Source organism: Rhipicephalus sanguineus, chromosome 8, assembly GCF_013339695.2.
Source record: "Rhipicephalus sanguineus isolate Rsan-2018 chromosome 8, BIME_Rsan_1.4, whole genome shotgun sequence".
NCBI lineage: Eukaryota > Metazoa > Arthropoda > Arachnida > Ixodida > Ixodidae > Rhipicephalus > Rhipicephalus sanguineus.
In genome coordinates, this window is record NC_051183.1 from 97747572 (window position 1) to 97819660 (window position 72089).

General features: G+C 45.2%; 1 protein-coding gene and 1 long non-coding RNA gene across 2 annotated transcripts; both read left to right on the top strand.

Moving 5' to 3' along the window:
* The first annotated feature begins 2800 nt into the window (after nt 1-2800).
* On the top strand, nt 2801-25600 carry LOC119402237 (uncharacterized). The gene is made up of 8 exons (XM_049418557.1): nt 2801-3297; nt 6225-6334; nt 6401-6598; nt 6663-6747; nt 21676-21891; nt 23406-23581; nt 23663-23735; nt 25280-25600. The coding sequence occupies exons 1-6, from the start codon at nt 3157-3159 to the stop codon at nt 23553-23555; spliced, it is 900 nt and encodes a 299-aa protein (XP_049274514.1). The 5' UTR covers nt 2801-3156; the 3' UTR covers nt 23556-23581; nt 23663-23735; nt 25280-25600.
* Nucleotides 25601-28062: 2462 nt separating this feature from the next.
* On the top strand, nt 28063-36249 carry LOC119402238 (uncharacterized). Its single transcript, XR_005185694.2, has 3 exons — nt 28063-28377; nt 30997-31211; nt 36162-36249. It is a non-coding gene; the product is annotated as an uncharacterized LOC119402238 (long non-coding RNA).
* Nucleotides 36250-72089: the final 35840 nt, after the last annotated feature.

The window sequence follows — 72089 nt, forward strand, 5'->3', positions numbered from 1 at the left end:
GCCAGCCTCTAATCATCCATGCACTTTGTCCGTCTGTATCTACGTTCCGCACGACGACGTATTGCATGTAGTTTCTCAAGCTTTTGAGCTTGCATACGATGAGTGTTGCGAGTTCAATCAGTCAGCATTACTTCAGGCCTTAGCACAAGTCGAGAATCAAAGTACAGGTCGAGAATCTGTGATGATGCAAGGTCGGTCGGTTTGACAAGTTTCTGTTCTGATGTTTTCTGGACGACATAGGACCAACGATGTCTGTCAAACATTGTATTCCCGAGCACATTCACAAGAAAAAACACATCTCCACAATATATGTACAGCTCTGTGATCAAAAACACATCTCCACAATATATGTACAGCTCTGTGATCTGTCCAAAACTAGGTAGTATGGCTTTCTGCAGAATGACTACATCCTTGACTTTGTACGTTATCTCTTCCACAGTCACAGGATTGACTTGCCACACAGGAACGCCGGGTGAGAAAACTTCAGCCATGCAAGGGGGAAAATCTTCCTCTTTCAAAGGCCTGGGTTTCGTTGTCTGAATAGAGTTGTGAAACTCTGAATTACAGAGTTCATAGCTCTGTAACAACTGGTGTCGCCCTGCAATTGTCTTACATATATTCCTGAAATTTTGGTTACGCACAGCAATGGCTTTGAGATACTGATGTTTGGCCTCATAGCGCATACACCAGTATTGCTTCAGTGGGCCAAGTTCATTGATTAGTCTTGGGTAAAGCACCAGAAAATGAACTTTCGGAATTACATGGCCAGGGTACAGACTCTCAAAGGAAGACAAAAAGTAGCGAATGTCATCCTGCAGACATGCAAGGTGGTCATGTGGAAGGCTGTCAGCAAATATGAGGTCAACAATCTTTTTGAAAAGTACACTTCCCAGTGCTCGTTGAGTTCCGGAACAATGTCTCCAATCATAAGGGACAAAAACCTAAACAGGCACCACTTCTGCGATGCAGTGCCCTTATATGGAGTTTTCGAAGTAAGAAAGTGTTTTTCCACAGCTTGTGGTTTGTTTTTCCTGTCATGTGCACCAAAACTGAATGCTGTGATGCAATCTAGGTCTGAATACCTAATAACATTGGTACTGATGAGGCCTTGCAAAACATGCTTTAAAACATGAGGTATGCTTCCTTCAAGCACATCGTGCATCAGGTCCGGCGGTAGCTGCAGTGTTGCATCAAAGTACCAAATATTTAAAAGGGGCGATTCACCTTTCACACCATAAAGTGCAGTGCTTAGTGGCTGGTTCACCCTAGCACCTTCAATGTGAGTTTCATGCAAACTCCTGTTTCGAATTCGCACATCCATTTCATGGAATACAGAGCTAAAAGTGGCATAAGGTGCAGTGCAAAACCTGCATGGGCGCCCTCTGTTAAAACAACAGGTAAATCCACCCAGCCTATTCATAGAAAGCTTGTCGCCACTGAATGCAACAAGAATTGCTCTGACTGTAACAGTAGCTGAATTTATGTGCACTGTAAAGCCGGTTGCTTCTAATCTCACAATGTCTGAAACAACAGGTTCCAAGATTGCGTTCATGCCGTGCTTGTCAACAAGCCTGTATGGCGCAACAAGAGCTACATGTATAGAGCGTAGCTGTGACCTGTGGCGAGCATGTAGGTTGAGCACACTAAAGTACACAACAATTACTTTATTAATGCCTCGTTTTGACCCCAGGGGGTTCACAATCTCCAGTTCATCACTGTAAAGAACAAGAAACAGAGTGTATTGCGCCCCATTCTCCAGAAGTGCTGACAGTTTTTCCTTGAACAATACACCATCAAAAAAACTTCGGAGAGCTGGTGATGGCTGCCCAGTTGTGAAGCTTTTGTCTAAACGTTCACGAAAAGTCTCGGACAACATCAGGTTTTGGAGGACACCAGGTATAGACACATACTGAAATGTCTCGCCAACAGCAAGAATGTGCTCCTCGGGTTTGACATAAGGAAGATGTTCCTTTGCGAAATTTTCCCGGAGTGACTTCGTGCTGGCACTTTGGAACACATCTTCCAGAAAGTCACAAGCAAGCAACTTTTGCAAATCTTCTCCAGCAGAATCTAAGGGGATGTTTTGTTGTATTTGAGAAGCAAATGCCTTCATTATTTCAAAAAAGGTGTCCTTGAAATCGGCAAAAATGCTCTCTGTTATAGAGTGCCGCAGCTTGTGCACTTCAGCTACGCGAAAAAAAAGTAAACACATCTGCTTCTTGACTTTTAGTGCGAGGTCGTGAATAGTGCTAGGACCGTGTGCGGTCACAGTGCAGGTACTTTCTTGTCCGTTGCTGGTATCTTCGGCAAAAGAGCTCGAAGAAGGCAATTCTGCGTCGTCGAAAGCAGTGACGTCTGTTGTAGCATCCAGCCGCGGTGTAACACTCCCTGCAGCGTCCCCTTGTTGAGGCTCGTCGAGCTCCACGTAGCTTCTGTGGCAGCGGTAAATGTGTCTCCGGTACGATTCGAACTCGCGATATGTCTTTGCACACCCTTGCACACCACACATGACAGAAAAATCCGTATCGTGGCGATGATCTCTGATGTGCCATACGACCTTGCAAAACTTCGCCGACGAAAACGGGCACCGTGGGCACGTATGCATGGTGTGAATTTGTTTCACTCACGCAAACTACGGCGATTCATTCCCGCAGAACAATCTGCGCGCACTGGGCCCGAAACAAGAGCAGCACAGCACAATAAAACGTCAGCCACGGCAACTAGCTTGAGCACACCATTGCAGCAACATGCTAAGGCGGCTACAATGGACATTCCAAGGGCATATACGATGATGATGAAGGAGATCGGCTATACTGAGGAATTACTAAAAAATATATGCTAATTTTCTGTTGCGCTGCCTTCATTTTTTTTTTCTTTTCAAAGCACATGCAGTTGACGTAACTAAACTCTTCAACGTCAGAAATATCTTATGATCAAATAAAAAACTGCAGGTAGCGCGCACTACTACCTCTGAAGCCTTTCTAGAACTAGAGGCAAGAGGTAAAAGAACGAGGCGTTTATTTCTCCATTGCTGTGTGCCACTATAGTACAAGCCAAGACAAGCACGTGAGCCGTTCGTCTCTTTCGCGCCTAGCTGAACTTGCCGTAGGCACTGCTTCTCCGTTTGTGTGCTTTTTTCTTTTTGCTGCCGTGAAAATGTCGACACCGATTCAATGCTTGGTGTCGTGGAAGGAGCGAAAGAAAATTGTCTCCACTAACGGACACACCCTGGAAGATGTCTTGGCTGCCGTGAAGGCTACAGATTTTGGAGATGCCGCGACAACCGGCAGAATAGAGGTACGTTCTGGAAGTGCCTTTTGTTTTCTTTATAGTGTAGCTTTGTCAAGCACCTAATGAAAGCATAAATGTGGCGGTCGTGTTTCAGCACCGGTGCTCGTTCACGCAAGTAATTAGCACCGGCCTTACGTGCGTAAAGATGAACACCAAGGTAAAATACATAGTGTGTCACGTGTGATGAGTTAATCCGAAGGAAGTGGTGACATAAACCAAATAAAAAAAAATCGAATGTTTTTGTTTCAATAGAACCTAAGCGTTTCATTTGTGTGAGCACCAGAAGCCACTCCAATAGTTCAGTCAGGGATAGTAGGTTGTGGTATGTTGGCCTTGTCAGCGCACAAATGGCTAAAGGGATTTGGGTGAACCAATGCCACTAAGAAACGTGATAATGGAAAGCATGAGTGTAGGGTGTAGTTGTAGCTTCTGTATTAGCTGCCGTGGCCCCACTGTTACTGTGCACTTGATAAAGTGCTAAGCCCCTGGCTGTATTTACTTCTACTAAAATGACGTCCCTGTTCCGTTTTGTAATGCAGCTGTAACGACAAGGAATAATGCCAGCCTTTTTGCTACTATGTTATCTATGTTACATTGGGGAAAGGGTCACTTTTGGCACAGTGAAAAATGCCAAATTGTTACTGTTACTGCGAAATGTTATTATGAATACCTTGCAACACTAGAGAATGCAAAGCATAAAATAAACTGAAGTTTGGATGCATGGATGCAGCCCTAGGTTGTTAAGACGTTACCCTCCCTAGACACTACCATTAGAGTCGCTCAATACTTTTCCTGGTCATGAAGATGCGCCGTAACTCTATGGGGTTGCTTTATGCGCTTGCAAGCGAAGGCGGGGCTGCGGGGCTGCGGCCAGTCCGCTGGCATCGCACGGACGGCAGCGAGGGCGGCTGCCAGTGTCTGTGCAAGGTTTCGTAACGAGTCAGCGTATAGTGTGCATCTTATGTCCTGTATTGTGCCTAGTGTGTTGTGCCTGAAAGTCGGAAACGATGACGTGTACCTGCTGCGTGCACTGCATTTGATCGAGATACAAGGTGAATGACAAAAAGAGCCGACGCTTTGGCTGCCTGATGACAGCAAACGGCGGGAAAAGTGGAAATGTGCCATGCAGTGACAAGAAATTGGCGGTTTCACATATGATTTCCCTATGTGCGTGTCTGTGAAAAGCTTTCCGATGAGAGTGAAATACAGCATGAAAACCAGGGGAAAGACATATGAAGTATGGCTTGATCGTCGTAAAACGCTACTTTTGAAGCACCGATTGATTCAAAGTGACTGTTGATTTGATTAATATGTTCGTATAGAAACATATCTTTGTGTACTTCGTATGCAAACCCCAGGTGTATAACCTGAAAGATTTTATATGCGCAAACAAAAGTTGCAACCACTGCACTTTCGTCACGTGTCAAAAACCGCCAGAGTTCCGAAGGACTCTGGATCATCCACAATTTTCCACTAGCTGCCTCAGGAAAAAAAGAGTGCTTTTATAGCGGTATATATCACACAACGGAAGCAGCATGCGTTTGTTGTCATCGAATTTCTAGCTCATTCAATGCTAAATATTACTGTATTAGGCCTTCCCCGAATTTCCTTGAACGTAATACCACTATGAAGATATATTAAACATTCGCGGGTACTTTTAATCACGTTTTGCAGTTCCGACGCGTGCCATACAATTCCAGCTCCAGTGCCGCTTCGATGCCCACGCACAGGCGAAGGCACCCTTTGCGGTCGCTCCTGTCCCTATATCAACTTTCGCGGAAGCTTCATGACCAGTAAAAGTATTGTAGGACTCTGCTATCATGGAGAGGCATTCTAGGGAGGTCTTTGAAGCCTTTAATATCAAAAGGGCGAGCAGTCATAAGTGAACAGCCTCTGGAATGATTATATCAGTAAGGTCATTACCTGACATCACTTAAAGGAAATATGATCCAATCTTGTTCATGCTTGTTCTAACATGATAGTGTTGAAGAGCTTGTTTCACAGACATTCTGGTGTTGGCATCGTTGGGTGAGAGCAAAAAAAAAAAGAGCATTGCTTGTGTGAGGAAAATGGAGAAAGACGCAAATAAAATAAATAATTGTTTTTGGTAAGAGTGTAAATAGTCGAACCCAAGTCATCTTTGTGGCAAGCAGTAGTTCTGCCACAGTGCCATGCCTTTGTTGAAACTGCTTCGGTAAAAAATAAATAATTAAATAAATTATATGAATGTTGTCTAGTGGCAGGAGTGCCTTTAACGCATCGAATATTACGTGGGAAAAGCATAACATTACATCAGGCAACATGAATTGTGCAACGAGTAATTTGCAAAAGGAACATTTATGGCGTAGTGGGCACAGGGGTACTGTAGTTGCAGTAGGCATTTTACGATAGTTTGAAATGGCCATTGTTACACGCACAGCAAATTTGTTTCCTTGCAGCATAATAGATGCATAATTGAAACCAGGCTAGCATTTGACAAGGTGATGTATGTGCACGAAGAATGATAACACTATCGCATACCACTCTTGAAGCCAAAGCTCATGGGTCTTCCAAGTATTTGTGATTTGTTCAAATTCTTTTTTCTTATGTATAAATTTGTTTGGTCTTTTCCCATAAATAATCAATTGACATTCAGCGTCCATCCAAGTGTTTTTTTTTTCTTCGCCCTGAGTTTGCGCTGTTAATTTATCTGATACACGCGCCAACTAGCCTGTCTTTTGCCACTTCAAAGTAAAACTGGTATGTGCAAATAAACATGACAGGGACATGGAGAGAATGAACAAGGACAGTTTGCCACTTGTTCACTTCATGCATGCAAATTGCACCTGTGTAGCTAGCATAGTAATTTCATTGAAATAATACTGACAGCTGAAAGTTTTATTACTTTGTTGCCCACGGTAATCGTGTTTGTATAAGCATTACATTTCTTTCAGATTTACAATGCACAATTTAAAGCTTATGTCGACCCTCCAAGGAACCATATTTTTTGTGATGGGAGCGAAATTAGAATAATCACTGATGAGGCCATGCCTCATGCTTGCAGGTGAGTGGCTCAACTTCGAATTCTTGCACCAAACTGAAAGCCTGCCGACTTTCATCCTGTTTTCAGCGCGAATGAACTGCTTGTGGTTTCTCCGGAGTTGGAGCCATCAAGTACTCAACCTTTTCACAGGAGTGATTATAGACTGCCACCCCTGCCCTTAGACATAAAAGTTGCCATTGGCAATACAGAACTCGGAAGAGTTTCGAGTCGCACAAAATCAAGGATTGTGTCTTGGTTAAGCCACCATTTGATGAACTTCATTGTGTAAGTGACTCCGTACTCTCCTGTATATTATTGAATACCAGCTGAACTTTTGTTGCACTCATAGATACCCAGGAAGGCTCTATGAGATTGCTGCAAAGGCACTCGTTGTTGAATACCCTGTCCTTAGAGACACAATTGGTACTGGTTGGGTAAGTGAAATTTTTTACTATTTGGGCATATCGCAATGTCCACAGAAAATTTTTGGCAGATTATGATAATGCTATCAGTTAAAGAGAAAAACTGACTGGAAAAGAAAAGTGAAACTTATAAGATTGTTTGAATAACTATATTCTTTGTATTCTGAAGACATATCGGACTGTCACGGTGTTATTAAAATTGCATATTGTGTGTGCTGCGTGCTAGTTAGTAACGTTCTGGTGTCACGCGGAATGCACTATTTTACGTGCAATTTTCGAACCTGGCTTTTGGCATGTTTTGTCACTTCTAGAGCTAAGGAGTAGCTGGTGCCTCATTTGTGCACCAACATCTGCTGTCATGTCAATAAAAAAAAATGCCAGGCCTGCGCTGAAACCGCAGCACAGTCACAGCGAAAGCTGGAAGAGCGGCGTTTCTAGAGCCCGTTAAGCTCTCTTGGGGCTACAAGTACACTAGAAAGGTACCCACTACGCCACAAATCACAATTTTTGTGAAGTTGGGAAGCACCTACTAAGCCATTATTCGTCATTCTGCGGAGAAGCGAGGCACCAGCTACACGTCTGTAAGGCATTATGTGCACTTTGTTGACGCGACGACTGATGACGATGAAGAATTATGGCTCAGCCCTTTGAAATGGGTTGGAATCGTTAAACGGGCCACCAGTTATGTAATTTGCATTGGGTGACGCCCAATCGCTATTTCCCTCTCCCGTCATGCTGTATAACATACGTTGACGTGGGAGAGAGACGGGGGGGGGGGGCGAAGAACTTTACAGGGACCCCGAGAAAATGGATCATGCACTTATGGGCTTCCTTGGCAACCAATACAAGTGCACTTGCGAGGAACCCACTACGCTATAAATCATTGTAATTTTACTAACACCCCGAGGAAGTGGATCATGCGCTTATGGGCTTTCTTGGCGACAAATACAAGTGCACTTGCGAGGAACCCACTACGCTATAAATCATTGTAATTTTTGAGAAGTAGAGCAGCAGGCACTGTGCCATTTTTCGTCATTCTACGAAGAGCGTTGGTACCTGCTAAACGCATGTAAGGCATTAGGCGCACTTTGTTGATGCTGTGCCTAATGACGATGAAGAATTATGGCAGAGCCCTTTGTAATGGGTTGGAAGCATTCAACAACCTACTCGTTGCGCAATTCGCATTGTGTGACACCTGGTTACAGAATTCGCGTTGTGCGACGCTTGGTGCTTATTTTACTCTTCTTCCACGCTATATTGCATATGCTAATGGGGTTCCTCCCCGACATGAAGCCTGTATAGGACCTTTTTGCAAAGCAGTTTCAAGCACCGGCATGGCTCAGAGGTTGAATACTGGGCTCCCACGCAGAGGGCCCAGGTTCGAACCTCGTTCCGTCCTGCAATTTTTTTTCTTATTTAGTTTTTTTTTTTCTTATTTCGAGCGATACTAGTTACGGACACCGGCGGCGGCGGCGGACAACTACGGCGCCAAAAACGGCCGGTGAAATGATCTCATAACAGCTTTCGCTGTAAAAAGCAAAATGTATGTGTATGGAAAAACTAGGATTAAAGAATGAAAAAAATTTGAGAGCTACAAGGCTAAACATAGAATGTAGCACAAGCAAGTAACAAGTACTATTTTTGGGGGGGTGGGTGGGTCAAGGAGCACAAGTGCACATTAGAATCGTGGTTTGCAGTATTTTTTGTTTTATTTTTTCTCATGTAAATGTGGTGTGCGTTGGAGTTGGGTAAGTCGGTAAGCTAATGTATGGGTCATTCAACGCCAACTTGTACGAGCCTTGGCGCTCGACCATTGCGATATCAGCAAGAAGTGGCCCACCGAAATATTTTTGGGTGAGAAAAGGTCCTCAGGATCAATAAACAAAGTTCTTCACTGACTGACTGAGAGCAGCAAGCCACACATGAAGTTTTTTCGGAAAGCTTGAAACTTTAGCTTGTAACGCGCGTTGTGAAAAAATCTGGTCTTTCTAAATTAAGTGAGGACAAAATTTTTCCTACAGAATGATGGTAGGCTTTTCACTAAAAATAGGTTTAACAAACTTTTACGTTTGCATGGGTTTTTATGTTACCTTAAATATGGACAATATGGTTAATATTTGGGATTTTTTTACAGATAGAGTACATTCAGTGACACGCAATATTTTGTATTAATTGAGTGTCAGAAACATTTACTGTCACACAAAAAGATAGTTTGAGACACATATACTGTCAAATGGCTTGCACAGCTGGCGACGAAGTTGCAAAAAAGGTAATTTTTGCTCTTGTTTAGTCGTAAATTTTACACTGAGGTTGTCCTAGTAAAATTATGCTAAATAGCGCATTTACTAGCAACATCAATTATCTACTTGTCATCTGTTAGGCCAGTTGGTTCAGCATCTTATGTAGGGAAGTGTGGAAGCGGTTGAGAAGAAAATGCACAGGACAGAAAAAACTCACTTGCTAGCAATATTTATTATGAAAAACTTCGCGCTGCGAAAGTTTATTCCCTCATCATCAAATGTATTGTGCACTGATGCACATGTCGGTGTCATAGTTATTCTGGCCCGCCTAAAGGATTTTTCTTTCACACCTGCTGTTTACTCGACTTGTGACATTTGCTTCCGTGAAATGTGCTGTGCTACTGTATTTTCTTCAGTGCCCAGAAAGGTGCGCCCCGTCATTTTGGCCTTCAGGAAGATAACTTAGTGCTATAGCCTGTCTTAACAGCAGACTTTGAGAGCACTCGACTAATTACGGGGTGCCCCTTCCTGCGCATTGCAGAAAATGCGGTTGCTCAGCTTATTTCAGGGAGGCAGCGGTCACAAGTTGAGTAAACGGCAGGTGTTAGGGAGAAATTATCGAGGCGGGTCAGATTAACTATGAAACATGATGATGATGATTAGTGGGGTTTTGTGGCGCAAGGGCCATGGGTGGCCAAAGAGCGCCATGTCTATTATGTGGTGTTAGCGATGACCAATGATTACGATGACCGGGTGTATTGTGGCTGTATAGAGGCCTAAAATCACGTGCTTTAAAGAAGCCTAAAAGATGTGTATACAGTATAAAATTATGGCAGTGATAAGTGGTGTGATCTATGGGTGTGGGATAAATGACGAGTGATCATGGTATTTACAAGTGAGAGGCGGGATAACAGCACGAATGCTTCCTCAAGGCCTTTCCGCCCAAAGGCCGGGAGGCAGGTGCTTCCTTTGATAGAGTTACCGCAGCAGCAGCCTCAATCATGAGACCGCGCTACGGAGCGCCTGGAAAAATAACGTTGAAGTTATGGACATCTTTTAGAAATTCGAAGAGAGACTGATATTTAAAAAGTGGTTCTCTGCCAATGAACATATCGGGATGAAGTGGGAACTGCAGGTATATTGATGAAAAATGCTTTTTTCTGAGAGCGTCTAGTTCCGTGCATTGCAGTAGGGTGTGGAGTACAGTTAGTGGATCGCCACATTGATCACACAGAGGTGGATCGCCTCCGGACAAAAGATATGAATGTGTACTATGTGTGTGGCCTATCCTCAGTCTGCAAAGTGTAACTTCTGTGTAGCGTGACTTCGATACCGGCGGCCAATTACCCAGATGCGGTTTGACAACGTGTAGCTTATTTCTTGTCTGCGTATTCCATGTGCTCTGCCAAAAGGCCCTGAGCTTTCTTTTGAGGAAGGGTTTTAAATCTAGTGGGGGAATAGCTACGAATGTATTGGAACTGTTTTCTTGGGCGGATACTGCTAGGTGATCCGCCAACACGTTGCCTGGAATCTCGCGGTGCCCTGGCACCCAGCACACTACAACATGTTGTTCGAGTGTGTATATAGTGCATAAAAGAGAGTATAGCGAGACAAGGACAGGGTTTTTGTGTTTTTTCAGACTTTTTAAAGCTTTCACCACGCTTAGGGAATCCGTGTAAATAACTGCCTTTTGTAGTTTTGATTGTTTTATGTGCTTAACAGCCGCAAGTATCGCGTAAGCTTCCGCTGTGAAGATACTTCAGTTTGGGTGCAGAATACCGGAATCAGAAAAGGATGGACCAACCGCTGCGTACGACACAGAAGTATTGGACTTTGAGGCGTCTGTAAAGAATTCTGGACAAGTGTACTTGTGCTGGAGTTCGAGGAAGTGTGTACGGATATGTGCAAGTGGCGCGTGCTTGGTAACTTCCATGAAAGAAACATCATCATCTATAAGCTGCCACTGCCACGGCGGGAGATGTGGAGCGGGAGCCATTAGAGAGTGTTCGAGAAGTGGCACACCCGTTTCTACAGCTAGGCCCCTCACGCGAAGCGAGTAAGGCTGTGTCATCGAAGGACGGTTGTCGAAAAGGGCAGAGCTGGACAAATCATTGATTGTGGAGTGTGAGGGGTGTTCCTCGTTGGCGTTCACCTTCAGAAAATATACAAATGATAAGTAGGATCTCTGTAGGTGGAGCGACCACTCGTTCGATTCGGCGTAGAGGCTTTCTACGGGGCTAGTTCGAAAGGCGCCCGTAGACAGTCGAATGCCTAGATGGTGGACAGGGTCAAGCATCTTTAGGGCGCTTGGCGTCGCAGATTGATAGATTATTGCCCCGTAGTCTAGGCGAGTGCGTATGAGGCTTTTGTACAGATTCAACAGACACTTTTTGTCACTACCCCAAGTAGTGCATGAACACACTTTTAGAACATTCATTGTTTTTATGCATTTGTTTTTTAAATATTTAATGTGTGATACGAACGTCAGCTTACTATCCAGGATAAGGCCTAGGAATTTGTGCTCCGTCTTCACGGAGAGATGTTGACCATGCAGGTCAATATCTGAATCAGGATGAAGGCCTCTCTTTCGAGAGAACAGGACACAGGTGCTTTTTTGAGGATTAAGACTAAAACCATTCTCATCTGCCCATTTGGAGATCTTGTTCAGCCCTAGCTGGACCTGCCGCTCACACATGGAAAGGTTGCACGATTTAAAACCGACCTGGACATCGTCGACATATGTGCAGTAAAACATATTTCGTGGAATGCAAAGACGCAAGGAATCCATTTTGATAATAAAGATGATGATGATATATAATGTTTATTGGCGCAAGGGCCATGTGATGGCCAAAGAGCGCCACGACCAGATAGCGAAAGTGTACAATGGTTGTGTTAAGTGGCTGTATAGGGGCCTAAAATTCCTCACGCTAAAAGGCGGGTAAAACATATAATAAAATTATGGGAGTGACGTGAAACATGCGCATAGAGAATGAATGACAAATGGTCGTCATGATAAAGAACTAGGATATGGTGTGAGCACGAATACCTCCTCAAGGCCTTTGAGGCCAAAGGCGGGGAGGCAGGTGCTTCTCTAATGTATCACCCGTAGCAACGACCTCTTTTCAGACGTCGTGCTACGGACTGCCTGGGTGTGTGATGTGAAAGCTATGGACTTCGTTTAGAAACGCGAACAGTGACTGGTGTTTAAAAACCGGTTCCCTACCGATAAACATTGACGGTTGAAGTGGTAATTGTTGTCGGTAGGGAAGTAAAAAGTACTTTTTTTCTAAGCATGTCCAGTTCATTACAATGGATTAAAATGTGAAGCACGGTGAGTGCTTCACCACATCTCTCACACAAAGGTGGATCGTCGCCGGATAAAAGATATGAGTGTGTACTGTATGTGTGTCCTGTTCTTAGCCTGGTAAGTGTAACTTCTGTGTGGCGTGACTTTGATGTTGGCGGCCAACTACCAAGGTGTGGTTTGATAACGTGTAGATTATTTTGTGTATGCCTGTCCCATGTGCTTTGCCAAAAGGCCCTGAGCTTTCTTTTGAGGAAAGGTTTTAGGTCTAGTGCAGGGATATTCATGGATGTATTTTGCCTATTTTCGTGGGCGGATGCAGCTAGCTGGTCCGCCAGCACATTTCCTTGTATCTCGCGGTGCCCTGGCACCCAGCACACTACGACATGTTGTTTGTGAGAGTAGATCATGCATAAAAGAGAGTATAGCGACACAAGGACAGGGTTTTGGTGTTTTTTCAGAGTTTTTAAAGCTTTTACCACGCTAAGGGAATCCGTATATATCACTGCCTTTTGTAGTTTTAATTGTTGTATGTGTTTAACAGCCGCAAGTATGGCGTAAGCTTCCGCTGTGAAGATACTTGAATTTGGGTGCAGAATACCGGAATCGGAAAAAGATGGACCAACGGCTGCGTAAGACACAGAAGTATCGGACTTTGAGGCGTCTGTAAAGAATTCTGGACAAGTGTATTTGTGCTGGAGTTCGAAGAAGTGTGTACGAATATGTGCAAGTGGCGCATGCTTAGTTACTTCCAGGAAAGAAACATCACAATCTATATGCTGCCACTGCCACGGCGGGAGATGTGGAGCGGGAGCCATTAGACAGTGTTCAAGAAGTGGCACACCCGTTTCTACAGCCAGGCCCCTCACATGAAGTGAGTAGGGCTGTCTCATCGAAGGTCGGTTGTGAAAAAGTTCAGAACTGGACAAATCATTAATTGCAGTGTGTGAGGGATGTTCATTGTTTGCGTTCACCTTGAGGAAATATACAAAAGATAGGTAAGATCTCTGCAGGTGTAACGACCACTCATTCGATTCAACGTAAAGGCTTTCTACGGGGCTGGTGCGAAAAGCACCCGTAGAAAGACGAATGCCCAAATGGTGGACTGGGTCAAGCATCTTCAAGGCACTTGGTGTCGCAGAGTGATAGATTATCGCCCCGTAATCTAGGCGCGTGCGTACAAGGCTTTTATAAATGTTCATCAGGCACTTCCTGTCACTACCCCACATAGTGCGTGACAACACTTTTAGAATATTCATAGTTTTAATGCACTTGTTTTTTATGTACTTAATGTGCGGTATGAACGTAAGTTTTGTGTCTAGAATTAGCCCTAGGAACTTGTGCTCTGTTTTTACCAACAGACGCTGACCATGTAGGTCAACGTCTGGATCGGGATGAAAGCCTCTTTTCCTGGAGAATAGGACGCAAGTGCTTTTTTGTGCATTCAGTCTAAACCCATTCTCGTCTGCCCATTTAGAGACCTTGTTCAAGCCCAGCTGGACCTGCCGCTCACACATGGAAAGGTTGCACGATTTAAAACCGACCTGGACATCGTCGACATATGTGCAGTAAAACATATTTCGTGGAATGCAAAGACGCAGGGAATTCATTTTGATAATATAGAGTGTACAGCTAAGTACACCACCCTGTGGCACTCCAGTTTCTTGAAGGAATGGTATTGACAGAACATTTCCTACTCGGACACGGAACGTACGATCCGACAAGTAGCTCTCTATTATATCTAGCATTCTACCACGTACACCAAGATGGGACAGGTCTCTTAATATTCCAAAGCGCCATGTGGTGTCGTAAGCCTTTTCCATATCGAGGAACACAGAAAGGAAGAACTGTTTGTGCACGAATGCGTCACGGATTTGTGCCTCGATACGCAACAGGTGGTCGGTCGTGGATCTACCCTCGCGAAATCCGCACTGGTACGGGTCAAGTAGATTGTTTGTTTCCAGAAAATGTATAAGACGGCGGTTTATCATCTTTTCAAAAAGTTTGCACAGGCAGCTTGTTAGTGCGATGGGCCTGTAACTCGTAACGGAGGATGGATCCTTGCCCTGTTTTAGAATAGGAATGACAATGGTCTCTTTCCAAGACGAGGGGATTTCGCCGGAAAACCAGATAGCATTGTACAAGGGCAGTAATGTTTTTTGCGTTTCGGCAGGTAGGTTTTTCAACATGTCGTATACCACACGGTCAAAACCTGGGGCGGAATTACTGCAGCTGTTGAGCGAAATCTGGAGCTCAGCTAAGCTGAAGGGTTGGTTGTATGCCTCGTGTTTTGTACATTTCCGCTCTAGTTTTTGTTTTTCTATTCTTGTTTTGTACCGTTGGAAGACTTCAGAGTAATGCGCGGAACTAGACACTTGTTCGAAGTGTGCGCCGAGGAAGTTTGCCTGATCTTCCAAGGTGTCGCCTTGTGTGTTTACTAGAGGAAGTGAATGTACTTGCCGCCCTGCTACCCTACTAACCATATTCCAAACTTTAGCCTCCTGTGTATACGAATTGATCCCCGTTAAAAACTTCTCCCAACTTTCTCTTCTTGCCTGTCGGCGCGTTCTCCTGCCTTGAGATTTTATGTTTTTGAAACTGTCAAGGTTCTCGGCTGTCGGAGAGTCCCGAAGCAACCTCCATGCTCTGTTTTGTTTTTTACGCGCCTTCCGGCATTCATTGTTCCACCATGGGACCCGTCGTTTGCCATACAGTCCACTTGTTTGTGGGATACATTTGGTGGCAGCATTAATCAAAAAAGCTGTGAAGTAGTCTACAGCTGCACCTATGCTTAAATCACACATGTCTGTCCAGCTTAAGAGAGCAGTCTTACGAAACTGTTCCCAGTCGGCTTTGTCAATATGCCATTTGGGAACCTGTGGGGGACATTCATTTACTATTTGTGTGCTCAGAACAATAGGAAAGTGGTCACTTCCGTAAGGGTTATTAATGACTTTCCATTTAAGTAAGGGTAGAAGCGATGGAGATGTAATGCTGAGATCTATAGACGAGTATGTATTGTTAGCGAGGCTATAATAGGTTGGATCTTTCTGATTCAACAGGCAAGCGCCCGAAGAAAAAAGGAATTGTTCAATTAGACGACCTCGCGCATCGCACCGAGAATCGCCCCATAGATTGCTGTGCGCATTGAAGTCCCCAAGGACCAGATAAGGTTCTGGTAGTTCATCTATTAAGGACTGGAACTCATGTTTGTGAAGGTGGTAGTGTGGTGGTATGTAGAGAGAGCAAATGGTTACGAGTTTGTTTAAAAAAACCGCTCGAACAGCCACTGCCTCCAGGGACGTTCGGAGCGGTAAATGTGTGCACGCTACTCCTTGATTTACTATAACAGCTACACCACCGGATGACGCGATGGCATCATCCCGGTCGTTTCTGAATATGACATATTGGCGTAGAAAATTCGTGTTCTTGGATTTTAGGTGTGTTTCTTGTACACACAGCACTTTTGGTGAGTGTTCATGTAGCAGCTCTTGGATATCGTCGAGGTTTCTAAGAAGACCTCTGACGTTCCACTGTATAATTTGTGTATCCATTTTGGGTGTGTATTAGTGCTGTGTGTACTGAAAAACTATTGCCTTAAAGGGGCCCTGCAACACCTTTCTTAGTTATATTGGAATAGTCTCATTATTGACGTATGACTCTTCACGAGTCATATGCCGCAAAAATTTTTCGAATCCGTCAAGTCTAAGTGGTGTTACCAAATTATAGAGATCACGTTCCGCAGCTTTCTCCCTCAACTCAACGCAGCGAGCGCGCGGAGAGCTAGGCAGCGAGTCGAGGGAGGGAGCAACGGTGTAAGTTGAGGGAGCGCAGACGAGCGAGGCTCCGCCCAAGAGCGCCGGCGGAAATTTTTTCTTCATTTTTTTCTCTCTGACGTCTGGGCGCAACCACGTGGTCTGTGCCGCCACTTCCGGTCGGCTTGCGTCGTTCTCGTCGAGCGGAGCCGTATCGCGCGTGCTTGAAAACTGCGCGTCGGTTTGGTAATGTTGGGTGTGCACCTCGATCGCCGTAGTGTTTTCATCGCTTTGCCAACCATGGAAGCAAACCTGCGCGCTCGTTTGGAACAAATGACAGCTGAGATCGGTTTCGGCCCATACTCCGATACACCGCCTCGTAAGACGGCACTGGCAGACGACCCCGAAGCGCCGCCATTACCGGACGCCAGCATTGTTATCGGAGACATGCTGCACGGCTGCCTCGGTCGGTCATGAGAACGTGCCGACGATGCAGTTCCCAGCTGACGAGGCAACACTCGAACGGCTGCCGCTCTCAACAGCAACCGGCAATGGTCAAAAGCACAGAAATATTCACGTTTTCGGTACTGCGCATGGCGAAGAAAACGGAACCACGCAACTACGAGCAGACGAGCTGTCGGTGAGACCGGAAGTGCTAATATTAATGTTTGTTCGGTGTTTTTAACGCGATAACAGAATATAAACATACATATTATCTACTTATTGAACTCAAAATTAACAACGAAGGTAATAATGAGGGTGTTATCGTGATTATAACATCAGCCAATGGTGGAGCTGCCGACAATCGCGTCATATTTTGCGGACTAATACATCATTTGTCGAGAGAAGAGGGAGCGATTTTCAGCTGACTTTGAGAATTTATTGTAAATTCCAGGCCGTGCGCATCGCTATAATATTTGGCTCGCGTGTTCTCGGGAGCCTCGACTACCGATCGGCAGCGCTTTTTGAGCATGCTCGAAAAGTGTTGCAGGGCCCCTTTAAGTCACAGAACTTTTTCCAGGCCCTGTGATGCGGGCTTTTTCTTTTTTGGCGCGCTCCAACGAGCTGCGCCGTTCCTTCGGCGCCTGAGACGCCGTTGGGCTTGCCATTGTGTCCATCGCCTCGGTGGAGACGCTGGATGCCCGTTCGCGTGTTACGCGCACGGGTGTCGGAATTTTGGGGCTCTCTGCCTGAGCAGAAGGCCCTGGGCCTGCAGATCCGGAGGCCTGCCTGCCGTTTGGTTGCGGAGCAGCACGGGCTGCTTCCGCTGAGGGGGCGGATGGCGCTACCGCCCGTCCACTGTGCGTGGTACGTGCGGTCGCCGCGAACCTTTGTGGCACTGCCCCCTTGCGTGCCACGTCCGCGTACAAATGACCCTGTGCGATAGAAAGGCGTTGGCGCGCCTCCCTAAAAGAGATGTTTTCTGTTACCTTGAGGGTGATTATTTCTTTTTCCTTTTTCCATGAAGGACACGTGCGAGAGTACGCTGCGTGTCCGCCATCGCAGTTTGCACAGTGGGGAGTTTCAGCACAGTTGTCACTAGGGTGTTCGTGTGAGCCGCACTTAGCACAGGTTTGACGGCCACGGCAGCTCTGGGAGCCGTGACCGAAGCGCTGGCACTTGAAGCAACGCCGCGGGTTTGGTATGTACGGTCTGACCTTTAGTTTCAGGTATCCTGTTTCGATATGTTCTGGTAGGGTGCTTGTGCCAAAAGTGAGGATTAGGTGTTTTGTGAGGATTTCTTTATCATCGCGCCTGATTTTGATCCGCTGTACGTTTATCACGTGCTGTTCACTCCAGCCTTCAAGGAGCTCAGTTTCTGTCAGTTCGAGTAGGTCTTGGTCGGACACTACACCTCGGGAGCTGTTTAGGGAACGGTGCGGTGTGACAGAAAGAGGTGTCGTTCCAAAAGAGACGAGTTTCGAGAGGTTTTCAAACTGTGTCTTGTTTTGAATTTCAAGGAGAAGGTCACCACTAGCCATTCTTGTCACCTTATAACCTTGGCCGAGTGTATCGGTCAGGCACCTTGAGACAACAAAAGGAGAAATCTTTCTTGCATTCTTTTCAAGGTTTTCGCAATGGATGATGTGGAATCGCGGGAAAGTTTCTTTTGGTTTTTGAAAAAAGGTGTCTTCTGTGCGCCCTCTCTTTGTGAGAGGAGGACGATCATGCAGTCGGGGGAAGGAAGCGGAAGCCATAAATTATATATCAATTCGGCAGCTATGCCAGCCGCCCACCATGGAGCCCAACATGGGGACGCGACAGCACTTAGATGTATATAAGGCATACCAACGTCAGCTGTACACAGCCACTATAACCAAATATGATGTGCCCAAGAGAGGGCACACGCACACAAGGTTAACCCTCGCCGCCAGGAAAACGGAAGTAAATAGAAGTGAGGAGAAGACAGGAAGGATGAAAAGTGGGAGAAAAGACGAAGATGTGAGGGGAGAGAGAGACAGGAAAAGGCGACTGCCGGTTTCCCCTGGGTGGGTCAGCCCAGGGGTGCCGTCTACGTGAAGCCGGGGCCAAAGGGGTGTGTTGCCTCTGCCGGGGGGCCTTAAAGGTCCAATCACCCGGCGTCGGCTCAACCCCCAGGATCCCCTTTTCCCCGGACACGGCAAAGCCACGCACGGCGAGGCGTGGGAGGGGGTCGAAACCCCCCCGTTAGCTCGGGTCCGTGGTGTCGCTACACACCAAACGCCTGCTTGCGCAGGCGCCCCTGCGGGGCATACACAAAGTTAACCCTCGCCGCCAAGAAAAACGGAAGTAAATGGAAGAGAGGAGAGGACAGGAAAGATTAAAAGTGAGAAGGAAAGACGAAGATGAGGGGAGAGAGAGACAGGAAAAGGCGACTGCCGAATTCCCCTGGGTGGGTCAGCCCAGGGGTGCCGTCTACGTGAAGCTGGGGCCAAAGGGGTGTGTTGCCTCTGCCGGGGGGCCTTAAAGGTCCAATCACCCGGCGTCGGCTCAACCCCCAGGATCCCCTTTTCCCCGGACACGGCAAAGCCACGCACGGCTAGGCGTGGGAGGGGGTCGAAACCCCCCCGTTAGCTCGGGTCCGTGGTGGCGCTACACACCAAACGCCTGCTTCCACAGACGCCCCTGCGGGGTAACTATGAAACAGACATGTGCATCAGTGCACCGTCAATACATTTGATGATGAAGAAATTAAAGTTTGCATGCAATGTAGCAATACTTTGATGTCATTTTTTGGGAATTATTGTGTTTTGACTGCGCTTGTGCATTAACATTGGTGATGGGAAGTTTTATCATAATATCACTTGTAATTGATTGGGCTTTGTGTCCTGTGCATTTCTCAACCGCTTCTGTGCACCCTTGCACAAAATGTCCGTTTTTGAAATACGTCAACAACCACTACTTCTGTCATGTACATCATCACACTGTAGTGTGTACTTTTGTAATGAAAGTGATATCTGTGCTTGAGTGTCGACGTCACATTTTGCCATGAGCTGCCCTTTACATGTCAGTGTAAGCGACGTGCCTGGCAAGCTTTCGATATGCACTCGGCTATACTCAATATAAACAAAGATATTTATGCACACTGTAACACTTGTCTCAAAGCAAGAAAATGCACCATAAGGTGCTACTCGCTGACGACTTGCATGAAATCAACTTTCCAGGATGTGTAAAATCTGCCGCTATTTGTTTATCACTGTTGATCTGGTCTTTATTTGTTGATGTAACTCGGCAAATGATTAAGCAATATCAAACTTGTATAGGGGCAAGAGGGAGTTTAGCAAGAGAGTTTAAAGGGACGCTAAAGAGTAAAACGATTTTCCTCGCATTAGTAAAGTAGTCTTCCACGATAACAAAACATCGCGCTTGCTGTGAGAATACTCTTAATAAGCGAGAAAATGTGAAAAATAATAAAATGCCAGTGGTGACGCCAAATTCAAATTCCTGCACCATTTGCTGTGACTTCACATATTTTGATGCTAAGTAGCTCCTAAGTGGTGAAAATGAAGTTCTTCGTCCTCTGAGGGTGGCATAGACTTAACATACCAAGTTTGAGGAAATTCCGTTGAGCCAGTGGCACCAAAATACATTTTTTTGACGACATATTGAGTGCTAAGAGACAGGGACATGAGAGAGTGGACAACACAATGCGCTAACTTCAACAATTTTTATTTTCAGGAAACGCCAACCTATATATCCGTGCACAGTGGCGCCACCAGTCTATCCACTAGCCAAGCAGAAAAGCCCTTTCCCGATCTAACAGGTCAACTGACGGTGCACTTACACATGTGTCACCTTTGCGAAAGATAGCATCAGCTTCAATTATCTCTCGCACGTCTTTATCTTTATGCTTTGCCAGTACACTGCAGGATGCGTACATAGGTGTGCAACCATATTCTACGCAATGCACTGACAAATGGCCATAATTATTCTTGTTTTTAACATTAAGCTTGTGTTTACGAAGACGATCGTTAAGGCATCTACCCGTCTGACCTATACATATACCACCACATGTCAGCGGAAGCCCATAGACCACTCCTTGAACACAATCCGCAAAATGTTTGCGATGGTTCTAGGAGCACCCGACAGCAGGCCTGCGGTGGCGAAGCATAAAGATAAAGACGTGCGAGAGATAATTGAAGCTAATGCTATCTTTCGCAAAGGTGACACACGTGTAAGTGCACCGTCAGTTGACCTGTTATATCGGGAAAGGGCTTTTCTGCTTGGCTAGTGGATAGACTGGTGGCGCCACTGTGCACGGATATATAGGTTGGCGTTTTCTGAAAATAAAAATTGTTGAAGTTAGCGCATTGTGTTGTCCACTCTCTCATGTCCCTGTCTCTTAGCGCTCAATATGTCGTCAAGTTCCGTTTACCAACAAGCCCAAAAAATGGCACTACCAAAATACAATACGCTTTGAAATATTTTACATCACGTGCGCACATAAAATTTAGAAATGAGATTTTGAACTCAATTTTCTCCTCTATCATTACACCTATGATGGTGAAATAAATTACGCTATAGCTCTCAGAGCACAATTTATCAATCTAAACAAATTCATTGTTTCTCTTTAGTGTCCCTTTAATATGTTGCACCTAACATCATGTTTCTTTTTATCTCAAATATTTGTTTATGTAGCATGAACTTCAATGAGACCACTAAGTAATCTCTATGTAAATAGTCTTCCAAAGTCCAATATGCTTATTTGCAGGACTCTTGGAAAGTATCCATCCAGTATAAATTCGGGTACATGCGAAGAACTCTGAGTACTGTGCCTGCTGGTACAGGCAGCCAAGGAGGCCTACGGAAAACGGAAACCTCAAGATAGTGCCGTTGCTGCACAAACTAAACGGCAACACCACGTGGTAGCAATTTCTGTTTTTAAGTTCATTTCAATGTTTTACAAGTAACATTTGCATGTGACTTAGCTCGCTAATAACAGTCTACAGCTTCATCATCGCTTGAGTAAGTGAAGTGTTTTAGCACTAAAACGGCACTCCGCATGAGCTGTCTTTTTCTGTTTCAACAAGCCCCATTTGAAAAAAAAAATGGGGTGTGGGGGTGTGAATGACATAGGTAGCAGCATGTTGCCCTAATTCTAGGAGGACGATGGTTGCCTTATACAAGTGTCCATGCGACTTTTTTTTTTTTACCCTGTTAGACAACAAGCATCCCATATGATGACCATGATGAAGATGTTTTAATGGGACACTTGGAATTCATGTCCAAAGAGATCTCGAGGCGTGCTCCGGACCTCCAGAAATTGAGCGAATCAATGAAGCAGACACGTTCTTCGAGGAGGTCGTGGATGAAAGATACACTGCCAACAACAGCTGAGATACTTGAAAAGTATCCCGCTTTAGGAAATGTTGAGGTGGTCAGTATAATGTGAATGCAGCATCTGCATTCCATGCTTTCACTTACGATATTTACCAGCTGTCTTTTTTGAAACTTGGATAGGTTTTCAAAAGTAGCTTGTAAACAGGTTAGTGGGTCTTTAGCTGTACTACATTGAAGCAGGCATTGCTTGCACAACAGTGCTATGGTCAAGTTTTTAAGGAATTATTCATTCATTCTTTACTGACTTAAAGCCTCATTGTAATGTTAAATGCATGCAGAGGAGCAGGAGGCTGTCTGCTTAGCTATTTCGAGCATATTTCTGCTTTCCAGACCACTGGCTCCAAAACTGTTTTAAAATTTAAATATGTTGACACTCTAACAAAGTTTACCAAAAAGCGTCCTGTGGATGGTTCGATACGATCATTATACAGTCCCAAATCCTTGACTACCAGGCTTATGAAAGCAGAATACTAGCGCGAAAACACATGAAGAAAAGAGTGGACGACACACTGCGCTTCTCACAACATAGTTTATTGCTGCAGCTGTAACATGCGCTTAAATACATGTAGGTGCAACTCCTCATGTATATAATCAAGTGCATATTACGCACCTTCATGTTTTTTTTAATTAGGTGTATGTTACGGCTGCAGCAATAAACTATGTTGTAACAAGCGCAGTGTGTCGTTCACTCTCCTGTCCATGTGTTCTCGCGCTAGTATTCTACTGTCATGAATTTCCAACAAGCCTAAGCCGCTACCCTTGTTATGAAAGCACATGGCACTAACTCCTGGCATTTTTATTTATTTTTTGTTTGTTTGACAAAGCATTTTTAATTGATTTCATTTCAGAGGGCAAACACTGGCCGACATGTAAAATAATAGCATGTTTACGCAACCATTCCAGAATAGCAGTAGCAAAACAGATTGCAGTAAATGACTCGTGCATTGAGACAACTTTGTCTGCTTAGTTTTATATATTTGCTTTTGCATTTATTTTTTTTTTTTTACTCATGATGGCTGTCACTTACAACAGAACTCTTCGAGAATGTGTTATGATGTTGCCCAAAAAAATAATTTTCGGTAGCAAATGACACGTGGTGTTGATGATTTGAATAGGCTTGTTTAAATATATGAATCAATTTTTTTTTCGTGCTCAAATTTGGACAAATCTGAAAATGCATCAAGATATATTGGGCATTGTCCATTCGCATTCACTCTGATGTAAGCACTGAAATGACGCCATAAACTGCATTTGAAACATTTTTTTTAGGTTAGTATCATTCTGACAACAACTATGCCTGCAGAAGCAAATAAACTTGCTTTTGATCAAATAAGCCACTTCGCGATATAAAAAATGTTTAATGTGTTCAGCCAAAAAAATTGGGACCTGCTCTGTAAATATCTAGATACACCCATGTGTGTTTTTGTTTTCTCTATGACGAATTGACTGCCAAGTGTCTTTTTGACCTTCATTGCATTTTTATGTTAGCTGGAAACTTGTTGCCCAGATTTATAATTGGAAATTGATTTAAATATACTTCTATGATTATAGCTTCATGAAGAATTTACAGCAATAACAGGCATCAAGATGGAAAAAAAAGCTGTTGGAATTTTTCAACAACTTTGGACCCAGGATTCTGGAGCTACTAAAAACTCGCCATTCAACAAAGGACCTGGTGAAGGAGCTCGAGGAGGAGCTTGAAGAACTGGAAGGCGATGGCCGTAAATGTAAGTATGTAAAGTATGTTCAGTCATTCTAGGTTCTCCTTGTGTTACTGTTGTGATTTTGCAATAACAATCCTTTTCCAGATCGATTTGCAGTTGCCTTAATAGAACTCCTCCCACTGCTGCTGAAAGAGAAGCCAAAATTTCTGAGGGGCCCTGTAAGTGACTTTACATTTCATTTAGTAAAGTGATTAGTAAAGTAAAGCATATTGAAAAGGAAACAGCACAATTCTTTTTGCAGAGAGACAATGGTAAAGGGAACGATAGAAACTTTTGACATAAATTTCATTGCACCCTAAAAGTTTATATGTTAAGGAAAACCCTATTATAATAAACACTAAAGCGTGACATGACCTTTTGGCATGACCATGCCTGCTTCTTTAGAAATGAGCATTTCTTCTGCATCTGTTTGTCGCAGAGGCAATTGTCATTTCTAGATGAGCACGTGTGGTCATGCCAGAAGGTGATGTCGTGCTTTAGTGTTTCCGTTGATAAATTTTCTCTTAGTATATTGCCATGCGTATTATCTTGATGTATTCGGGTTTCACCCGCAATGTTTGTTTACAAGACTCCGCCCAGACCACGGCGCGATGTGTTGGAAGCTTCACGATTGTTATAGATCATTCGGTTATGATTGTGCGCTGGACACCCATAGTCTCGCTTCGTCGAGTGATTACGCGGCCACCATTGATAATGCTGGAATCTTCGATCGCACATATATAAAAACAAACGCGCTTTACCGCCTGTAAGTTGACCGACGGACATTGCTTTGTTCGCCACTAACAGTGCAATGTACAGCCGCGGCCACGTATAGCGCGCGAGCAGCCGGCCTTGCTCTGCGGCACGACACCTTGTGGCCGTTGCGGGTTGTGATGTCGCGTGCACAGGAGCATGCGCAGCTTTACAGACATGCAGGCCTGCTTTGCACAGGTGAGAATGGTGGAAAGTGTGCCTGTTTAGCCGAAGATCCGCGATCCCTCAGGGCGCTTTCGTCACATCTATCTCATAAAACAAAGCGCATTTTGATGGATATAGCGAGCCTGCATCAACGATGCAAGCTTTGTGGCTTTTTTGAGGCATGCGATTATATGAAGATATGATGATGCCAACAGCTGCATAAAAAAAAAAAGTCTAGACGGCCACAGAATCAAAACGGCCACAAATAGTGCGTCGTTTTGCAGCGTGTGTTATCAGTCGAAACGCGCCTCTTCTTATGAAATAGATATGACCAAAGTGCCTTGAGCGAGCGCGGATTTTCGGTTAAACAAGCACACCTGCCAACGTTGTCACCCGTGCAGAGCAGGCCTGCACGTCTGTAAGGCCGCGCATGCTCCTGTGCACGCGGCGTCTTAACCCGCAACGGCCGCAAGGTGTCAAGCCGCAGAGCAAGGCCGGCTGCTCGCGCGCTATACGCAGACGTGGCTGCGGCTGTACATCACTTGCAAAGTGTCTTTTCCTTTCGCGGCCACAAGTTCAGCCAAAAAAGATTTAATCTTCGACAGCTCGACTGCTTCCTTCGTCCGCATCACGACCCCGTGACAATATATACGTTTCGTGTGCAATGAAATTTCAGTCAGAAGTCAACTCTCATTTGTGTTGTTTCTTTCATTATTCGTTGTCACCATTTGAAAAAAATTTGCTGTTTTCAATTTTTTAGCATTTTGATTCTGCTAATGGCTAATACTAATGTTTACCTTTAGATGACATCTACCCTGCTCTTCGTTTTGAGGGAACAAGTATCAGAGAGGCCGAAGAAATGACCGTAGTCTTTGAGGCGTTCAACATTCATGTCGTCGATGTTATAGCCGGCATGACGGCTATCATGGAACTGTATTGGGTATTAGATATCATGTACTCGGAGAGTAACAAAAACACCTTAACGCTCCTCGAGTACTTTTGTGGACTACCAAGTGTGCCCAGAGCACCACTACTTTTAAGGACGATTTCGTCGATCAAGAGTTGATCTGACAGCAATGTGCAACAAGCAGAACTGATATAATAAAGATTGAAGTGTGTGGATCACATGCTGAAAGTTATGTCTTTATGGCATGTTAGACGATGAAACTTGTGGTTTTCGTAATGTCTGCAGAAAGCCTTTCACCAACAACATGCACAAGAGCGCCAGTTGTCGAGCCGCACTTCACCTATATTTGGGATCCTCTCATTATCTGAGGTTTCCTGCACTTTACCGTGCAACTAAAGCAGTCGGAGAGGGAGTAGCGATTAGTATGTTACTGAAGTTTCTAAGTTCGTAATATTTTTATCAAGTAGTGTGGGACGTGTTACTATTTGCACTTAGTAAGTGGGTAGTATTTGTTACAAACATGCTGCTTTCTTTATTTACTAAGAGGGTACTATCTGTTACTAAAATGCTGCTTGCTTCAGTTACTAAGAGGGTAGTATCTGTTACTAACATGTTGCTTGCTTCAGTTACTAAGAGGGTAGTATCTGTTACTAACACACTGCTTGCTGCAGTTACTAAGAGGGTAGAACCTGTTACAAAGAGGGTAGTATCTGTTACTAAGATACTGCTTGCTTCAATTATAAGAGGGTAGTACCTGTTACTAACATGCTGCTTGCTTCAGTTACTAAGAGGGTAGAACCTGTTACTAAGAGGGTAGTATCTGTTACTAAGAGGGTAGTATCTGTTACTAAGATGCTGCAACTTCTGTTACTAAGAGGGTAGCAGCTGTTACTAAGAGGGTCGCACCTGCTACTAAGAAGGTAGTATCCGTTACTAACATTCTTGCTTAGTAGCGGTTACTAAGCCTCTTGTTACTAACTCCAGTTACTAAGAGGGTAGTAACATATGTGACAAGCACTTAGTAAGTGAAACTTAGTAAGTATTACAACCTTTTTTTTAAGAGTGTAGAAGTGAGTATAGGGAGACGAGGCCAGGGTTTTTGTGTTTTTTTTTTCAGAGTTTTGAGGGCTGTTACCACGCTTAGGGAATCGGTGTGTATTACTGCACTTCGAAGTTTTAATAGTTTAATGTGCTTGACGGCCGCAAGTATCGTGTATGCCACTGCTGTGAAGATGCTCGTATTCGGGTGCAGAACACCGGCATCGGAAAGAGATGGACCAACACCTGCGTAAGACACAGAAGTATTGGACTTTGAGGCATCGGTAAAGAATTCTGGGCAAATGTATTTGTGTTGTAGTTCGAGGAAGTATGTACGGATATGTGCTATAGGCGCGTGTTTCGTAACTTCCTCGAAGGATACATCACATTCTATGAGCTGCCACTGCCACGGCGGGAGATGTGCGACAGGCGCCATCAAACAGTGTTCAAGAAGCGGCACACGTTTTTTCAGCTAGGCTCCTCACGCGAAGTGAGTAAGGCTGTCTCACCGATGGACGGTTGTAAAACAGGGCAGGACTGGACAAATCATTAGTTGTGGAGTGTGAAGGGTGTTCTTTGTCTGCGTTCACTTTGAGGTAATATAGAAAGGACATGTAAGATCTCTGCAGGTCCAGCGACCACTCGTTCGACACGACGTACAAGCTTTCTACGGGGCTGGTGCGGAAATCACCCGTAGAAAGACGAATGCCTAAGTGGTGGACAGGGACAAGCATTTTCAAGGCGCTTGGTGTCGCAGATTAATAGATTATCGCTCCATAATCTAGGAGCGTGCGTATTAGGCTTTTATACAGATTCATCAGACATTTTGTATCACTGCCCCATGATGTTCGTGACAAAACCTTGAAGATATTCATAGCTTTCAGGCACTTCCTTTTTGAGATTTTTCGGTAGGCCTAGAAGTGTAGAGAGTGAAGCAGAAGAGGATGAAAATTGTGGGTGCCGGCTGAGTTATTGCATGGCGCGCGCTAGAAAGGTAGAGGCCCTTCGTGATGATGGTAGTTTTTGAATGCATAACATATTGAAAAGCGTAAACGCTTCGCTGTAAAAAGTAGGCGACCCTCATCTTGTGATTCTGATATGCTATCTTGGCTTTGCATATGGTAGAATGAAGGGAAAGCATGCTGCTTGCCGACACTCGTTGAGGAAAAGCAGGAGTGTCTCTGCTAAGAACTAGATACAAATTTGACACAAAAGAACGGAGCAGGTACACAGTGTTTTCTGCCCTTGTCTTATGTGCGCATTCTTGTCATGGATTCTAATCAGCTTCACATGGCAGACCTTAGGATAAAAGAAAACAGTTACCTAGCTCAATTTCTTGCTCCCATCTATAAGGGTGTTAGGGCCCCTGGCTCCTAGCTGGTTTTCGCAAGTGAACTGCAGACTTAGTCTTGAATATCGACATCTAGCAAAATATTATTGCACAAGTCTTAGCAACAATAAAACAGTTACAGGCATGCCTAAGTTGTCATTCTGATAGCTGCCGAATGCACTTCCTTGCACTCCACGTTGCAAGCTGTCTCTTCTCCGGCACTCTTCATGTCTTAGTGCCACTAAGTGAAAATACTTAATTGTGCTTTATGGTATCTTTTCCTATGGAGATTTATGTTCAGAACATGCAAGAGGAAAATGCAAATACGGCATCTTTATTTTTTATATTTCAGAAGATAGAGGGGTCCTTTTTTATCACAGGTGCCATCGGTGAAAAAGACTGCCCAATATGCGAAGGCTGCGCATTAGCGCAAAATGGCAGGAATGATTTCACTACGAGCCATCAGCTCCGATGACGATGCCGATGACGACGTCGTACCAAAAGAATTGCTCATTGAAGAGCAAAAAAAAAATGCAACGCTCTGCCGCAGACTGGCACTTCTAAGAGAGAAAGACGAGCTGCAGGCACGGCATGATCGCCTGCAGGATGACCTTCTCAACAGACTCGGTGAGTGTTAGGTTATAATTTTTGAAAATGCGTTGATTGGCGTGCATCACTACTCATAAGTGTGACATAAAAAAACGTGTATGGGCATGCGAACCTGAAGATTGCAGCTTGCTTTTTACCTATTTGGTTTTCAAAGAAAAAAAAGCACACAGCTTATTAGCCGTATTTTATTTTGTGCAATCTTGTTATTGCATTAAGCTGGGATAGTTGGTATTCATTCTACGCTTCCATATTGCTAGCGAACAAGCACAAAAGACGACATTGAAAGAGACACTAGCGGTTGTCCTGTCTCTATATGTCGTCCTCAGTGCGAGTTCGCTAGCAATATGAAAGCATACTGTGCAATCTTGCTCTGAATAGTAGGAGTCTGATGGCCTGACATGTAAAACATTTTGTCATGGTATTGATATTTGCTTCACACTGTGTTTTTCATACACCATGGCAGGAATAAATTTGTAGACTCTCCATAAAGGCTAGTTGGAGCAACTGCTCTTCAGCTGTGATGTCCTTCGAATCTAGCTTTGCCATCACAATTGTTCAGCAGCAGCCATTGTAATGTAGAATTCAAAGGGAGACTGCACGGACCTATGTTTACTCTGTGGTGTTCAATTTTTCTGCAAACTGCAAGCTCTTTAGTGTTCCGTGGTGGCTTGCAAATTAACATTCGAGAGAAGCACAGCTTGTTGGCATAGGTGCTCACCTTCCCGCTCTTCTGCAGAACAAGAATTTCCTGGTATCCACCATGCATCCAGTCAACTTTGTAAATCACTGCAAACTTCGTTACACAGAATGCAGTCAAAACAAAATTTCTCTTCTTGTATCAAGGATAAAAAATAAATGTAAAAAAACTCACACTGTAGGCTGTCATGCTAATGCCATAGTAAAAAACAAGAGATGATGGTGAATTGCAATGATTATAATAATGTGAGGAAATTAGTGTAACTGCATGTGGGCAGATGTGTATCTCGTGCAAGAGGACAATGGCTGTCTCTAAAGCCGTGCTTGTCTTCCACTGGGGCAAATGTGTAAATCATTCGGGATTGTTTACGATAGCGGCTTTGTGGCTAAGGCATTCCGCTGCTTCTCATGACGATGCAGGCTCAATTGCAGGCTTTGGTAAGGGTGTTTTAAATGGAGAGAACTGCAAAAGCGTCTGTGTGCTTGGGACTTAGGCACGCGTTCAGTACTCGGGTAGCCGAGATTAATAGTTAGTTAATTCGGTTTTTCTGGCGCAAAAGCAGCTGAGGCTATGTTGCGCCAGTCACAAGGTAATAATGGGCAGTGATATGATGCAGTTTTAGAGCTTGCTTAAAAAGTCACCTTCTTTAAGAAAGTTTAGTCAGACCACGGTGCTAGAGGATGATCTCCTAGAAGCAAAGCAGGATGTAAAGGTATGTGTTGTTTGTATAATTTGCTGAAGTATTATTTTGCTGCGTTTCAAAGTAGGGGCATGAGACCAGGATGTGTATGAGTGTTAACGGTTGTTGGCATTTTTCACATGTTGGTTGTTGTTCTTTTGTTAGTAGAAAGTTTTGTGTCAGATGTGTGTGCCCAATTCGCAGTCTGCATCAAATGACCTCAACAAAGCGTTCTTGGTGACGACAGGTTTTCCATTCTCCAAGTACAGGCTTTACTAGATGGAGATTGTTATTTGTGCATGAGTCCCACTGTTGCTGCCATTCTCCTAACAGTGCTTGACAAATTGTTCTTTGGCTGTCTTTCAGTGGGATTTTTATTTTTGTTAGTGCTTCGTGTACTGCGAAAGAGGCGTATTCATCTGCTTTTTCGTTGCCCGGTATACCAACATGGCTTGGCACTCAGCAGAAACGGATAGAAATGTCTTTGCTATTTCGAAACACCATATTTAAAATGTCGCCAAGTAATGGCTCACACTCCGACTTAACATGCAGGGCTTTCAGTGCACTTAACGAGTCGGTATATATGATTGCTTTCTTGTGTTTACCTGCGATGATTTTCCGGACTGTTTCAAATAAGCAGTAAAATTTGGCTGTAAAAATGAAAATACACTGAGGTACTCTCACACTTAGAGCACCTTCCCCCAGTTACGATCCCAATACCCACATGGTTTTTCTGTTTTCGAGTCATCTGTGTAAAATTCGGCGTAATCCCTATATTTATCCTGAAGTGCACGAAATTCTTGAATTAGGTGTTCTGATGGGGTGTCTTTTTTCTTTAGGTGGCGTAATGACAAATCGCAGAGCTGCGCTAGGTCATCCGATGGCGGCAGTCTTGATGGTTTCTTTGCGACATTTAGTCCCTCTTCAGAGATGACATACGTGCGGCGGTACTCTTGAAAATGCAAGATAAGTGGCTTGATTAAGTCCGGTTTGTTTAGGTAGTGTAAGCGTGACTTACACTTTGTGGCAATGACCTAGGACGTGGCAATGACGTAGGACAGGGTTAGTAATGCGGTTTGATCATACGAAGGAGGCCTGTTGCAGTCTACGTACATGACTTTGCACGGGGGATGTTCTGTAAGCGCCATTAGATAAACGCAGACCAAGATTGTGCACAGGGTCCAGACGACTTATGTATTAATCTCGTGCTGAGCCATAAACAACGCATTGTAATCTAAAAGACATATTTGTTTTACTGCAGGTACAACTGGGAAGTAGTGTCTGGGTGGAAAAAAGGAGGTGGGAGCTGCTGCTGGGGCGTCACCGGGACACCCTCTTCTGCAAGGGAGTTGCGAAGCTGGTGTGGGCCGGCACTTAGAGGTCGGAGCGTCACAGGGGCTCCTTGTCGGTGGTACCTCAAGGAGGGCAACGCCAACGAGAAGCCGGCATTGAGCCCTCATAAATTGGACGCTGTAGGTAGTATCTTTCACATTCATTGATGTTTGCTTTTTGATGCTTCTAGCAATTCATGTACCACACTGACAAATAATTTTCCAGAAGCATTTGATGCTTACCTTTCTAAAAATGGGGCCACAAAAGAGGAGCTCGAGCCAAGACGCGGAAAATTGAACAGATAACTTGCACACATGCTCAGAGACATTAAGTAAATTCATAACCGGTAGACTTGATGTAAATTAAATGCACGTTTTTTACACCATACAAACCATCTCTGCTTATTCTTTTCAATTCAAGCACCCATTCTCTAGTTTTGCATCAAATATAAGACTAGCTTTGGAGGCCATAGTGTGCCGGCCAGTGTATGACAGTTGAATGCCGCAAATGATTTTTACAAAGATGCTTTTATATCTGCACAATAAAGAGCTGAACATAGTCGCAATTAAGGTCATGACGGCCACACTTAGATGGTGGCGAATGCACGAACAGCTGCGTAGTTGGATTTAGGTGAACAATAAACATCCCCAAGCAGACAACATTTATCTGGAGCCCCACACTGAGCATGCCTTGTAATCGAACAGTGGTTTGGGCTCATAAAACCACAAAAATTATTTCATTGTCAAAATAGTTACAGGGAAAACTTGGAACAGGACCCGATTTGTAGGTTTTGGATGGTATATGAAGCCCTAGTTTAGTAGGCCAATGCATACAATGCATCCGTGTAGCAGTGCAGCCTGCATATCTGCATAATAAGGGGGGGGGGGTGCGTGACCCGTATCTGCATACGGGGGCGTAGGAGACTCGTATCTGCATACGAGGGTGCACGCGGCTCGTATTTAGATACGAGGTTTACAGTCCCGCATCTGCGTATGCGGTATACGAGTTGCGTATCCAATAATCTCGTATGCATGCCCCAGGTATTACTCGTATGTACGAGATTTTTCGATAGGGATGATTCTAATTCTGGGACCTCAATATAAAGAACAAGCTTTCTGTGGTACACAGCATGAGTACATTTCCCAAGAAACATAAAATATTGTCTCGTAGGGTACTATAAGAACACCATCAATTAGATGAATAAGGGAATATGTTCAATGGAGCGTAATTTTTTATCTTACCTTTATTTAGTCTCTGGCAATACCAGTATGTGATATTTCTTGAAAAATCATTTCTATTCGAAATTTATGTTATATCCTATTTTGTTATAACAATATCTTGTGTGTGCAGCTCACAAGCTTTAACTGGTGATATACCAACCTAAACTTTGTGCTGTTTAATGCAGATCAACACCGGCGACGGCATACTTGTCGAGAAGACTCTGCTAGACAGGCTACACACAAACTGACATGGGTTACCAACAAAGTTTGCGAGAAATCCACTGTGTCACCTATTCTCGGAAACTGAGCTCAAGGGAAACAGCCTTTATGGGACAGGTTCAAACAAAGTTCCCGCGAAAGAGGCGCTCGATCCAGTGCACCTGAACGCTCACTGCCATTGGGCTACCAACAAAGTTTGCGAGAAATCTGCTGTGTCATCTATTCTCGGAAACTGAGCTCAAGGGAAAGAGCCATATCCCCTTCAGTCACAGCGTACACAACTATGTACGCGAACTCTGGAGGCGCGTCACACGCCGCGCCTTTCTTCAAATGGCCTGAAACTCCATGTGCACATTCGAACAGGCTTCCCGAGTGGACAACTAGCGGTCACTTAACTTCATTCTGCTGTGTATTGCTGCAGAGGGTCACTTTGCTGGACACACCACCATGTTAGACGATCGTTCGGCGTGCCGCGTTCCAGGACCAACGTCAAGAGGATTTTTTTTTCTCCGCTCGAAACGAATATAACCAAAAAATCAAGCTGTGGATGCATTTCGGGCTTAATAGCTGATTCTTTTTATGCAATTATTGAAGCTGACTGATGGCAGAAAAATGCGATAATTAGTTACATACAAATTAACCCTAATTACTGATACTCGCACACAACAACACATTCCTTCATTTTCTTTCTTGGAATGTAATACGGAGTGCCTTCAAATTATGCCATGCGAATTTGACACATTTGCAGACAGTGCATCATAATTCGTGACTGAAGGGGATATGGGAGAGGTTCAAACAAAGTTCCCGCGAAAGAGGCACTCGATCCAGTGCACCTGAACGCTCACTGCCATGGGTTACCAACAAAGTTTGCGAGAAATTTACTGTGTCATCTCTTCTCGGAAACCGAGCTCAAGGGAAAGAGCCTATATAGGAGAGGTTCAAACAAACAAAAAGTTCCTGCGAAAGAGGCACTCGCTCCAGTGCGCCTGAACGCTGTGATTTGTATGTAATATTTCCAGTCTGCGACACGCGCCACCACTGGACATGACGTCAACACTAACCTCCTTCAAGGGACACTAAAGGCAAATATTAAGTCGACGTTGATTGTTTAAACAGCGGTCCAGAAACCTCGTAGTGCTACTTTCATGCCAAATAAGTGCTTATTTTGAAATAAAATCACGTTTTAGTAGTCCGCATCGCGTTAGCGCACTTCAAATCACCCGCCTGAAATCCGCTTTCATACGTCACTGCTGCCGTGCCCAACGTTGCCCGCCTTTTACTGCGCGGCCGCCGACACTAGTAGCAGCAGAGCGAAAGTAGCGGGACCCACAGCAGCAGCAACGGCCATCGAAGCCATCGAAGCTTGCCGCAGTCGCCGCAATGGATGTGGACGGAGAACTTGACAACGAGCGACGCTGGGCTCCAATTCAGCGACTTGAGCCCCGATGAACGGGGTATGCTGCTGAGGGCTCGTAGTGCCGGCGTCGTTGCATACATCATTTTGTCGAACTTTCTGTCAGAGCGATTTTCACGAGTGCGGAAAACACACGCAGCAGTGCGCGATCCCGGAACTACCACTGAGACACGACCGCGTGAGCGAAGCAGGGCGCCGGGCGAAGCGCAGTTCGGCGAAAACGGAACCTTTGAACCACGCATGGCAACGCCACAGAGGTTCTTTTTTCTATGAATCAAACGGAAACGAACAAACAGCATTTTATTACGTGCTTTGATGCACGGAAGGTTCTTTTTTAATAGCTGCTAGTTTGATTACTATAGTTATTTATTGTAGGCAGACTCTCATACGTCATCGGGATCACTTCGAAAATGTCCCACTCGTGGCGCTCATCATGTGATACATTTAGCTTAATTTCTCGGTAAGTAGGGCACTGCTGTTGATAATATTGCCGTTTTAGACGTTGTCATACACTGAGCTTTCACTCTGACATAAATTGTTATTCGCCTTTAGTGTCCCTTTAAAGCTAACAAGCAAAGGATGACAAGGGCGCCTTGACAAAGATAGGTCCTCCTATCGAAACGTCGGCCAGCCTGTCTGAGGCGCTTTCTCCTGCTTGTTCCACCTATCCCACTCCGTGTTTCCATCTGTCGACTCCCATCTTGACTGCGTACAAAAGTTGTATTTCTGGGCAGTGCCGCATGCCTTCATAATTTCTATAGATGATGGTCACAGTTCTTCAGAAAAATATGAGAAAATGTGCTCTCAAGGCAAAACTGCAATTTCACTTTTCATAACTATACTTTGACCTTTAACTTTGATGCCGTTAACCTATCTCTTATATTTCAGTGAGTGCACATCAGTCTAGCATGTGTCCCTGCCCTAAAATTGTGCGGTGAAATCCAACCTCGCTGTGACACTAGTTCTTAAATACAAATATTTTGTTCTCCTTAACACATAAGGTATACCTTTGTAAAATTTCTCATACAGTCACGTGTCTTTCTCCATGGTGACTGCTATAAGCTGGGTGTTTTATGAATTGCTACTGCGCTCTATTACCATGCAGCCAATGGCGAAAATTCATTTCAATATTTGTGCGTTCTCTATCAGGGCTTGAGGGTAATAATGTTAGCGCCCTGTCGACCCCATGACTGTGGGGTCAGGTGCCTCGAGGTCGTGAATTTCACCTCGGCCACGGCAGCTGGGTATAGATGCAAGTAGAGTGCAGCATTTCTAAAATTTTCGCATTTATACAACACCTGTATTGGGCTGCCACGCTCTACAATGTTCTCAAAAAGCTTCTAGAAAAATGTCGCACTTCTATCATTTTTACGAGGAAATAGCAGAAACAAAAATGAAGCGGCAGCGCCATAAATAGTCACGCATGCACACCGTACCAAGACGTTTCGCAATTGTACTATAAGCCATCGCTTTTCCCATGAGGACACTGCACTTAAGAGCAGTCTGAACACCCCGGAAATGCAGTCGCAGGCATCCGTAAGGGAAGGAAGAGTAAAGGGAAAAAAAACTGTATGCTCGCTCACATTATGAAACTATGAATGCCAACTGTAAAAGTAGAAATATTTCGACCTTGAAAGTAGCAGTTAATTTTTCATACTTTCTTCTCCGACATGATTTGGTGCAGATTCATTGCGAAAATTCAGTGTGCCCTGAAGTGTACAAAGAAGGGCTAGAGAACTGCTAAATAGGGTTGAGGTGCACATTAAAGAACCTTACTTGGTTGACATTTCCACAGTTCCCATCATGGCGTGCCTCATAATCATATCGTGCCTTTCGACATAAAACTGCATGAATTATTTAATAACTAAGTGTGCAAAAATACCTTATATCAGTTCAAATTTTCACAAAGGTACAATGTATCTTCAGGCACAATGTCTCATATCTTAAAAAGAAAATTGGAGATCATTGAGCATACCAATCTACACAGTTGACATATAGCGTCTCATCTCACTAACCATTTGCATTCACTTTGCGTATTTGATCAAATCAGCGTCAAGTGAAAGCTAGGCTGCAGAATCGAAAGAACTGCTGTGCTGTTTTGTAAACATGTGTCGACCATAAAGTCAATTTCACATTTGACAAACTTCAGCATCTGTTTACATGTTCCACTAAAGAGTATAGAAAGGTAGTATTGTGCAAATATGCTTCATTCCAGTGCTGAAATTCCACTCTTCCTTGCAGGATACACATGTCGCAAGTTCAGCAGAAGCACTGTGCAACTCAAGAGCAGTTCGTCCTTTATGCGAGCAGAAAAATGAAGACTGTTTTTTTTTTTTTGTAAGTGAACTTGTGTTCTTGTCTTATTTCGTTTGTGGTGACAAGTCCGGCGCATTTCTAGAATATATAACAATGAACAAGCTACATATTACCCCCCTGTGCTGAAATCATTGATTGTTAATTGCATTGCAACGCTCAATGTTTCCCAGTGTCTCACACATCCAGCATTATTCATAGGCATAGGCAGATAGTCATATGTACAGAACAACGACTATACATAGCTAGTGATAGCTGAAAATTGTCTGCTGTAGCTTACATTTCAACCATGTGTACTGAACGCACTCCGATATTGGTGATTTAAAAATAGCCTACATACTGAAGGTCAGTAATAGTGCATAAAAAGAGAAGTTTACAGGCATTGAGAAGGGTTAAGAATGCATTGCAATAAGATATCAATGAGCCAGAGAAACGAATTGTTAACTGTGCAACGATATCCTTGTGTGACATGAAATGTATATGCTTGCATTACGGTCTTCAATCTCGATGTAATTCAAACGCTCATTCGAAAGTAATTAGAGACCATGGATCCATCAAACTCCTGCATCAGAACTCTATAGACTAGCGATGGCCAATATGTTATAGAAACACGTGCATCAGATGCGCATTAGAAACTCCTGCATCAAAGCTCTATAATCTAATGATGGCCATTATGTCATCGAAATTCATGCATCAGGTGCGCATTACAAACTCCTCCGTCAGAGCTCTACAGACTAACGGTGGCCAATTACTACTATACTCATTAGCTGTGCATTAGAAAGCGCATTAGGCTGGCATTACACAGTCTAATGATCTTGATGTCTAAAGACATTAGTCTGTTTCTTAAAGGGGTACTGACACGACTATTTTCAGTTGTTTTTTTTGCGTCAAATGAAAAGTCAAGCCCTCAAGAGCCCAGAAAAGGTAGTGCTAAGCGCGAGTGCGCCCTGAAAAAGTAATTACAGTATGCTTTTAAAAGCTAGTTTCGGTTCCTACTGTACCCTGACGTCACAACACGGTATGAGCTTCTAGTGACATGCTCGCACAATATATAGTGACGTTTCCACGCACAAGCGGCCATTTTGGAAGTTTTGATGACGTACAAGCGGCCATCTTGGAAGTTTCGGTACCTAACGTCATCACACCAAGCCAGACTGCTGCGTGAAGTCACCAGAATTTGTACTGTAGCCTGACGTCAAGCTAGTGTCGATGTCAGTAGGTGCGCCACGGAAAAATTGACTTTAATATCCAATTAAAATATCTTATCAGCATTTGCTGAGCTTCACAGTTGCTCAGAGCCATCTCTGCATACAGGAGATATGTATGGCAGAGTAAACTCGCCTTCGAAAAAAGGTGTCAGTACCCCTTTAATACACATTAAATTTTCTCATAAGCGATATTGACGGCCGACAACTGTGCTCGCCACTACCAGCGTTCATTGTTTGTCCTTTCAGTTTTCATTTCCTGGGTACAAGTTCGACCATTAGAAAGTTCCCTAACTGGCACCCTTACTGCAGCCTTTTTCCCAGTTACAATTGCAAGACAATATGTGTGGACGAGCCTCCGGGCAAAGTTTGGCGTTTGCAATGCGAGCGGATGAGTGACGAGAATCTTGAAAAAATAGTTACTAATACGACACAGCAAAAAAAAATGTCGACATGATCGCTGTCTGGCAGTGACGCACAAGTGTCATCCTCGCAGCCAATGCGTGGACGTGCACGTGGTTTTTTTCAGCACCGTAGAAGCTCTCCCGACTTGCCACGATGACATGCGCTGGCAACAAGCCCAAACGGTTTTTGCAAAGTCAGGCATAAAACCAAGTTTGTAAGGTGTAACATGAATGTGGTGTACAGGATTCCGCTATCATGTGGCGCGTGTTACATCGGGCAGACTGGGACATAGTGGGAGATGCTTTAATGACTGCTTGCGTGAACGCACACGTAATGTACGCAACGGCAATGAAGGTTTCTTGGCACAGCATGTCAGCGGGGGTAGTTGCCATACGCAGTTTCAAAACACACTTGTAATGCACAAGCAAAAAGACGACCGTACATGCGAGTTCACTAAAGCCGAGAACATGGTGCGGCAACCAGACACCTGCGTCAGCAAACTGTCTTTTGCTATTTTGGATAAAGAGCTACAGTTCCTGGCAAATGGTGCGCACCGCACGCGCCAATGAGTCTGCGTTTGCCTCGTGCATTGGCTGTCTAAGTTTTATGTTTTTTTTTTTTAACCCCTAACTTTAGTTCTCTGTCACTTCCTGTTCTAGTCATGCATAAATGGTATGTGAAGAATAAACCTTCAGTTGATAGTGTGCGCTTTTTCCGTTTACTTCACGCCCTCGCTCTCATCCGTGCAGTATACATAGATCATGACCTCCGAAACCAGAGAGAGCTGAAGCATCTCGGGAACGCAGTTCCTGGAGCTACGTCAGACCGACAACCGCCAGGTGGACGCGTCGTCTGCTTACGGGCTGTCGGAATTCAAACAACGAGAAATCTGTGGTGTTACCAGCCCTGTAGCATTGCTAATACTGCTTTCGTGCCACATAAAGAGCACGGTAAAATTTTCTTGCCGTAGGCTATGCAGGTGCGCTGGATAATGGCGTCGTCCGCTGAAGCGCATATGGTACCGAATGGTAGCCATACATGGCAAATGGTAAATCAAGTATGGTAACTGCTCTTCACTGAATAATATTCTCTACTTGTTGAAGAGGGTGGCACTCATCGAGTAAAACATGAAACCTAGTTTCACACCGCCATAAAAAGATGTTGACAAACGTTGCGTATCGAAGTCTATTAAGGAGTTTTAGCTTGTAACGTATACTTCTTTACGTTACCGTGTTACCGGATACCGGATGGAATCTGCGCATGCGCGAACCTTTACGGAACGTAAAGGTTTACGGAACGTAAACTACTCGCCGGATAGGCTTTACGTTTACGGCCCTGTCTCGCAAATCCCCCTTCGTTCGTGGCTACTCGCGATATCCGCTTTGCGTAGACTCCAGCCGCCGAGTCAAAATAAGCCGAAGTGCGAGCGCCACTTACGATCGCCTTATTTCAGCCGGATTACCGAGCCTAGAGCGACCTAGAATACCGAATCCGCAAACGTAAAAAGCCTAAAGACGCTGACATGCTGGATAGGTGGCGCCATCTAGCGGGGCCAATGTGTACCAGGCGAGCACAAAATTGCTATTGCAGAAACATCGGGCATTCTACTCCCAATGTAAATGCCTTGCAGCGGCATTATTACGAATGAGTTGCCTTTTTCATCATTTTTTCCCCTGGAGAACACTAAGCAAAAACAAACGTGTGCATGATTGTGGTTGCGCGAAACGTCACAAGATGTCGACACCATCGCCCGGTAACCTGGTATTGCTACACACCTTCGCTTATACCGGGATACTGCACACGCTAAAAACCTCTCTTATGATTTTGCCGCAGCGTAATTCAATATTATCTAAATTAAATGTCGTTTAAATGCTGTTATCATCACCACTTAGTGGTTTGCGCAAACGTAAAGGTTTACGTTTGGGCAGCTAAAGAACTGTACTAAAACTCGAGTTCCGGTAAAACGGTAAACGTAATCTGGTAACGGTAACGTAAAGAAGTATACGTTACAAGCTAAAACTCGCTATTATTTATTTTTCATATCCCTTTCAGGCACGAATTATTCTGCATTGTCTACGAATGAGTCAAATTCACGTACCATAATTCCACGGCACTCAATATCATATTCCAAGAAAGAAAGCGAAGTAATCTGTTGTTTTGTGTGAGCTTATGTAAGTAATTGTAATAAGCATGTAATTAAATATTTCATTATTGTGCAGTCAGTCATGTTCCATTTTGACATAAAAAAAGCCAGTTTCACCGCAAGGTCGAAGCAATGAATGCGACAGCAACAAATTGTAATGTTATACGAAGTGAGGCTGGCAGCTGACTCTCTGGTATCCGATCTCGCGTAACTCTATGAGAATACGGCCGCTCCAGGGAGAGAAGCTCTTGCCGCACAATCTCCTCGCGTTGAAAGCGCCGCGAGAAGAAGGGGGTATAAGGGGGACCCGCTCAAGTTTGCCCACCGACGCCAGCTCTTGCCATTCCTCTGCGGGAAAAAGCGTACAACCGTAGCCTGTTACAACTGCTCCGCTCCCTTTGGTTCCCATGCACTTGCGAAGCGCGCGCTGCATGTCAAACGCTACTCGTTCCGCGACGTCGCCCCAACAGAAAGGAGGGAATAGGTGGAAAGCAAAACGGCGCGTCGTCTGCTACAGCACGTCCGGTTCTAGGAACCGTCAAGGCTCAGCTCTTCGCTGCTTCAAGTTGTGTGCGGTTCAGTGTAATCGGGCAGGAGGCAAGATAACTGGTAACAACCGCGTCGCAGAAAGTACGCGTTTTCTCCCCGACTACACTGAACGGCACACACCTTGAAACAGCGAAGAGCTAGGCATCGAACCGAAAGACGTGATTTTGCTATCCACCTATTACTGCTGCGTCATCAACTGTCACAATGGCCATGCAAACACGAAGGGGTCGACTCCACCAGTGAAATCCTACCGATTCCCAAAGAGATCGTACGAAAAAAGCAGACGACAGGCATGGACGCGAAGCTCCCAGTTGAGCGGGCAGGACCACAACTACGAAAAAAGAAAAAAAAAATGCACTAGCCGTTGTTGCATGTCAATTGGTTTTTTTTTTGGCAGATACAGTGGGCTATTTGTTACTGAGTGTGCAGGTACAGCCCGTAGCACACGGTGCTCTTTCGATAATGACCAAGATAAAATGCTGTCACAGCAATTGGCTCTTCCCGCGCAGATTGCACAAAAAAAAAAGTTTTTCTAAAAGCTGGGCGCTCGTCATGTTCTATTAACAATGCTATGTCACGTTGATAGCACGCACGCTGTTCGTGAATTCGAAGTAGCGGCTATGCGAACGGCGATAATGCAAGGAAGGACACGCGAGATTTTTGGAGTGCTGCGTACCGCACGATAACTCGAATGGTTGCTAGTAAATTAAGGTATCCCAATTGTAATAGCAGTCACAGCGCCAGGGCCGCTTAACCTAAAGCACGAGAAGCGGCCTTACCCATGCATCCAGTAACAAACATAGACAATGCATAGTACACACAGCAAACCAAATAAAACAGGTATATAAGTATGAACGTACAGAACGTTGTACTAACTCCACGTCGTAAACAGCGTCGTCCTTCACTTGCGAAATGCACTTCGCTCTGACGAGGACGGCGTGGTCTGCTATAACTTGCTCCGATTTTGCTACATGGCTGAGCAGACGCTGACCTTTCACAAAATTGCTGTCACGCGGACAAAAGCGCTCACATCCGAACCGCGCGCAACGCGAAATTCTCAAAAACACATGCATGTAAGCAAGTTGACATTGTGCCCTGGCGTGGGAATGGAGTCTTTAGCTAGCAAATGCCCGTCGTTTAATGGGGGTGTTCTTTTCGAAGAACTGCACGCTTGTCGTAGCAGATGACCTCGGTGCTTGTGTTCACTCTAAATATCAGAGCAAGCTGATACTCAACCAGCTTTCCAGAAGATGGCGTCAGAAGGTATCTGCGAAACAAAGTCCTCGTAATGTACGGCGTAATCTACGGAGAACGAAGGCCAAGCTTAGCAACGCAAGAATTAGGTTGACTCATATGAGAGCAAAAAATGAGCAGTTATCTGAAGAAGCGGTAGCTGAAAAAATTAAGAGGCCTTCCTGAGAAGCAACGAGAAGCTGTCAAGGCGTGATTTGAAGCAGCGCAGAGAAAGTCAAAAGGAATGATATGAAAATGAATGGCTTCTTGAGTGCGTGCTGGTGCGCATGCGAATCCCTAAGCTGTGCGAGCACGAGAAAGCACATCCTGGCTTTACCAGGCCGCACTTGTCTAAAAAGGGCAATACAGCGGCTCTGGTTTTAACACACGTGTTTTGAAAGGTCTTCAAGAAAAAAACGAAGGACATGGACGAGCACAGTCGGCATGGCATGATACTATTCGACGAAATGAAGCTGTCTGAACACATTGATGTCAAGCCTTCTGGTAATTGTGAACAGTTAAACTGTTTCATTATCTTTAATTGGATGGTCCGTGTGTTTCACCGTATGTGCTGTTGGTTTCTCCGTGTTCATTCTTCTCGACTTGCATCTTTAGCTCTTTCAGGCTCCATAGAAGGATTTGTTGATCTGGGTCGATTCGAGACTGAAGGCTCCGGAAAAGAGTTTGCAAATCATGGGCTAGTCGTAGTATTTCAGCATTTCACAGATATGGAGTTCGATAAAAGTTCGAGCATGAGGGCTCTTTTAAAATTTGCCGTATCGAGCCAGTGCCATTGCTTCTTGGGGATTATGTTGCGAAATGCATAATAGTATAGCAATCCTGCTTCTCTTTTGTCGGGACGGGGGGCGTACTTCGACGGATCCGTCTTAACGTAACGAGGCGCGAGCCGGGAGCGAGATACGAGACGACCAGCCAGCTCGTGACCAGAACGAAGACTGAACTTTATTAACATAAAGGTGACGTAACCAAAGGGCATATGGCGCCACCAATACTTCACGACTGGGGCGCACTATACTCCATCTCAAAAGCTCGTTGCAGCAGGGTGAAAGCTATGGGGAGTAAACAATCCACATGCTTGCGCAGCAAAATATAGTTGTTTGTAATTGCATTATAGCTGGAGAGGGTTAAGGAAACTGCGTTTGTTTGGCACGTGCTACGTCGCAGCAATACGTGATGCGCTAATGGCGATTGGCAAGTACGTCATAAGCATTGAATTACTGTATCGATAACTGCCGATAATTGTGATGACGAACTAACATGGCAGCGCCCAAGCAGACGCGATCGCCCGCATCGATCCAAACTCACGCTAGCTGCTTGCCAGGGTTGCCACTGACTTTCGAGTAAATGTCGCCAAACAACGAGCAGAAAGTCCCCAAAAGTCGCCATTTTTTTAGAAATTTCGCCAAAAAGGTCGCCATTCTAGATGTGTGCCGCGTATCCTAGTAACAGGAATTTTCACTGATGTATAGCCCCGTAGAATACAGTGCCATTCAAAGCCTTTAAAGTATATTGACATTTCTAAATGCCAGGCGCATCGCCCCTTCACCATGGGAGTGCTTGGTGCACCTGGTTCTCCGACTAGCCGCAAGATTTGCGCGGAGGCGCAAGTATGAAAGGATAAAACGCTCATGATATCCTTCCATCCCTGCCCGCTCGTTTCAAAGGTAAAAGTGTGGTAAACCTTGGGCGAAAGCCGCGAAGGCGTTGTTTGTAGACAGCTTTACATCCCCTCATATGAAAAAAAAAAAAAAAAGGATTAACAGGTTTATTGAAAGTAGTAAGACAGAATTCATACAGGTATCGTTCATTAGTGAGTCTTATACCTTTCAGTGTGAACTAATATGATACCGGACGCCACTGTCCCTCTCATATATAATCACTTATATCTACCCGCGTCAATCCAGTGCGTTATAAATGAACAGATAGACATTGTAAAATGTTATATAGCAATTGTTTTCATTGCACACGCTCACCGAGAACAGTAGAAAATGCCTGAATAAATATTTTTTTATTGCACGAACACCCGCGTATCCGCCCATCTTCGCTATACGTGCTCGATTAGGGGATACTGCAGCGGTGAATAGGTCGCCAAGCTATTCAGAATAGTTGGAGCTTTGCCGGAACAAATGGCCGGAACACACGACCAACCCGTCATCTAGCCCCTTCAGAAGCGAAACTTTAGCGAAGCTTTGAAGCATCTAGATGAATCTAGATGAATTGAGTTAGAAGCATCTAGATGAATTGAGGAGATACACACGAGTTACAGGACGGACATACAGAACGGCGCGTAATGTGCACCTCAAAACCCAGAAAAATACAGAGAATAGTGCCGCTCATTCGTTGGGAAGGCACTGAGCTTAGGATGCATAACTCAGTGGAGACCTAAGCTGAAAATCGCCAAAAATCCGCCATGTCGCCATTCATAATTTTAGGTCGCCACGGGCCTCTCAAATTCGCCAATTTGGCGAAAAGTAGCCACCATTGGCAACCCTGCTGCTTGCCCACTGTCCTGGAAGCAATAAATAAACGGTGGAATCGGCTAGCGCGTGGGGTCGTCTCACGCTGAAAACAAAGTATCAGATACGTTTTGGCATTAGATTACCTGTTTTTTTTTTTTTAAGCCACGCCTGCTAAGCCTTGCCCCCTAAAATTTGAGAATGAATCTTGGAAACTGTGCAAGACAGACACGAATACATTGCTGTCGAAGCGTCAGGACACAAATATAACGAAAACACAAGCGTCGATTAAGAACTCACGGGCCACAGAGCTCCCGACGGCCACTTCATAATTTCGACGCGCAAAGAACCAGCTTCGGCGGTCGCTGCCACGTTTGTCTTTTTTTTTTCGGCGCTACCGCTGGTGCCCAACGCTGAGAACGTTGTTGCTACCATGCGCTCGCTTTACTCACACAACGCGTGTTTTTCGGGCGCAGCCGATGCGGCCCAACGCGGAGCATTGGTTGCTGCAGTGCGCTTGCTCTGCTCGCCCAACGCGTGAGCGCAGGCGGTATTGGGACACCGTGCACGGTGCAGACGACGCGGCGCGCGTGAATACATCGTGAGACGTGTTCGCTCTTCCTATTGGCTAAGGAGCCCCGTAGCTTCCACAGTGCTGCAACCATCTTGTGAGGTGGAGTATAGTAGCGACCACGCTATCTCCCTCCTTCCAGTGATGGGCACAACACGCATATTACAAGTTCAAGCGGTCTGGTGGAACGACCCGACGACCGCTTCTTCAACACCGTCAGCGTCTCGTTGCTCACTGGCCTGTTAGGCAGTAGGACAGCTAGGGGGCACAACACTAGTTTCACTTTCTTGCGCTGAAAGGTGTTCAGTCCCACTCGGGGCATTCGAGCTGTCAAACGGCACAAGGTGACGGCGATTACGTTGAAGCACTGTACCTTCATCTGTCTCTACGACGTATGACCGTGGGCGCTGAGCCTGCCTCAGTATTGTTGCCCGTAAATCATCTGGGCGTGCCCAAACTCTGTTCCCCGGTTCTAGGGGTGGCAAAGGTCGAGCGCGATGACGATCATTGAATCCTTTTCGTAACGCTTTTTGTTGACTTTATCTCTTTCGGCTATGCGCTCTGGCACCGGCCACACTGGTTGAAGCAATTCTTCCGTCTTTGCTAGCCTTGTCCTCAGCTCCCTACCCATTACTAGTTGTGCAGGAGAGTATCCGCTGTTGCCTGGCGTATCTCCTTAATCCAGGAAAGCGAGATAGGGGTCTGTGGCTTTTGAGAACAAGTTCTTGACTATTTGCACCATTCTCTCCACTTCCCCATTGGACGAAGGGTCGTGAGGACTACTTGTTACGAGTTGAAACCCAAACGACCGTGCGAAAGCAGCCATCTCGTGTGAGGAAAATAGTGGTCCATTGTCGGATCTGACGATCCTGGGAATGCCACGTCGAGCAAACAAGCTCTTGAGGATCTCTCTCATCACTCCCGCTGTAGTGCGTCTGAGCGTCACAACTTCCGGGCATCGCGAGTAGTAGCCCACGACAACTAAGAAAGTCTGTCCGTTGCAATGGCACAGGTCAATGCCCAAGACTTCCCATGGAGTTCCGGGTAGGGGAGTCGGAATGAGGGGTTCCGCAGGGTTTCCACGAATTGAGGTGCATCGTTCGCACTTGGATACTAATGCAGTGATGTCCGCAGAGATACCCGGCCACCATACGCACTCACCGGCTTTAGCCTTGCAGCGATTGATACCTTGGTGCCCCTCGTGGAACCATATGCCCTTTGGTTACGTCACCTTTATGTTAATAAAGTTCAGTCTTCGTTCTGGTCACGAGCTGGCTGGTCGTCTCTTATCTCACTCCCTGCTCGCGCCTCGTTACGTCTATCCGTCGAAGTACGCCCCCCGTCTCAACATGGTGTCAGAAGTGGTGGCAACTGAAATAGCTGAAAAAATAGGCTACTGCGCATTTTGGCGCAACGCGAAAATGGCGCAGGACGAAACCAAAACGGCGCCTCCTGCAGAATGGCTCAGCGTCTCTCTCCGGCAGCCGGAACCCTTCGACTTTTCCAACGCAGCATGTTGGCCGTCATGGAAGTCACGTTATGAAGATTATGCTGCAGTGTCAGGAATACAGCGAGCCGCGTGCGACGTGCAACTACGTTCTCTCTTTTACTGCATGGGACCAGAAGCACGTCCACTACTGGAAAAGTTTTCTCTCGACGAAGGATCGGCGCGTTCGGACGACACTGTGGTCGCGCGTTTCACGGAACACTTCGTTCACCCCGTCGTCTCGCTTCCACAAACGGACGCAATTACCCGTCGAAAGTGTCGACGAATACTATGCCAAATTATGCCGGCTCGTTAAACGCTGCAATTACCCCGCTGCACTTGCCGAAGAGACTCGTCCGTGACCGGTTTGTGGTAGGCCTAAGGGACACGCGTCTCTCAGAACAACTTCGCCGAAGCTCGAAGCTCTCACTGAAAGACGCCTGGGTACAAGCCCGCGAAGCCGAAGACGCCGAACAGGAAAACATGGCTCAAGCGAGCTACGTTACATCGTCGCATATCGAGATTGACGCTACTCGGCGTTCCAAGGCAAAGCCTCGAGACGGGCCCATTGATAGCCGTCAAGACGCTTGTTCTTTTTGTGGACGCTCAACCCCCCGCGGTCCGAATGACCTGCACGACACTCACTTTGCAATAATTGCCGTAAACGCGGACATTTCGCACAAGTTTGCCGCTCACGCAAGTCGCAAGGGAAACGAAACAAGCTTGCATCCATCCATCTGCACACCCTCGAGTAGTTGCCAGCAAACGCGAAGTACATCGACGTCAAGGTCGACAACTACACGACTTCGTTCAAAATCAACTAGGGGGCAGAGGTTTCGGCAGTTCCACATGACTTTCCCAACCTGCCTTCGTAGCTCGATCGCGTGGATAACCAGCTAACTGGCCCAGGGAACCAGCCGCTGCGAGTACTTGGCTCTTATACTGCGCAACTCATCTGGCGAGGCAAGACCAGCGCCCAACGCCTGTACGTCATCCAGCCGCTCACCGTACCCTTACTGGGTTTCCCAGCCTTACAAGCATTACAAGTTTTTCAGATTAATGGATGCAAATTCTTGGCATATTTGCGGCCAAGAGCAACGTAAAAGCCAACATTCATGCAAAGATCGCCCTCTAGTCCACGTTACTCTGTGAAAATGCGGGGCTGCATGTTGACAAAGTGACTTGTGATCGTGCAAGTTGGAACCGTACTATGTGGAGGATTTTTGGCATACAAGTTAAGATTCGCCGACTTTTTGCTTGTCTTCATATGAAAAGTACAAAATATTTCTTATCTACTTCTGGTTTTAACACCCCACTGTACAGTTAAAACAGTCCCTTCTTTTAAGCATAAACTTCGTAAATTATACTCTTTCCCATTTTATTTCCCCGTGCGCACTTCAATCACTAATGCATACTTATTAATATGTGTTGTTACACACACGCGCACACAGTACCATTAGTACACATACACGCGCGCGCGCGATGTATCTATAGTAATGGTACAGGTTTTCGATCTAAAACGCTTCCCTCTGCTAGAGTCGAGACATGTTCCTCACAATGCTTCACAGATGGCAGCACATTATCTCATGTTTGCTGTTAGCTTGATATATTTTCCGCTAAATAGACATAGTTGTCCATTTTTGGAGCTGTTTGCAAGCTTGTGTGTCTTATTAGCAGCGATGGGTGCACTATCCCGCCTTTTTTCGCTCACAAACGATGCCGTCACCGACGCCAACGGCAAAATTTCTGCGAAACGAGCTCTCTAACGCTATAGCGTTGAAATCTTGGGTTCCAGTGGGAACTGAACCCACGCCCTTGGTGTAGCAGTCAAATGTCTTACCACAGAGCCACACTAGTGCTTGAAACTGCTTAGGAATAAAAAAAAACGTTATCGCTTTCCTCATGGCACGGTTATCTCTCTCGAAGATACTTGGAAAAGTGTCATTCCATTTTAATTGTATTTTACGTTCTGGCACTGATTTTTTAGTAGAACGTCTATGAGGGCACCAATAATGTCTTCCTGATGCCTAGCATCTACACTGTAAAGGCAGATGTTGTCGGCAAGGAGGTATTATTGTTAGTAAAATTTAGACTCCCTTGCGTTGTAATCAGTCTAGGTCGTCGTAACTGTTGATTCGACTGTCCATACACTGTTGCAGAATAGCGGGCACTTTTCTTGCCATTTACAAGCGTCTGCATTTCTGGAAAGTGTCACTGCTGTATTTCTCAATTGTGAGCAGTGGCAAAAGAGAAATTTTAGCATCCTAAGTGATAGTACGTGGTAGAGTATTTTTTATTTGCTTTCCAGCTCTTTTATTGTTCACTTGTGTTGATTATAATAAATATTTAACTTCTTTTCGGCTACTGAAAAGAGGATCTGCACCTGACAAAAATGAAGATGAAGCACAGCATGAAAACTTTCCGCGATTCACACTGCCTCAGATGTCAATTGACACTGCCCTGCATCTCAGAAATGTCACAGCAGATGTGCCGGAGAACTTCAGGAAGATTATTCAATGGGTGTCATTTAATCTGTCTTCGCAGACGATGTTACTGTCAATATTTTACCCGTGTGTAAGAAAACTGGGATTGAATGGAATGGAAGGAGGGCTTTCTATAGGGCGATTCCACGAGATCGAAAATGCGTGCCCGCACAATATTTTTCGTTTGCCTGGGTTTTTTATATGTTATGTGGGCACATTGAAAGTGCAAGAAACCGAAAATATTTCCATGAAACGATCCCAGCGCGCCAAAAAATTATTTGAAGGTGGCCGTGCGGGCGTCCTGTTTTAGCTCAGCGCAATATTTTCGGATTTCATGGCCGATTTTAACGCGAACTGCAAACATTGTGCCCAAAATTTTTGCCCGTTTTGTACGCTTTACTGTCAATTACATTCACGCTTTCTTTATGGCGTCCTCAAAAGAAAAACAATATGAAAAAATTTTTGCAGTTCTCATGCAGCAGCCCACCCATGCTTGCTACTTTGTTTTCTGTGTGTACGCGCTAGGTGCGTGGTGTTTCCTTGCCTTCCGTGTACTCGTCTGTTTCATTAACAATACGGAATCGTCCCCTACAACTGCGTGTTGCACGGATCGAGCCTTTTGCCTGGCTGTGCAAGCGATCGCCGTGTTGCTGCAGCGAAAGGATGTTGCTCAGCCACTACGCTAAGTCGCTGTCTGATCCCGAGCGCAGCACATGCCATATCAGTCGCAAAACGCGGCGGCGACGACCCCTTGGCACTTTCCGACAACCAGTTCACGAACGATGTTGGCTGTTATCCCACCGTAGACCGTGCGGATATAAACGATTATCTTGTTCACGGGACAAGCTTCGTGACGCGGGGGCAGCTTAAGGGCTACAAATCCTTGGAAGCTAGCAGTTATGTCAACTGCGGCCTCGTGGAGCCACCAAGGGTGAAAACTCTTCGTGACGGCAACGTCGTCGTCGTTAAAAAGGTAGGCTCTACATAATGTACCGCATGTTCCCGACTTTACGGCTTGTTCTAGGTATCCGTAAAGTTAACGATCGGGTGCTATAGTGGCAAAGCATGCTATCAGTCGCCAATGTGGCGCCCAGCCCATCGCACTTTCTTACCGCTATCACTAGATGGGCAGCGAAGTCGTCGCTCTGTTTTGCATGTTTTTCGCGCTTGCAGCAGGGGCGGCGCCAGGATTTTGAAGCTAAGGGTGAGGGGTACCGAAGACAAGCAAGTTCCTTCAGGGGGGCAGGGTGCCTTGTCCTTTGACTATGTTTGCTCGAGTGGGCAGGCAGAAATTTAGGGCAGCTCCGAGCGTTCAAAGAGCCTGCTGAAGAGACTGCTACCCGGAGGATTGGAAGTTCCATACTGCTGCAACTGAATGGGAAAAAAGAAAGAAGCTGCTGGAAGGATAGATTACGTGGAGGCTACCATGTAAGCTTTAAGTGCCAGGTAGCTGGGCTTCACATAAGTTCAGACCGCCCATTTTTGGCTGCGACTCCAGATGGCCTCGTGCACTGTAATTGCTGTGGAGATGGCCTTCAGGAGATGAAATGTCTGTGCAGTGCAAAAGAAGCACTTATTCATGAAATCCCACAGAGAGAACGGTCGTACCTCGTAGCTGATGGCACTGATGCAAAGCTGTCGAGAAACCATCACTACTTCAAGCAAGTAATGATGCAGATGTTTATTTCCAAGAGATGCTACTGTGATTTTGTAGCTAGCATGGTCAGAGAAGGATATTTCTATAGAGGATAACTGTTGATGAGGAGCTCTGCAAAAGAATGGTGGCTAAATGCATATCATACTTTGAGCACATTCTTCTGTCTGAACTTCGTTTTCGGTATTGGACCACTGCTGCTGAAACAGTAGTTGAGCACAGTGCACAGAGCAAGAACAATAAATATTCCTGTCAGGGACTGGTGTATGTAGACATGGTTAGGTGCGATGAAAAGCATTGCACTCGGCGGTGGTTTCATTTTCAGTGCGTAAACCTGAAAAGGGTACTGAAATGGCGGAAATGATTTTGCAATCACTGCAAGCTGTGAAATCACTGTGACATTTTGTGACAGCTCACATGTCAGTCAAATGATACGACGGAGTCGCTCAGGTTGGTAAGTGCGGCATAAACAAACAGAACCCTGTTAAGTGTGCTGATTTTTCTGCCGTCGAACACCTTTTCTTCCAAAAATTCAGTGGAAAGAGCACTTTTCAAAGTAGAATACTTATTCCTGACTAACCCAGTAACTCATTCCGCATGAATGCGAACATTGAAGAACACACATCAACCAACTCGTATGGGATCTTGCATGCCCCAACTTGCATCGCAGTGACTCTCCAGAAGGATAGACATGGGCATTTCCTCATCACACATCGCCATTTAGTTACAGTGGGGCCTGCAACATTGCCTGTGTTGTCGTGGTCATCTTGGTCATGCTGTGATTTGGCATACTGAACTCTATACATGGCCTGGTGCGTGATGGTGTACATGATCGTTAAGGGGTATTCAGACGGGGGAGGAATGCTCGGGGGAGACGGGGGGTTGCGTATCACGTGACCGCGACGTCACGGATTAGCGAGTGGGCGTGACCCCCCCGCGCCTCCTCGGAGGAGACGGGGACGTTTTCCCCGAAAGGACAAACGATCCCCATGCGGTGGGGGATGTGGCGGAATTTCGGGCTCTTGTTTGGCCACATTGTTGCACTTGCTCCTGCAGAGAGCGGCAGTGGGTGTCCAGTGTGCAGCTGGATGATCGTCTGCAGCTCGTCAAACGGGTGGTGCAAGCCACCAGAGTAGTCTAGTAACACTGGTCTCCCCCTCCGTTTGCCTCGTCCGTGTGAGTGGGGGGCATTTGTGGAGACTTCTCCTCGCGAGCTGACATCACTAGGCTCCGCCTTTACGCCCCGAGCATTCCTCCCCCGTCTGAATACCCCTTTACAGGTGCCGCCGACTATTTTGCTCTTGCAGCTCAGTGACCACTGCTGGAGGTCCTGTAGCAGTGGTTAATAATAATAATAGTAATAATAATAATACCTGGGGTTTAACATCCCAAAACCACCATATGATTATGAGAGACGCCGTAGTGGAGGGCTCCACAAATTTCGACCACCTGGGGTTCTTCAACGTGCACCTAAATCTATGTACACGGGCATCAAACATTTTCGCCTTCATCGAAAATGTAGCTGCCGGGCCAGGATTCGACCCCGCGACCGTCGGGTCAGCAATCGAGCGCCATAACCACTAGACCACCGTGGCGGGGGTGGAGCAGCGGTTGGGCGCACATTCTATGGCATCAGCAAAACAGTCTGCTTAGTCGTTGCGGGAATCTCTGCAGACAGCTCAGACCTTGCTAATGCACTAGAATTACACGAGGTTTGCAAAGCGTTACATGCTGCAGAGCCCATGATCACCTTTCCTAGGCTTGACACTAGAGTCATCCGCTTGGAAACCTCTGATCACTTGCGAGTGGCTGGGAGTCTTCGAGCGCATGAGTGAGTCTTTGGTGTGTCTGGCGGTTTTTGTCCATCTCGACTGCAAGACGCCGCTCAGCGAAGGGTGAACGTACTACACATCCAGCCAACGGCAATGATAAAATCAATGTGCATCTCGGGGGTAGATAGTTCATGGTCAGGCCAACATTCTCGAGTGGAAACTCATCCACGTATTGAGTTGCGCCCACTTCTCCAGCTGCTGTGCTTAGGAAGTGATTTTGGCTTCTACCAGTGCTACTCCAGTGTTGGCCACTGCGGCAACGATTATGCACGCCTTGCATGTATACTTGGCGAGCAGCAATGGCGGTGTTTCACAGTTCTAGAATTGCTCACAAGTTGTAAAGTGTCTTTGGACAGAGCAGGGCACTTTAACTTTGCTAGCGGTTAAAACACAGTTGCAGCAAATCTCCGATAGGGCCTTGATGGAGCAACCAGAGTGTTGTAGTGGTTATGGTGCTCGACTGCTGACCCGAAGATTGCGGGATCGAATCCCGGCCGCGGCGGTGGCATTTAGATGGAAACGAAATGCTGGGGGCCCGTGTACCTAGATTTAGGTGCACGTTAAAGAACCCCAGGTGGTCGCTAATATTTCCAGAGCCCTACCCTACAGCGTCTCTCATAATCATATCGTGATTTGCGTACGTAAAACCAAACAATTATTATGAGTCCTCACAGAGCCTAATTCATTAGGTGACAGTTTCAGCGGTAGTAGTAATTCCTGTGGCTACCAGTTAGTGTGTGCTGTGATCACGCTCTGTTGCATATATGTCAACTGCACCCCAAACTCGTGGTACGGCCAACACCACGGTATGTTGGCCAACCTTGTGGCTACTACTTATTGGTGCCATTTCATTCACTAACCCAACTCATGCAACCTTTTTTTTTTTGGATTTGAATGAAAACAGCAGGGGAAAAGTTTATGCTTGCTACCATAACAGGCATCGTCAAAATGACAAATGAGGTCAAACAAAAGAGGGAGGTGCTTATTGTGTTCACTTGGAAAATGTGTGTTCCAAGTTCAGTGTTGCTTTCAATGTGAAAGCGCCATAAGCATTTTTGGTGAGCATCTACCGATACACATCCATCTCTTTTGCAAAAGCAACTTCTGATAATACAGTTACAGCGCACAGTCATTGTTCTTACCAAAGCAGGGGTGGAAGCGGGCTTGAGTTTTTTGGAGCGAGCAGCTCAGGGAGCAGGCATAATGCTGTTATGGAGCAGCTTTGAAGCACCAAAATTTGTGCTTTGGAGCAATGCAAGTTAGTTTTGGAGCAGAATGCTACGGTCAAACATCATTGCTTTTTTTTTATTTCTGGTAAACACTAGAAATTCCAACAACCTTAGAAAACATTCAATACTGATAAACCAACTACACTAAACACAAATTATATATATATATATATATATATATATATATATATATACACACACACACACGCGTACGTGTTATCGTTAAAACATCACAGCTGTGATAGAGCAATGACTCAGGAAAACGAGATACGCGATGTTTTGAATAGCTACACTTGACTAGACTGACAAATGAAAAACGTTCATGGTAATCAACGTTTTTCAGCAGCGGCGTTCTCGCGCCGCGTTTGCCAGGTTGCTACATTTTCGTCAAAAGGTTACGCCTTCTTCAAATTGTTTCTTCGATATGTGCAGAGGTCAGCGCCGTCTGGAGGAACTGGAAGAAACCAAGCAAACACGCGTCTGCACCGTAAACTCCGCTTGTCGGACGAGCAAGCGAGGCGCCGCGCGAGGCGTTTTCGAGTAGGAAGACGCGGCTGCGCGATTTTGAGATGGCGTTCGTCAAAATGACGCGCGCGACCCTCCGACCACGCGTGAGCCGCGCATTAAATCATGCCATTCGGGACGCAACAGCACGATTTTGCAAAGGCGTTCGTCAAAAAGCACGCGCGTCCCTCCAAACGCGCGTAAATCGTGCCAAAAGCTGCGCCATGAGGTTCCACCTTTTCCCTTCAAGTTCCCTTCCAAGATTTGTCAATTATTGGTGTCGGTTATATGCACGCAAATATGGTACATGAGGTGGGATGATACTAGATGTCGCAAGCGCACAATTTGTATCGCGTGGTTCTGTTTTCGTACTACCTCACATTCGTCTGAGTAATAAGCGTTCCAAGTGTCTATATATCTTATTCTTTTTTGTATATTTCTTCACTCGCCACCTCATGTACCAAACCACACTGCAACGGCGGTGAGCGGATGGTACGAGCTACAGCGTACTCGACCACGAGCCGAGCGCAGGTTCTGACGAGAAAAAAATCGAACAACGCGACCGATCGCACTGGCGAAACTAAGCTCGTCGCCGCACGAGCGCGTTCACATGCTGCATTTAAACGTCTAAGGGCTTGTGTGCGATGCGAAAAATTCTCCACATGGCACGCTCTCACTAAATAAAATGAGTTTCGGAAATGGTCCAACCGACTTACACAGACAGAAGCCTTGTGATTGGTTTCGCGGTTGGTAGTGGCTTGATTGACCGCAAACGGATAAAACAAATCTTTCTTTCTCATGCAGACTTATGACACAAAATCCATCTTACACACTCAGCTATACAGCAGTTTCCTTAGTGCAATGTTTCTAAGGGTCGCGCCTTTACGTCCGCGGCAGCTGCTCGCACTATCCTCATGGCTTCACATCAAATTAAATATTCGCAGTAAATAGAACCTTTTCGACATTATGAAGGGTCAACGCACTTACTTTTATTCATGTTCGCAATCCCAGGCCACTATGACAGCAACCGCCTCGTGCGCGCAGCGCGCCAAAAAACTCCGTTGCCGCCGGCGCCATCGAAATATGGCCGGACAACTCGCTTTCTTCAATCTAAAAACGTTGCTTTCTTGCAGGTAGTTCCTGTACAAGCTCGCTAGCTTTTTTGCGCCTTCGACGACGTCACGAGAGCGCGCCAAGTGATGTGATGATGATATAAGCTCGCATAGGCGCGCCATGACACGGATGACAGCGGCACATGAAGGCACCAAACGTAGCCTCCGTGATTGGTTCCAGCAGCGCACCGGAGCCCATCGCGGAGGCCGTGCATACAAGACCGCATGGGAGCAGTTTCGGCGCAATATTCCGTTTTGGAGAAAGATGGCGCAGCAGAAGCGGATTGGCGCAGCGTGGCGCAAATGGCGCAGGACTTCCACTCCTGCCAAAGTAACATTGGTGCTCACTACGTTTAAAGTAAATCTTACGAACTTTTCTGTGCTTGGAATAATAGAGAACCGTTCTCGTGTTGTTCAAGCAGAAGCAGTTGTACTTTTAATCTTTTTACACTGCTTAAATATTTGTTTGTACAACCCTAAACTAAAACACTACACTTCTTTCCAAATGAGCCAACATGCCAGAAGCACTTGTCTTGGCCATTCCAGCAAACGCACAGGTCCCATTGTCACAAATTCCTCGTTGAATGGCTTCTCATTGCAAGCCTCCATGTTCCCCAGAAATTCTCTCAAGTAAGGACTTATGCGTATCTTTCTTTTGGAGACACCAGGGAAGGAATTTCCACACGCAACACTGCTGTACACTGGTAACAACCCCCTTTCTTCTGAGGCCATGTGCTTCAAGTGCGAAAATGTCTGTATCGACGTGTTTGATTTCACGTCAGGACTGTCATACTTTTTTCTGTGTATTGGGCACACAGCATTGAATACGTCTCATCCGCCAAAAATACGCTTTGCCTACTTGAGCACATGATGGGCATTCAAAGTTCCAAACTGACCACCAGAGGTATGATAGTGCTTACTGCATTGAAAGCACGATCGGCAGCAAGTAAGTCAAGCACAAGTTCAGCGCAAGCACATTTCACTGATTGAAGTTTGAGTATTCCTACAGTGTTAAGGCACGTTAACTTTAACCACTATAAATGCTGTCATAGCTGTCACAAAAATCAAGAATAATTGCAACTCTAATACATCCTCCGCATCTGCTACTAAGGACACGTAATGCAAATTACAATCAAACCAACTTGACACTAACGGGGTGGAAGGGGGGCGCAGTAATCAAAAGTTCCACAAAAATGCTTCTTGATAAAGGGACAGGGTCCAATTTGGCCATCCATTGTAAAGCCTGCGGATGTGATACTAGTTTAAAGGACACCTTGGTGCTGGACAAAAGTTACGACAGCGTAGCACACGAGCTGCAAGAAGCATTTTTCATTAAGAAAAAGGGCCTGGAATGTGTCAGTGAACCATCTAAAGCACTGTATGAATGCGAGGTATCGTTTTTAGAAGCCCTTAGTTGATACAACCCCCGCCTCAGTTGGGAGAAAACTGCCCATGGTCGGGAATAAGGAAAAGTAATTTGTGCTTGTCAAGGGGTGTTCCTATGTTGACGCGTTGAAGTATGTTGCGTTTGCTGACACATCTTTTGACACGTGTTCTTTTTACTTTGGAAGTTTACACCACGCTTCATAGATCACAACTCTATTTTCTGTTAATCACACATCCTTTGTCAGGTGTTCATTTTACTTTGGCCATTTCCACCACGTTTCATGAATCACAATTCCAGTTTTATTAAACATACGTCAACACGTAACACGTTTATCGATTTTACGGTTACCATGTGAGCAGAGCTGACAAGATTCGAGCATATATATGTCCCCGTTTCCTTCGAATAAAACCAGTTCTAGTGGGCGTACGTCCTTGTCTCTCCTTGTCTTCGTTTCTTTGACGCCTTTTATTCATTGCTGCTATCCTACTAACGCGTTGATTCTCGTGCTGTGGTGCCTCAGTGGCAAGCGGCGGCGAGACCGAAACGAAAAGTGCAGCCTTTGCTGATCAGCGGCAGTTCTGCGGAAACTGACATCGTGAACCGCCGCGCTCAAAGATTTTTTTGTTTTTCTGCGGACAGTTCTACGCGTTGCATAGCGCTGTTTTTGATCTTCGTGGCGCTCAGCTGATGACTTTGCATACTGGCACAGAAAAAGAACGGTAAGTTTTTTGTTGATGTATACAAATAACATCATTCAGTTGGTCCGGTTAGTAATCACTCGCGGAATATTCCGTGGTTTGCTTTGCCCTATGCCACGGCGAAAAATGCAGCTGGTTATGTGCGCACTGAGTGAAGCAGGCGGCAGACAAAAGCGTCGAAGAATAGCTGAAGCTGTCCGTTATGGGCTCGCTAGCTGTTTTGATTTAAGTGACGACTGTCGTAGTGACGATCAATCGGCTATAGTGCCTAGAATATACTTATTCTAGGCACAATAACTCGGCGAACGAGTAGGCAGAGCGAGGGGATAAAGTTCCGCTTTGCGACCCATGTGCTCGGTTCCCTCAGTGGCACGGTGCGGTCAGTTTATGTTGCTCATACGCCTCAGGCGAAGGTAATGTATACGTGGCTTTTCTTTGTCGGGCTCTGGATCAGGCGTTTCCACCTTGCCTGACGCCGAACACGTGTTTTCTAGCAGCTCCGGATGTGATAGGACAAGTCCGCAGAGTGACTTTTTTTGCATTTGCTACCTTGAAAATGTGGCTGCCTGTCAGAGAGCACAACAGCGGGTTATTGTTATGGTTATGATTGATGTATATAAGCGTCCTAAATTCCATTTACTCTGTAAGAACACTGAAACAGGTGGCTGGGTATGGGTTTTGTGGTTGCCGAAAAAAAAAACGCGAAATCTGAATACATTTGTTTCATTGCAATTTGCAGCAGCATAACGTTTTAGTAATTTTGTAGCCGCCGCAGGGACAAGATGCAGTGGTTGCCAGTTTGAATCTTAGTTTTGTACATTGAATATGTTCATAAACTTCGCTGGTGCTCAGGCATGGCAGCATTCATCTCTGATCAATGAAACTGAATGGTGTTATGTTGCTTTACTGAGGGCCACTAACAGGAAAGAGGGGAACACGAGTTGCAGGATGCAATTTGTTTTTGTTTTCGTCCGGCTTTTAACACAATTGCAGGTTGAGTCATATTGGTGTCATGGATTTATAGAACTAGCAAGAACTTTTTTTTCTAGAGAGGCAGTGGTCGCCTGAATTCAGCCTTCATCCCTCACCTTCATTGTTAATTAAATGTTTTGTTTCTATTGTGTATGTTTTTGTATATTTAAGCTAGCGTCAAAATGCCAAGTTACACAATTATGTTTATTCATGCCATGTTGTAATACTACGTTATCTAATCAAGCATGTCTTTACAGAATTGGTTATGTTAAGACACTTAATTGACGAGTGGCCACAAATTATGGGCACCAGTTCTGCAGGATTATTTCTTATGTTATCATGTGCCATATTTTGTCTCGGATATTTCAAAAGGCTACACTAGAGTTTGTTCATGCAGTACTGTAAGATTATAGTGCCTAGTCAAGCCTGCCTTTGCAGTTTTGTTAATGTTAAGAACGCTTGATGAATCGTCACACAGTTATCGGTACTAGCCTTGCAAGGTTATTGCTCACTTATTTCTGTGCCACATTTTGTCTAGTGAAAACAGCTAGGATGTCTTCAATATGCCAGTTTGTTCACAACTATTGTGTAATGTTACTGCATACGGTATTTCGTTTTTCTTGATATTGCATGTTTTACTGTAAGACCAGAATCTTTGCATTGCTTTTTTTATGTTGTTCACTCTGAGTGATGAACTTATGGGACTTCAATGCCGCCAGGAAGCTGGCTGTCGTCACAGCTATCGCAGATTAACCTGCTGCTGTTCTTGAAAGCTGTATTGCCGACAACATATTGTAAACACCGAGATACATTTATTGCGTAAAAACATGGATAAATAATTTTCCCATCGCACAGTGATATATGTTAGGCTAACATAAAGAGCTCTGTTTACACCTTTTGGCAAATATTACTGCGATAGTAACCATTGATTGGCAACAAGTAGATCTGCACATTCTAAAAAGAGACAGGGCGTGCAAACACGGACACAAGAAAGAGGTCAGGACACCACAAACGCCGACTAACAACTGAAGAGACGAACACCGGCCGAAAAGAAAGAAGGCACCGGTGTGCGTCTCTTCAGTTGTTAGTCGGCGTTTGTGGTGTCCTGACCTCTTTCTTGTGTCCGTGTTTGCACGCCCTGTCTCTTTTTAGAATGAATACGTACCAACTAGCTCAGCTCTCTGTTATTCTAGATATGCACGTAACACATCTGTTGAAGTGAAGCTGGCTTCATGACCACTGATGTGAAGAATCAATACCATAACATCTCTCACTGTAACAATGTCACGTAAATTTAATAATTTAACGCATTATGGTTTCTGCCATTGGCGGCTCCACTGTCATTTGCTGTTTCTATAGGCATGACGCAACCGAGATGCCTATGGCAGAAGGACCAGAATGCATGAAAAAGGAGCCGTCAAAACCCCAGCAATGCCTTGATGTGAATGTGGCTGAACGTTGCAAGTTAATCGAAGGTTTGTTTATGTTGTAGAAACTTTGAACTAGCATCGCAACAACATTATCAGAATAATGCTGTACGTCACAGCTAAGTTACTCAAAGGTTGCCTAAATAGTTGGTTGGTTGTGTCGGGTTTTCTGGCGCAAAAGCGACCATGGCTATATTGCGCCAAACGCAAGGTGTCTTTAAATGCACATGGTAAGTCATAAAAACAGGTTCTAAAAGCTTTGCTAGACAGTATGAGTAGTTGTACCTTTACAGCTTTGAGGAATCTGATGACATTTTTAGGTTCTATTTTGGGGTTCTCTCCTATAAAAAAAGGCACGATGAAATGGTGTTGTTTGATGGTATAGAGGCTGAAAAAACTATTTCCGTTCCCGCTCTAGTTCTGTACAAGAGATCAAAAGATGATTTACTGTCAAGATTTCTCCGCAGCTCTGACAAGTCGGTTGTTGCTCTTTACGTAGAAGATAACTGTGGGTCATGTGTGTATGTCCGATTCGTAATCTGCACAGAACTACCTCTATGAAACGTTCCTGGTGTCTACAAGACTTCCATTCCCCAATCATTGGTTTGATAAAAAGGTTGCCTAAATGTTGCAGGAACATCAAAGCAGCTTGGCGAAAATGTTACTGCATGTAGCAGTTAAGCTACTCAAAGGTTGCCGTAATGTTGTTGAAACACTGAAGCAGCATTGCAAGAATGTTGCTATATGTTGCACATCAGTTATTCGAAGGTTACTCAAATGTTGCAGGAACTTCCAAGCAGCGTTAAAAAAACGTTGCATCAACTTGATGCACGTTGCAATCAGGTTACTTAAAAGCTGTCTAAACGTTGTACAAACTTTCAAGCAGCGTTGCAGAAATGTTTCATCAACGTTGTGGCAATCTTGCCTTTGAATATTACGGGAATGCAACCAAAAGCGGACATCAGCCACCTTTAGGCAATGTTGCAAGGTAACATTGCTGCAACGTTATGGCAACAAAACGTGCTGCTAGGAATGGCGCACCAGCCAGATCACGGGACAAGTCATCTCGACTGTTCAGCGGCAGTTGTGACTTGCTCAGGCCTGGTTTTGGCGAATACTGGTGACAGCAACCAGTTTCCTTGCTGGCTTCATTGTCTTCACTGGGACCTGTCAGTCTCACTCATACAGGTTTATGTGGCATCCTGAAGCGTCAATGGGAGTTCTCTGAAGCAGCTGCCCTGCCTGTCGCATAACCAGCTATGCGTTGGATGTCCTGTGGTTGTGCGACAGTGAATAGGTTCCCGCCATCTACGTGTTGTCTATATTGCAACCCAATCGTGACCAGGCGTGTGTCAGCCTTTCAGGAAAGGTTTAGAATCTTCAGGATCTCATAAGACCTTGGGAACCCGAAGGTGCATGACCTGACCTGCCACAACTTCTCTAGTTACATCCGAGAAGGCTTCACCACGGACTTTGCTTGCTCCACCGTCCTTCTTGCTTGGCATTACAGCTTCAAAGGTCTACGCGCCAGTGAGAATGGCATGCCTTCACTGCAGTTAAGGACAGCAATTTAGTGCTGTCCTTAACTGCAGTGAAGCTTCGCAAAGGGAGGCCCTGTGCAAGAACTGCTGCTGTTTTTACATCCTCGTAATATCGAGCGTGGTCAGAAAGAGAGACGTGAAAAAGTGCGTATGTGGTGGTGCGTGCCAGGACTGTGGTATCGTGTTTCACTGTGCACATTGTTTACACTTTTCTGCGTACGTACGTTCGTGTGCAGAATAAATGTTCAGTTTTACGTCCAGTGTGAATACCACGCCACCATTGCAAACAAGGGTGGCAGATAAGTGCCGTTCCCTTTGCAGAGAGCCATGTGAGAACTGCTGCTGTTTCTACATTCTCGTCATACCCAGCATGGTCAGTGGTGGCAGACGTGAACTGCGTGTGTGGTAGTGCGTGCCAGGGTGTCATGTGGTCTGACACCTGCCCTTTGTTTATGCTTATTCTGCGTATATATGTTCATACATATTTCTTACAACATTACGGCGCGCTCAGTGTCGAGCGTTGCTAACCGTCCTTGCAGGTCAAACACGAATACATCAAAATAAAACAAAAGCGGGCGTGGCAATATGCAGAATATTGTTCAGTTTGCAGTGTTCTCTCAATAAATAGTCGTTTAGCAAGCTTTTACTTTATGGAAAACTCTTTGCATTGTATGGACACGTTAAACGAAATCACACATCAGATACAGCCTCATGGAGTACAGTCACCCATATGGACGGTCCGGAAGCCATATGGAATGCGATCCGTATACACAGAAACCTATGCGGTATGGAAGATGCGGAACATATCATGCAGATCTCATACGGAAGCGTTATATATGGATGCCATATATATGGAGCCTTATTTTATACGAAAGACGTATGCATGGCATCCATATCATGCGGCTTCCGTGATACCATAATTCCGTATGTACCGATCCGTATCATCCGTACATACGATATTTTTCACTACGGATAGCGACATGACACTGGACACGACCTATGTGGGAAAATTTTTGGCCCCATTCATAGCATCTAAACATTTTGTACTTGAGTCAGCTGATGTGCAGGACAAAGGTGGCACAAGTACGGCTTCTCAACAGTGTGCGTGCTTATGGACATGAGAGTGGAAGTTATCTCCCTGGGAAATTTTTCGGCCACATACATGGCATCAAACATTTTCCACTTGAGCCAACTGATGTAGCAGGACACAGGCGGCAAAAGTACGGCTTCTTTGCAGTCTTTCTCCAGTCTGCATCAACATGTAAATGTCAGAGTGCTACTCTTCATCACCGTAGCAGGGCACAATGAGCTTTCGTAAGGTCTTTGACCTGTACGCCTCCAATGGCTGGTGTCAAGATAATGTCCGATTTTACAGTCATCAAGGTGTGGGGGCCTGAGTTTTTTTGGCCAACCAAATTTTCTACCGCACATATTGCAGTTCAAAACTCAGCGAACATGTGGTACACAAGGTGCGATGCGACAGCCAGTACTTTGCTACTGATAACAGCTCCAGATACTGATAACAGCACACCAGTGTGTGTCTTCATGTCCTTTGCTATAAAAATTGCTTGCAGGTGAACACAGCCGTGCATCAGTGACATCAGTATGACTTCCCAGGACTATGCAAGTAGATGTGAAAATTTAGGTCGTTTTTATACGGTGTATTGCTACAGAACTGACAGTCAAGCTTAGCTACTCATTGAGTGAAAATGGTTGTAGCACAAATGGCACACTGTTTTCAATAAAAAATAGTTTGCATGCAAATACAGCCACACGCCAGTGATATTATCATGATTTCCCAGGACTATGAGTGTACATGTGGGAATAGAGGTCTACATTTCTATAAATTGTATTCCTACAGAACTCAAATTCAATCTTCTCATCGACTGAATATATCCTAAGCTACACATCGACTGAATATGCTTGTGACACAAAGGTCACGTCGTGCCTCCCTTGACCCAGCAAGGACAAAAATAAAAGTTTCGTCTCCCTTCCTACAACAACAGATTGCATGTGAATACAACCGCGTATCAGTAAAATTAGTACGACTTCTCAGGACTATTCATATAAATTTGGGAATTGAGGTCTGCTTTTCTATAAGTTATTCTGCCACAGAACTGACAGTCAAGTTTAGCTACTCATCGAGTAAAAATACTGGAAGTTTCCGTTGCAGTAAAAGTCTGCCCAGTCCTGTTGCACCGATGAGGTCGCTCACCGGTGTGCAATAAAACAAGTCCCTGTATGGTACCTAAAAGTGCGCACGCAGCAGGGCAGAAGAAGCAGAGATACGGCTTTAGACTGTACGCGTGATGGTGTGTATTGATAGTTTTTTTAAGAAATAAATTTGAGCCTACACAACTGACAACAAAACTCCTTTATACATAAGGGAACATGCTCACGGCATGAAACGCTACCTAAGGTGGCGAACCTGAGTATGTTCATGTTGAGCCTATGAAGCCGTTCAGCAGTGCGAGTAAGACGACTTTTCAGCGTACCCATGCAGGTGAATGCAGCAGGACACAGAAACACATGTACAGCTTCTTGCAAGTGTGCTTAAGGCTATGACACTGGAGGTGATCACAGAAAAAAGTTTCAGTTGCACACGTGGCACCCAAGCATTTAGGCGAGTCGGCCTTCTGTGTTCAAGCTATGCTTTCTTGGCGAACCTCAGTCTGCACTCAGCACACTAGTGCGATCGCTCACCACTGAGCATCAACATATGGAATTTCAGCGTGGTACTCCTTGTGAATGTGGCGAGGCACAATGAGCATTCGTAAGGGCTATCGCCTGTGTGCGTGTGATAGTGAATGACGAGGCAACATTATTGCGTGAATACCTCGATCATAAATCCCAAGCGGGACCAATCGTTCACTTTGATTAGTTTACATCTAGTTCTTCGGGCACTGTTTCGTCCGTAACCCTTCATAACTGTGCTCGTTTCCGTCTACTTGTCCTCGTTTTCTTTCGCGTAGTATACCTCGAGCGTGGATACCTACTGGTCCAATCGTCCAGTGAATTTCCTGCGGCACACATTACAAACGTACCGTTTTACACATGCGTGTATTACCAGGTGTCCAAGACGGATCACCCTCAATGTGAACGTAGACCAGCATAGGAGCTGTACCTTCAGGAGGTCATCCCAAAATTAAAACAAAATTCAACAAATGCATGTGACCATTGAGCAAAAAGGTATCAAACCGACATATTGCAGCCTACGACTTTCAAGTAATTATTAAAATATTGTAAACGCATATATTAAGTGAAAGGTTTTCTTTGCAGTAAAGGCCTGCCCGCATAGGTTCCACCGATGAGGTCACTCAGCAGTGAGAAATAAAATGTGCTCTTATATTAGGCAGCGCTTGCCACTTAATGGGGTGCCATAGTGATAAGCAGCACTTGGGAAAAATTATCATTTTCGGTCATTACGAGTCGCGATACAATCGATGGCGTCCGAATAAACTATGAGATCTCATTTCACGCCATGGACGAAAGGAGGGCCCTGGCTACGGTGTCGGAGCCTCCCGAGACCAGAGTAAACGAGACAAAATGGGAAATGCACGATCATAGACTCGTCGCTGCTATTGTTCTGCAAGTTTAAAAAGTAAGAAGGAGCTCTTCGAATTTACTGAAAGCACACGTCTGTGATCCTAAGATAGCGTGAGCGAGCTTTCCACCAGTCAAGTGTTGAACACGTCGATTTGTGTGGAGTCCGAAGACCACCAGATCCCGGTGTGCCGAATAATGCCAGTGAGAACGAAGTGCTTTTATTGAACACGATGCTCGGCTCAAGCGACGTCGTGCCGTGCCTTTACGCCCAAAATCTGGCATCTTCTTAAGACTGGACTTCTCTCCGTGTCGCAGGGCAAACTTCACGGCGAGGTTAAGTGCGGATTTCCTCCGCTACAAGGAGTCAACCACGGTGGACGGGACGTTCAAGCCGTCCCTCTAACAACACTTAAAATCGAAGATCAGCCTGTTACCCGACATTACCTGCGCGAGTGAATCCAGGAATTTTCACCCGTCTTCGTGGGTTCACACGGCTAAGATGTTTGTGATAGCTTTGTTGTGCAAAAACATGCCAGATAGAGCTGCCATTGTTTCCTCTGTGGGTAGAGCACCGAGGCACATCTCAAGTTCCCTTATGCCTGTATTTAGAGTAAGTGGGGATAATATTTCGTTTAGAGAATTCCCTTTGCTGACTGATGTGCAAACACTAGATCAACAAGTTTTTCAATGCGATCATTTCGCAATGTGTATGAATTCATATACAAAGAATCTTGTGCACGAATGCAGCGGGATTTGGGTCGCAGCGATATGACTTGTTTCCTGCATGTGTGTGTGTGTGCGTTGTGTTTAGAATTAAATTTCCGACTACAGGACTAACAGCCGAACTTCTTTACACGTAAGCAAATACGCTTACGCCGCGGACACGGCTAAGCCACGCACGGCAAGGCGTGGGAGGGGGTCGAATCCCTTCCCTTTGACTCGGGTCCGTGGTGATGCCGCTCACCAAACGCCTGCTCGCGCAGACGCCTCTGCGGGGAGCTCAAGACTAAGTAAAATTTAGGAAAGCTGCGATGTAACAGTGAGTACTTTCTCACAGATAAAGACTTCATTGGCGGTGCGATCCCATACGCCGCACTCTTGCGCCTGCACACCAGCGTGTGTGTCGTCATGTCCTTTCCTACAAGGATAGCTTGCATGTGAACGTAGCCAGGCATCAGTGACATCAGCTTGACTTCCCAGCACTATGGATGTAGATGTGGGAAATGAGGTCAACATTTCGTGAATTGTACTACTACAGAACTGACAGACAAGTCTTGTTACTCATTGGTTTAGTATGCTTGTAGCACAAAAGCCATGTTATTTTCTAAGCAAAGTAGTGTGCATGTCAATACCGGTGTGCACTACGTTCTCATTAGTACAAGTTCTAAGGACTATGCATGTAGATGTGAGAATTAATTTTAACGTTTTTGTATGTTGTACTGCTAAAGAAGTGACAGTCAAGCTTAGCTACTCATTGAGTGAAAATGCTTCTAGCACAACAGACACATTGTTTTCTATAAAAAAAATAGCTTGCATGGAAGTGCAGCCACACATCAGTGACATTACTACGACTTCTCAGGACTGTGAATGTAGATGTGGGAATTGAGGTCTACATTTCAATAAATTATACTCCTACAGAAACAAAAGTCACTCTTAGCTACTCATAGACTAAATATGCTCGTGTCAGAAAAGTCATGTCATGCTTCCCTTGACGCCAGCAAGGTCAAAAATGAAGTTTCGTCTCCCTCTCTCCCTATAACAGCTTGAATCTCAATACGCCCGCATACCAGTGGAATTCGTATGACTTCTCATGACTGTGCATGTAAATTTGGGAATTAAGGTCTACTTTTCTATAATAGAAAATTATACTGCTACAGAACTGACACTCAGGCTTAGATACTCATTGAGTGATAACGCTTAAGGTTTCCCTTGAAGGAAAAGTTTGCCCATTTCTCTTGCACTGATGAGGTCGCTCAGCGGTATGCAAAAAAACATGTCCTTGACGGTATGCAAACGTGCGCATACAGCAGGACATCAGAAGCAGAGATACGGCTTCCAGACTGTACGCGTGAGGGTGTGCATTGTTAGTGCTTCTTTCAAATTATATTTGAGACTACACAAATGACAAACAGACTACTCTATACATAAGCGAATATGCTCACGGCATGAAACGCTCCTTATAGTGGTGGAACTGTGTGTGCTTATGTTGCACATATGAAGTGAATTAGCAGCATGGGTAAGACGGTGACCTTTCCATGCAAGTGTATACTGCAGGACGCAGGTGCACGAGTACCAGCTTTTCGCTAGTGCGTGTACTGGCTGAATTCATAAGACTGTTCACAAGACAAGATTGTGAATGAGGAGGCAACGTTACTGCGTGAATTTCGTGCCGAGCACACTACAAAAGTACCTATTTGAACATGCCTGTACTGCCAAGACTACAAGATGGATCACCCTTAATATTAACGTGCAGACATGCTTGAGAGCTGTACCTTCAAGTGGACATCCCAAAATTAAAACAAAATTCAACTAAGGCATGTGACCATTGAGCGAATAGCACTGACATATTGCAATCTGCAACTTTCAAGTAATTATTAAAACATTTAAAATGGATATCGAACGCCATGAATGGCAGGAAAATTTAGTGCAGAAATGTACAGGAGAGCTAAGCATGAGCAGCAATGGCAATGGAAGAGTAGATGAACGACCAAGTGTTCAAGATGTATGAATGCATTATGGAATCAGCAGTGCTCGCTTTGGCGGTAGTGGTGCACAGTAACTGTCACACAACAACAAAGGCAGATTTGCCTTAAAGCTTTGGTGAGCCTGGATCCGAGTGAGCCCTCACAGCAAAATACATTTCAGTGAGTGTGAGTGAGCTCCAATTTTTTCACCGACCTATGCCTAAATCTAAGCACATTGGCTTCCAGCATTCCGCCTCCATCGAAATGCGACTACGGAAGTCGGTATTCGATCCCATAATCTTTGTGTCAGCAGTTCAGCACTGGCGAGTGCAGAATCACCAAACGTCACCACCTCGTTCACGGCGCGAACGCTAGAAGCGGCGGTTTGTGAAAAATGCACGAAATTCATTATATTCCTGTAGTTTCTGCCTGAAATGAAGGTTGTGTTTATCAGTTTCAACACCCAATCTTTCAATCTGGCTGAAAATCTTGGCGGCAGAAATTTTGCTCAGTATTCCATTAATTAAGATATAGCAGCATTACAAAATGCCTTGTGATGTGTGCGCGTCGGAGAAGCGCTTGTGGTGTTCACTTTCTTGTTTTCGTCTTTTTTTTTTTTTTGCGCTACTATTACACCATTATGATCCAAGAAAGTCGAAGTTTCCTTGGAGCCTTTCACTGCAATGCCTCACATAGCATTACCATTCGCTTCAAGGCATTAGACATAACCTGTCAAATAAGTGAATAAGATGTACTAAAGCTTGCGGCTAAAAGTTGCTTTAAAGGGGTTTTTAGTGCATGTTGCTACAGTGATGGCTGATACGAACGTTTGCACAGTAAATATTTCCCTATAAGTTTTTCAGTGCAATTCTACTCGGCAAGGGCACTAAGTGAAGAATTTTTCGTTGGCTGTGGGCTCTTCTACTGAACAGAGTATTCTTTCAGGCACAAGTAAGCCGAAAAGAGCTCCAGAAACGCAAGTCAGACGTCAAGCGGAAGCGTCTTTTAGGCATTCTCAACAGCGATCGAGGACGTTCAGAGGAAGAAAACGCTGCAAAGTACTCATCTTGTCCTTAGAAGATAGCACAACTTGAGAGCCGCATTCAGAACTCACAAGAAAAGCTTGCCGATGAACGAGACAGGAACCGCGAGTTTCAGAACAGGGTGATTGAAGGGATGAGTAAGCGAACTTGACCAACTCAGCAATGACTTTTCATTTGGTAAGGCAGTGACGTAGAATAAAACCAGAATTAAGTACAATCTGGCATGCTATCATATTTCGTTTTTATGTTTATACCTAGGCTCCTGAAACAAGCAAATTTGTCTTTTGTTGGTTTAACTACGTGCACAGAATGGTAGAGGATGGCACATTGTGTCCATACATGATGCAATTACAAGTGTAGTGTCACTGATATGTCAGCAACCTGGAGGAAGATTCAAACTTCAGTAGCACATCTCTGAGCTCTTGCCTTGTTGTTGGGACTTTTTTTTCTGTTTTGCAATATATGCCTCTGCTCATCCCAAAAAGCAAGCAGTTCTGTTGTGGTCTATCCCAGTAGAAGTGTGCTACATTTTGCTGGTTCATACATCAGCAGAATAGACACAAACAGTGCTTAAAGGGCTGGTGCCATCAAATTTGTGGCTTGCGCATCCTTTGTTGCAAACGTTTGTTATTGCTCTAGGAAACATGATACGTGCTCCAAGAATCATGTATTCTCGCTGAACAATTTGATGTCGCCCTATTGATACAACGACTTTGGTTTTCAGGCGCCGAGTTTGACAGTGATGTAACATTGTAGGAAGCTTGAACAAGCGGGCCCACAAAACTGACGCACGCAGCGCAGCATCGTCTACTCTCACGCACACATGCCAGCAATCGACCAGATCAACTCACTAAACACGCTAATAGAGACTGTCAACACGTACGTACATAATTCTGGTGCTCGCATAATTCCGATGCTCTACCAACTGAGCTACCGCGGCGGTCATCCCCCCGTCCACTTTATAGGGTATATGTGTGCTCAGTTGGTAGAGCATCGGACGCGTTATTCGAAGGTCGCAGGTTCGGTCCCTGCCCGCGGCAAGCTATCTTTTCGTCCACTTTTCTTTCTTCACAATTACCTTACATTTATTACTAAAAACACCCCCTATACTTTCCTTGGCATTAATGTCTGTTAGTTCTTATTAATATTGTGTATAACAAAGAAAACGAGCCCTTGAAATTAACAGTTCACTCCTTCATTCATAGCGAGGGTCTCGTTCTGGCAGACTTGATGCTTTCAGGTGGTATGCGAGGGATTATTGGTCAGCTGCCAGCTCGTAATAAGTTCACGTGCTACGTGACGCCAACAAGGCAGAAAAAGAGTGTTCCACACTCGCCGTCATGGCTACTGGCGGCGCTGGCTGACGCTCCCACGTTTAAATGCACACACATACCCTATAAAGTGGACGGGGGGATGGCCGCCGCGGTAGCTCAGTTGGTAGAGCGTCGTACGCGTTATTCGAAGGTCGCAGGTTCGGTCCCTGCCCGCGGCAAGCTATCTTTTCGTCCACTTTTCTTTCTTCACAATTACCTTACATTTATTACTAAAAACATCCCCTATACTTTCCTTGGCATTATTGTCTGTTAGTTCTCATTAATATTGTGTATAAGAAAGAAAACGAGCCCTTGAAATTAACAGTTCACTCCTTCATTCATAGCGAGGGTCTCGTTCTGGCAGACTTGATGCTTTCAGGTGGTATGCGAGGGATTATTGGTCAGCTGCCAGCTCGTAATAAGTTCACGTGCTACGTGACGCCAACAAGGCAGAAAAAGAGTGTTCCACACTCGCCGTCATGGCTACTGGCGGCGCTGACTGACGCTCCCACGTTTAAATGCACACACATACCCTATAAAGTGGACGGGGGGATGGCCGCCGCGGTAGCTCAGTTGGTAGAGCATCGTACGCGTTATTCGAAGGTCGCAGGTTCGGTCCCTGCCCGCGGCAAGCTATCTTTTCGTCCACTTTTCTTTCTTCACAATTACCTTACATTTATTACTAAAAACATCCCCTATACTTTCCTTGGCGTTATTGTCTGTTAGTTCTCATTAATATTGTGTATAACAAAGAAAACGAGCCCTTGAAATTAACAACTTTCCCCCAGGCACCTCCAAGATTCCACTTCTTGGTGAGGCCCGTACCAGACTGCAAAAGCCAATAAAATGTCATCGATTCAAGTCTTTCCGATACACATCCCCTGCATTAAGTCCTCCTGTGGCCACTTACATCACACAAGTCACGAGGTAATGCGTGCCCCAAGTATCAGCTTGCTTTTACGTTCATTGTATTTGGTGCTACAACAACGCGTCGTGTCACCATCCTTCTGTGCAGTGTTACAAGGAATGGTGGGGCAATCTACAGAACTGAGTGGGATGGCCATACGATTCACCATAACAATGCCAAATATGGCAGATACATACTCTACCGCAACCAAGCGAAGCTCATCTTGCATAGCAGACATATTCAAGTTCGCAAGTCCAGAATCCGCAATATGAAGCTACAGGCTTACGATGACCTACACGTATCCCGATGCGGTCAGCTCATTCTCATGCGGTAACGCCATGAAGAAGCAAGAGCTGGCCAAGAGCCTGCAGGAGTCTAATCAGCGGCACATATTTTATCACTACGGGTAAGCAATGAAGGTCTGACACTCAGCAGCTGCTATTCGATCATTCCAGCGACTATAGGCGCCGCAGCGGTAAGTCAAAGTGGAGGACGAGACGGTGGTGAGGCAATCTCGCAAGCGTGCGCGTCTGGAGCAGCAAAGCTCGTCCAGCCCTCTAGTTTCTCTGCAGACGATACTTTCTATCGCTGAAGAAACTCAAAGACGTTTGAATGAAGGCGAAGCGTCGTTCAACGCCGGTCACATCATTTGCTCCGGCATCAAATCCACCACAGACACCGAGGTCAACGTAAAATCCCTCTGCCTGCAGACAAATCCAATAAAGGGCCCGCCGCACTGTGTCAGTGTCGCAGTGTGTGAAGACACAGGTTCTGTAAAGGTCAGTATGTCGTTACTAGCCTTGGAAATTCTCATGGTCATGACGCCATATATTTGTTTTCGCAAACAGTAAACGGAAGCGCATACCGGTAACACATGTTTTTCAAGCGCTTTTGTTTTCAACCAAGTAATTTTGTGCAGTAAGAAAGAAACATTCGTACGTTATGAAATGTAAAATTAAAAAGAAAAGCGGATGTTAACTACAACTGACGAAAGTCGTAACGTACAGGGCGATCATGTTCGTCTAGGGACTTGAGCAGCGAACGGCGGAGCGAATGAACAGAATTTCGCGTAACTGTGCGACTAGAGACGAAGTAATCGTGCCTGAACGGGTTTTCACGTTTCTGCAGTTGTATTTCGAGTTGTTTCTTCGTAACTCAGTACCTGCTTCAAAAATTTGTTTATACCTTGCGCACAGCTCGGCTTGTTCGCTGTAGACAAAAAGGATCGCCTCTATGCGATTAAGTGTCATGCCGAGACTTCGGTCACGCAACCGTACTGCGAGCTTCGTAGCAGGCTCGAATGCCGCGGGTCACTACTTCTTTCTTGGAGCAGCAAGGAACACCAGCCAGTTAGGTCGATCACTTCCCGAAATTTCCACATATCTGACGTATCCCATATTATTGCCTTTTAGGGAACATGCACATGCAAGGCAGGGCTTTCTGGACAGTGCAAAC

Excerpts from the sequence above, each read along its gene's own strand:
- LOC119402237 (XM_049418557.1), top strand. The coding sequence starts at position 3,157 with ATGTCGACACCGATTCAATGCTTGGTGTCGTGGAAGGAGCGAAAGAAA. Across the intron at positions 3,298-6,224 it reads CGACAACCGGCAGAATAGAG|ATTTACAATGCACAATTTAA; the intron begins GTACGTTCTGGA and ends CATTTCTTTCAG. Across the intron at positions 6,599-6,662 it reads CATTTGATGAACTTCATTGT|ATACCCAGGAAGGCTCTATG; the intron begins GTAAGTGACTCC and ends TTGCACTCATAG.